Genomic DNA, 69,893 nt, shown 5'->3' with positions numbered 1-69,893 from the left:
ATAAGTCCAACAGTAACTGTATGATATACCTCTGTAACAGTTTTCCTCCTGATATTTTAGTTGTGCCTCTGATGCCTTCTGTATTAGTTGAGGTTCAATCAGAAACCAATCTCACTAGAAGGAAAAATTTCTATCTATCCATCCATCGTCTATTCATTTTTCCATCTATGTATCTTTTAACTATCTACCCATACACCTATCATGTATCTATTCGTCTATGTGTCTTATCTCTATCTATCTATAGATCTGTTAGAGGGCTTTGACTTTGCACATCGTGGGAGCTGGTTAAGCAGACTGTGTAAGGCTGTTGCCTTTGCATCTTTAGCTGGAGCCTGATGTCTGCAGGGCAGGGAGGGTGTAAAGGAAGCTGGATGTAAACTTCCATCCAGTTTATGGGAGATATCATGGACAAGTTGGCACCCCAGAGCATAAGCTGGGACCCACAAGGACTGACTGGAACTGTCTCCAACCTTGATGGTGTGGCTGTCCTGGGAGAGAAGCTGGCACCCTATGTCGAAGAGCTAAAAACACAGTTGACTCAGGAGTTGGAGAAGCTGAAGCGGCTCTAGCGGAAGGTGGCGCCCTGGCTGCTGCCCCAGACCAAGGATGTGAGCCAATTGGAAAGAAGCAGCATGTGTGAGCTACAAAGTAGCTGCTGCTTCTCTCCAGCTCTCTAAACATCCCTCCAAAGTGTCCCTTGTGGTCACCCCAAATGGAGACGTACAAGAAAGGGAGTTCTGGGAAGCAATTCAACCTGGCCAAGTCAACTCCAAAGGCACCAGCGCTTCTTTAGTGGTAATGATTTTGTAACATTTTATATTCTACATTGAGAGAATAAAAAGGTAATACAGTCTTAATCATATAGTCAAAGCTATGGTTTTTCCAGTAGCCATGTATGGATGTGAGAGTTGGGCCATAAAGAAGGCTGAGTGCCAACGAATTGATGGTTTTGAATTGTGGTGCTGGAGAAGACTCTTGAGAGTCCATTGGACTGCAAACCAGTCAGTCCTAAAGGAAATCAATCCTGAATATTCATTAGAAGGGCTTTTGCTGAAGCTGAAGCTTCAATACTTTGGCCACCTGATGTGAAGAGCCAACTCATTGGAAAAGACCCTGATGCTGGGAAAGATTGAGGACAAGAGGCAAAGAGGGCAGCAGAGGATGAGATGGTTGGATGGCATCACAGTCTCAATGGGCATGAATTTCAGCAAACTCGGGGAGACAGTGGAGGACAGAGGATCCTGGTGTGCTGCAATCCATAGGGTCACAAAGAGTCCGACAGTGACTTAGCAACTGAACAGTAACAACAGTCTTAATTGTAGCATGTTCTATCAAAATGTATTTCTAGTATTTCTAGTTGAGATTCATAAAACATGCAACCTCACACAGTTGGACCTGAGATTTACAATTCTGTTATAGTTCTGTGTCCCACAGACATGGACTCTGATAAATTCCATTTCATGTGGTTCTCACTCAAAAAGAAAAAACAAATGTGCCCTGACATTTAATCAATAATTTGGCTGGGTATGGAATTCTAAGTTTGAGATTATTTTCCCTTAGTATTTGGAAATTATTGGTCTATTTTGCAATACTGAATATATTCCTGATAGGATTCACCATTGGCATTGACCAAGCTTCAGTGAGAACTGAACTCTTTCCTTATAATTTTGTACATCTGATGATGGGAGAAATTTCCTACAGACTAGCTTTTGGTTCCATGCATCTCAAACCTTGTTTTTTCTCTTCTGCCCACCTAGGTAATTGCCAGATGCCATAGAATATATTATGATTCAATATTTAGCCTTGCACCTTCCAGTCAGAGTGCCAGGTAAGTCAGTGCCAGGTAAGTCAGTGGGTGATGGAAGTATTCCCAAACATGATTTTTCTTTATTAATTTTTATTGGAGTACAATTGTTTACAATATTGTGTTAGTTTCTGCTATACAGCAAAGTGAATCAGCTATATGTATACATATACCCACCTCTTTTTTGGATTTCCTTCCCATTTAGGTCACCACAGAGCACTGAGTAAAGTTCTCTGTGCTATACAGTAGATAATCTATTTTATGCATAGTGTCAATCATATATACATGTCAATAGCAATCTCCCAGTTCTTCCCACCCCCAAACACCATTTTTACAATTAGATGTGAGTAATCACAACTGCTTAAGAAAGTGACTTAAAACCACATAAAAATACATAGGTCACTGTGAAAGGTTGCTGCTATGAGCTTCGTGTTGCCAGGATTCGGGACCTCCAGAGGAGAGGATTTCGATTTGGGATTAGAGACAAGGCTTGACTACTTGGAGATTTTTGTGTAGCAAGGTTTTATTAATGTATAATAGACATAGGGAAAGCTTCTGACATAGACATCGGAAGGGGACAGAAAGAGTGCCCCCTTGCTAGTTTTTAGCGAGGTGTTTTATGTCTGTTAGAAGGCTATTAATCAGATAAGAGAGACACCTCAAGACTGAGGGAATTGCACCAGGTCCCTCTCCCACAATATGTACTTTTGAGATAGGATGACAAAAGGTGTGTCATTTCCCAGCCATAAAACAATTGACAGAAATCCTGGTATGTTGAGCCATTATCAGGCCAAGGTTTGGGAAAAGAAAAAACATTAATTTTAGGCAGAACCATGTTGAAGAATGGAGAAGGTGATGGCACCCCACTCCAGTACTCTTGCCTGGAAAATCCCATGGACAGAGGAGCCTGGTGGGCTGCAGTCCATGGGGTCTCTAAGAGTCGGACACGACTGAGTGACTTCCCTTTCACTTTTCACTTTCATGCATTGGAGAAGGAAATGGCAACCCACTCCAGTGTTCTTGCCTGGAGAATCCCAGGGATGGGGGAGCCTGGTGGGCTGCCGTCTATGGGGTCGCACGGAGTCGGACACGACTGACGCGACTTAGCAGCAGTAGCAGCATGTGGAAGAAAGGCAGATTCCGAAGCAAATACATAGTTTCAATAACACAGTTTAAGAAAAACATTTCCATAAGAAAAACGCATTGGTTAGCTCAAGGCAGAACCAAGTGTCCTCAACACAGAATTAAAGAAGCCTCTCTTAATTTTGTGTAGAGAAGGAATAAAATGCCTGCCACTTGCAGCTTGTTTCCTCAGGCTGCTTGGGGATCTCTGGCCTTCCTGACTGTTACCCTGTCAACTGAACCCAAATTAAACGTACCCCCAGCTCAATACACTGTTAATCTGATCCCAGATATCCCTGCAGTCACTGCTAACACCGGCCAGCAGCATGTGCTGGACTTGTGACCACTCTGATGGATAGAATGTGGCAGAAGTAGCTGTGGTTTCTGAGACTGAGTCTTCAAAAGCCTTGAAGCTCCCTCTTTGGCCCCCTTGGAACCACCCAATCATCACGTTGTGACGAAGCCCCAGCCAACCTCCTGCGGGATGAGAGGCCACATGGAAGAGAGCCCAGGAGCCCCGCCGAAGCCATTACCAACGACCACGCACGGACTGCGGACATCCGGGTTTCTTCAGCTTCAGTCAAGCTGTCCAATGACGTCAGCCACATCAGTGATCCCAGGCCAAGACAAGCAGAACTGGCCAGATGGCCAACCCACAAGGTGGTGAGAAACATTTTTGTCTTTAACCACTATGCTTTGGAGCGGTTTGTCATGGAGCAGTAGATAACCTAATACATGTTAATCACACAATCACATGTAACTAGGTTTTTAAAAAACCCAGTTTGAATCCCTTTCTTTTCATTGATAATTGCTCACAATTTATTGTACTTAGTGATATGTTCATGTATGAATACGTGCTAGGTCACTTCAGTTGTGTCCGACTCTTTGTGACCCTATGGACTGTAGACCACCAGGCACCTCTGTCCATGGGATTCTCCATGCAAAAATAATGGAGTGGATTGCCATACCCTCCTCCAGGGGATCTTCCTGACCCAGGGGTCAAATCTGCGTCTCTTACGTCTCCTGCTTTGGCAGGCGGGCTCTTTACCACTAGGGCCACCTGGGAAGCTGATACTTCATATCTACTCCTAGCACCTTATTTTGAGTTTTCTCTCTACCACGCTTTTTTTTTTTTTTTTTTTGGCTTTCCCCACTTCCCATGTCTTGCCTTTTGTTAATGTGGTCACGTTTTATTTATTGTATTTTTCTTCTCATGACTTAAAAGTTACGAATTCTATTTCCATTCTTCTGGCTTTTCTATCCATGAGACAGAAGAATATATGTGAACCTGTTTCTTCGTTTATCTTTGGCTAGCGGGTGTGCTTTGGGGGTAATTAGGTTGACTTTTACCCATTGGAAGGGAAGCTACTGCTTGTGGTCTAGAAAAATATAAAACATAGAGTAAAGCAATCAAAATCACAACAGGATAGGAGCCCTATGAGCCTCTCTGTGTGTGGGTGTGCGAGTGGATGGTTATTGGAAAATGGCAGGAGTGAAGCTCGTCAGCTCTGGTCTTGCACTTATCAGCCACCCACCTGACACTTACTGAAAGTGTCTGCAGATGGACCAAGCATCCACATTGGCCCCTTGCTTATCCTCTGCTTTTCCTTGACTACACTTTAGGCAGGCTTCTCTTTGCACTCCAGCTCCTGATCTCTGTTTTCCCCCAAGCCTGCGCAAGCACAGAAACATTGGGATGTGCCCCCCTCCCCCATCTGCCTCTCCTGGGAATTGCCAGACCACAGAGGAACACTTTTCCTGCCAAACCTCACTGGTATTTCCCCTAGTGTTTCAGCTTTCCCTCCAAAGATTCTGCTTATCACGGCTCTCCTCTACCCTATAAACGAAAATCCCTTTTCTGTTTGATTTTAAGATGTTTGCAGATTTCTGAGATGACTGTTCTCCCTATTGCAATAGTTTTTCTAATTAGAGTCTCTATCTAAGTCTCTTATCTAAGTCTTGACAAGACATAATTATTTGCTGAACTAAAGACCTGGATAACATCAGAAACCTGGAAGGTAAACTCTTTACAGGGAGTGGGACTAGCCCCTTATTTTTCTTTCCATGAACTTAAACTGCTCTTGAAACATTATTGGCATTGAATAGGCGTTTCCTAAATGGAGGAATGAACAAATGAACAGTTGCTGAACTCAGGAGATGGAGGAAGAGACTGGGACACCTTGTGCCTAGTCCCTCTTTGCCTAGAAGTTAAGTTCTCCCTGTTCAAATCTATAGCTACTAGAGATTCTGGAAATACATCTTCTACCTTAGAAATGTGTGTAGTCAGAGCGAGAAATTTGAAGCTACTTTAAAAAGCTACACTGTTTCGAAGCAGACCTCCTTACTCCTGCAGGAGGCCATGGCTGGGCGACAGTGGCGGAGTCACATGGTTGATGATGACAGTCTCACCCGAAGCTAAAACAATAGCTGGAGCTGCAGACATTTCTGCCACTCACTGAGTTCCCTGTGTCATTTGCCTTGCTTTCGCCACTTTTACCTTCTCTAACTTCTTGCAGCTGGATGCATATGTTAGCAGCAGCAGCTCAGCCCTCCCTAGTGACCGAGGCAGGAAGTTGGTCTGTTAGTCTCAGCAGCTCTTGACAAAACCCAGTCGGCTAAAATCTGTCAACCCTTCCCCCAAAGCTGTTGCTAAAGCGAGTCCCCACCCCCTGGCGGCTTTGTCAGGCCTTGTTTATCTTTTCATCACTCTTGACCGGCTCTGGACTATTTCTGGATCCCATATCTGGGATTTCCCAGACAAATCCCACATCTCTGCCAGCTCCCTGGTGTCTGAGATTCTGAGAGGTGTGGAAAAACATTGTCTAACTGAACCAGCATTCTACTGTGGCAAAAAAAGTAGATTAGTCCGAAGCAATTTGGGCACACGTGAATGTCCCTAGTCACCAAACATCCCCAATCACTGGTTTTCCCCATGGTGAGCTTTTGCCAACACTTACTCATCTCTATGCATTTTTATGCCTTGATATTAATTTCGATGGATTTTTCTCTCCCCTTTACTTAAAAAATCATTTAAATCCATTTTTAGTTGATTATTCCTTCTCTGAGCTGTTTCTAGAACAGCTAGAAAAAACATAATTATTAATGGCAAGAGATATTCCCCCTCACCTGGTGTGGGGTCCCTGTGATTGCAGGCTGGGGCTTACCTTTCTCCTCTCATTGGCCTCATTGCAGCTAACCTGTAGTCTGGTGGCCTAGCCTCTTTCCAACCAACTGACTTCTACCTGGTCCACCCAATCTGACAGAGCAGTGGGAGGATGGGAGAGGAGCAACTGAATGGGGCAGAGAGAGGCCTGCCTACGAGTAACTGATGACAAAGGTGCAACTGGGGACTTCCTTGGTGGTCCAGTGGTTAAAACTCTGCATTTCCACTGCAGGGGTCATTGGTTTGCTCCCTAGTTGGGGAACTCAGATCCCACATGCTACACCGAGCGGCCAAAAAATAAGTAAAGAAATAAATCTTTTTTTAAAAGGTGCAACTGATCTATGCAGCCAACATGCTCTCTCTTCCACAAATGTGGGCTGCGTCCCTGTAGCTGCATCTGCTCACTCTCCCTGCTCACCTCCCCAGTGCAGAGCATTGAGGATACTATGTTAGTGAAACCCTCCCCTCGCTTACATTGTATTGGTAGAACACTCCCCCACGGCTCTCAGTCAGGTGTAAGGCCCAGAAGCAGTTACACCACTTAGAGCATCACCTCCTACCTTTCCGGCTACACAGTTGACTAGCTGTGCATCAGTCTAGAAAAGTCATCCTGAAACCTCACTCTAGTGTGCGGAGGTGACACATTCTTGCTTTGTTCTAAGAGATGTTCTTCTGAGGTCTCTGTAATGGAGCGGAGTACCTCGCTGGCCAAGCACAGCAGCCTGGCTGGGGAAGGAAGGATCTGTTCACAAGTCTGGGATGCGACAGTTACTTCTAAATCAGTCAAGAGTTTTCATCTCCCCAAAGATACCAATGCTCAATTGAACATGCTGCTGCTAAGTCACTTCAGTCGTGTCCGACTCTGTGTGACCCCATAGACGGCAGCCCACCAGGCTCCCCCGTCCCTGGGATTCTCCAGGCAAAAACACTGGCGTGGGTTGCCATTTCCTTCTCCAATGCATGAAAGTGAAAAGTGAAAGTGAAGTCGCTCATTTGTGCCCGACTCTTAGCAACCCCATGGACTGCAGCCCACCAGGCCCCTCCATCCATGGGTTTTTCCAGGCAAAAGTACTGGAGTGGGGTGCCAGAACATAGCAGCCGCTGAATTAGACTGGGTGCATCATTTATTATGGTGCTGTTTTCTCGATTGTCTTGTGAAACTAAGTTACATTTCCTGATTCAGAGGTCGAGACGAAAATGTTCTTTGGGGAAACAAAAGGGGGAAGTTTTGTTTAACAGATGTGTTGTCCCTTTGCGGGGCAGAGTGGATTCTGTGAGCTGTTCCAACATGCACACATTCAGTAACGCATCTAGCAATGTGCTGAGCATGGTAACCCAAACAGGTTCTCCCGAGGTCTGTGGTATTTTGAGTTGAAAGATGGAGTTTTAAATTTTTTCCTGATTTCTTTGAAGGCTTAGTGAAATCACAGATTATATGAAACAAAAGATTGTTATCTTATCTAAATGCTAACTTTGCTCGTCTTTTGGCATATTGGCAAACAGTGCAAAAGCAAATGTTGAAAAATTCCATTTCGTCTATGAACTTCTCACCAAAGAGAAATTTTTAAATCTTACCAGGTAAATGTCCTGTACACCTTTTATATAACACTGCTAAAAAGAGGTTTGATTTGCTTACCTAGCATATTGAGATTTTCATGATGAAAGTTTAGGTCACTTTTCCATTTCCTGAAAGCATGAAGAAGCACTCAATGAGATTTTTAATCTATAGAAGCAGAAGAACATAGCCTCCTTCTGCTGCTGCTAAGTCGCTTCAGTCGTGTCTGACTCTGTGCGACCCCATAGACGGCAGCCCACTAGGCTCCTCTGTCCCTGGGATTCTCCAGGCAAGAACACTGGAGTGGGTTGCCATTGCCTTCTCCAATGCATGAAAGTGAAAAGTGAAAGTGAAGTCGCTCAGTCGTGCCCGACTCTTAGCAACCCCATGGACTGCAGCCCACCAGGGTCCTCCGTCCATGGGATTTTCCAGGCAAGAGTACTGGAGTGGGGTGCCATTGCCTTCTCCCATAGCCTCCTTAGGCATACGCTTACAAGACGTCTTATGGAATAGACATTAAAATATTGCCTACTATAAAATAACACTTTCCAAGTGTGGGATCAGAAGAATGTCCTTCTCTAACTTAGAAATACACTGACAGGGAATTCCTGGTGGCTTAGTGGTTAGGATTCTAGACTTTCACTGCCGTGGCCCAGGCTCAATCCCTGGTTGGGGAACTGAGATCCTGAAAGCTGGGCGGCATGCCCTTGACCACCACACCTCCTCAAATATACTGAGCATAAGAGTGGAGAAAGGGGTTACTGTGACATGGAAATCTATATCCATTTCTTCACAACTATCTGATGATCTTTGAAGAAGTTGCAGAAAAGGATTAACGGAGTGCACCTGACTAGCTCCATTCAGGTGCAGGTTGGACGGAAGCTCATCTAATGAAAAAATGGCTCATTTCTTGGAAGTAAAATGACTTGACTCAATGAAATGACTCATTTCTTGGAGACTGCTTCGGAATTCAAAAAATTATCATCAGTAAAGGACAGCCAAGCTGAACAGGACTTTCTGAATTCTTTTGCCCTCACTCATTTGAAATCCAAATTCAGTTTCACAAGTTCAAATGGCCTCTGTGCTTTAGAAACACTTTTCCTGAGAAAAGAGGTTTAACTTGTGATGACATTTGATATGCTTCAAGATGTTTTAAAATGATGGACATTTAAGGCTTCCTTGGTGATCCAGTGGTTAAGAATCCACCTTCCAATGCAGGGGACGTGGGTTCAATCCCTGGTCGGGGAACTAAGATCCTACATGCTGCGTGGTAACTAGAGAAAAGCCCACGTGCCACAACCAAAAATCCCTCATGCTGCATCTAAGACCAGACCCAGATAAACAAATCAGATTAGTAAGTATTTAAATAAAGTGATGGATGTTTTAGACATGGAGAACATATGGGATGAATTTATAGACACAAAGGACTGACAAGCAGCTGGTCTCCCAAAATGAGCTTGGAGGTACAAAGAGGAAGGGCATTTTTGGAGAGGTGGAAATTAATTTCTACAAGTTCAAATTTCTGCTGATGCAAATAAGTAAAATCCTAAGTATTCCAGGCTCACACACTTTTCTTGAGAGGCTACCCAACAAGGTGTTGTCGCACTGAGCCAACACTAGGACCCTGTATAATGAGGCTTGAGAAGAGCAGAACTGCAGGACAAAGTGCCTAACGTTTTAAACTCTATTTGTCTCTATTCCATTTCACCACTACATAAAGGAAAAGAAGGCTGTCATAAAGGCTGCAGGCAATTCAGAGCGGTGTCATTGGTAAAAGAAGCTGAAAGAGTAAAAATATGCTACCATATCATGGGACAGAAGGAAAAGCATCTTTGTTACTTTTTATTAAGTACAGGTAATATCTGTTTTGTTTAACTGATACTATTATATTTATAGAGTATTCCTTTCAGAAGTCTTACATGTATGTATCTTAATATATGATTAACTTATAAAATTTAAATATCCAATAGAGTTTAAAAAGATAAACTGCTATGTCAGAGGATATAAAGAGTACAAAAATATTTTTACAGTTTTTCTCACACTTACTCCATGCCTAGTTTAATGACCACCGTTGCTACTATTGTTTAAATGATAGCTTTTGTGTAACAGAAAGTAAGCTATATAGAATAATACATACTTTCAAATAAAAACCTATTTTTATACTTGTATAGTAAAATTTTTAAAGTAATAGCTTGTATGTATATACTTATTTATTACATATGATATTATTATACATTTATTTTTTGGTCTGGTATGGCATAGCTGTCTTAGACTTTCTGAAAAGTTGATCATCCTGTTTGTCATTCAGCATAATGGTTCTGAGATTCATCCATGTCGTGTGTATCAGTTATTCAATGTTTTTTATTGCTAGGGAGTATTCCATAATATGGACATATGCCTGTTGTTTCTTTTAATTCATTCACTACCTGATGTTGTTTCAGTATTGGGTGATTATGAATAGTGCTATTTTAAACATATGCATGCAGGTTTTTGTATGCACATGTATTTTTATTTTTACTGAGTACCTCCCTAAGAGTAGAATTGATAGGTTGTACACTAAACATAAAGGTAAGCTCTTGTATTATTTCCCAAAGTGGCTGTGCCATTTTGCATTCCCCTAGCCACGTACGAGCTGCTCCACATCCCAGCAAGCACCTGATTATTTTAGAGTTTTTTTAAATATTCCTTTTCAGCCATTCTAATAGGTGAATAGTGCTATTTCACTGCTTTAACATTTCACAGCAGTCATTCTGATGGACGTGCACAACTGCCTTGAATGGAACTGAGACAAAAAGAAAACAGAAAGAAAAGAAGCCCCCCAGTGAAATTGGAGAATGGGACAGGTGTGGGAAGGGCCCTGGGGAATGCATGTGACTTTGGGTAAAAAATCAGCTTGCAGTTGGGGAGGAACAGGAAGCGGGATCAGCCAGACTCTCCGCTCCCCTAGAAGCTCACACCCGAAACCCTAAGAGTTCTCAAGAGGAAAGAAGGAATGGGGGAGAGGGGAAGAACTCTTGCTCAGAGAGTTCACTCTCAGGGACTTTCATAAACTCTATGAAGGCAGCCTGCTGTCCACCTCATCCCCTGCCCTCTGTCCCCAGAAACTGCCTCATCACAGGAGCCTGGGGAATGCTGTGGAGTGAATGAATGAGGGTCTCTGAGCCACTGAAGCTGCTCCCTCTCACCATCCCTTTGTGAACCTTGCTCAGAAGCAGTGACTGCTCTCTCTGCCAGCCCAGGGAAAGCCCCTTTGCTCACCCTGTCAGCAGAAACACACTGACTGAAGCCACCCACCCTGGCCAAGCACCATAGTAACCATTTGTGTGAGTTATTTTAAGACAGGAGGTCCTGGTAAGGAACATGGAACTAACAAGCCACCACCAACCGGAAGAGTTTGGGAAAGGTCAAAGGGAGACACCACGCATCCTACCACCTCCCAGAATCCTCGCTTGAAGCCATCTCGGCTGAGCAATGTGTGTGCCACCAGGAAAAATCCTGAGTCAGGATGACTGGCCAAAGACAACCCAGAAACTAATCCTACCATCATAAAACCCAAGACTGTGAGCCATGAGGCAGAGCAGTTCTCTGGGGTTCCCCTACCCTTCTGTTCTCTGCCCAGGCGCCCCTTCCCAATAAAGTCTCTTGCTTTGTCAGCACATGTGTCTCCTCAGACAATTCATTTCCGAGTGTTAGACAAGAACCCACTCTCGGGCCTTGGAAGGGGTCCCCCTTTCTGCAACAATCCCAAGCACAGGCCCAGCTTGTTCCCATCTGGTTACTTCCTCACTTCCTCTCACCCCTGCCCACTCCACTGCTCCCCTCTTCCTACTGCTTTTCCTCTGGGTGGTTGACACAACCTCCTGACAATTCTCCCTGCACCCCAGCCCTCTTCTCTCCCACCTTGCTAATCTATCTCCTCTGCACCAGATGCCAAATTCAGAAATCCCAGCTCTTGTCCTGTAGTTGTCACATCCAAGCATCTTCACCGGCTCCTAGGTGCCCACATGAGAAAAGTCAATGGACTGTTGGGGCCTGGCTCCCTTCCTCACTGGCCCTCTGGCGGCTGGTATTTTGGTCAAATTCTTTCACGTCTCTTATCCTCCTCTTTCCTGATGAAGCCACAATTGATCCAGAATGTCAGGCCCCTTAAGAACTGGACAGAGTTTGCATTCTGGTCCCTTTCTTTCCTAAGCAAGCGGACACTGACGAATTTCTTAACCTGAGCCTCAGTGTTCCCTTCTCTGTGTTTAGTCACTCAGTTGTGTCCAACTCTTCATGACCCCATGGACTGTAGCTTACCAGTCTCTTCTATTCATGGGGATTCTCCAGGCAAGAATACTGGAGTGGGTTGCCATGCCCTCCTCCAGGAGACCTTCCTATCCCAGGGATCAAACCCAGGTCTCCTGCATTGCCGGTGGATTCTTTACCATCTGAGCCACCAGGAAAGCCTAAGAATACCAGAGTGGGTAGTCTATCCCTTCTCCAGGGTATCTTCCTGACCCAGGAATCAAACCACGGTCTCCTGCATTAAGCTGAGCTACCAGGGAAGACCTCCCTTCTCTAGAATGGGTAATAAAAATGCCTATGTTTTGTGTGGTTTTTAGGAGATAGTTTGTATGAAAGGTCTGGCACATGGTATTTAAAGAATGGTAATGATAGGATACTGAAAGAGGAACTCCTCAGGTCGGTAGGTGCCCAATATGCTACTGGAGATCAGTGGAGAAATAACTCCAGAAAGAATGAAGGGATGGAGCCAAAGCAAGAACAATACCCAGTTGTGGATGTGACTGGTGATAGAAGCAAGGTCCAATGCTGTAAAGAGCTATATTGCATAGGAAGCTGGAATGTCAAGTCCATGAATCAAGGCAAATTGGAAGTGGTCAAACAGGAGATGGCAAGGGTGAATGTTGTCATTCTAGGAATCAGCGAACTAAAATGGACTGGAATGGGTGAATTTAACTCAGATGACTATTATATCTACTACTGCGGGCAGGAATCCCTTAGAAGAAATGGAGTAGCCCTCATGGTCAACAAAAGAGTCTGAAATGCAGTACTTGGATGCAATATCAAAAATGACAGAATGATCTCTGTTCGTTTCCAAGGCAAACCATTCAATATCACAGTAATCCAAGTCTATGCCCCAACCAGTAACACTGAAGAAGCTGAAGTTGAACGGTTCTATGAAGACCTACAAGACCTTTTAGCACTAACACCCAAAAAAGATGTCCTTTTCATTATAGGGGACTGGAATGCAAAAGTAGGAAGTCAAGAAACACCTGGAGTAACAGGCAAATTTGGCCTTGGAATACGGAATGAAGCAGGGCAAAGACTAATAGAGTTTTGCCAAGAAAATGCACTGGTCATAGCAAACATCCTCTTCCAACAACACAAGAGAAGACTCTACACATGGACATCACCAGATGGTCAACACCAAAATCAGACTGATTATATTCTTTGCAGCCAAAGATCGAGAAGCTCTATACAGTCAGCAAAAACAAGACCAGGAGCTGACTGTGGCTCAGATCATGAACTCCTTATTGCCAAATTCAGACTTAAATTGAAGAAAGTAGGGAAAACCACTAGACCATTCAGGTATGACCTAAATCAAATCCCTTATGATTATACAGTGGAAGTGAGAAATAGATTTAAGGGACTAGATCTGATAGAGTGCCTGATGAACTATGGATGGAGGTTCATGACATTGTACAGGAGACAGGGATCAAGACCATCCCCATGGAAAACAAATGCAAAAAAGCAAAATGGCTGTCTGAGGAGGCCTTACAAATAGCTGTGAAAAGAAGAGAAGCGAAAAGCAAAGGAGAAAAGGAAAGATATAAGCATCTGAATGCAGAGTTCCAAAGAATAGCAAGAAGACATAAGAAAGCCTTCCTCAGTGATCAATGCAAAGAAGTAGAGGAAAACAACAGAATGGGAAAGACTAGAGATCTCTTTAAGAAAGTTAGAGACACGAAGGGAACATTTCATGCAAAGATGGGCTCGATAAAGGACAGAAATTGTATGGACCTAACAGAAGCAGAAGATATTAAGAAGAGGTGGCAGGAATACACAGAAGAACTATACAAAAAAGATCTTCATGACCAAGATAATCACAATGGTATAATCACTGACCTAGAGCCAGACATCCTGGAATGTGAAGTCAAGTGGGCCTTAGAAAGCATCACTACGAACAAAGCTAGTGGAGGTGATGGAATTCCAGTTGAGCTATTCCAAATCCTGAAAGATGATGCTGTGAAAGTGGTGCATTCAATATGCCAGCAAATTTGGAAAACTCAGCAGTGGCCACAGGACTGGAAAAGTTCAGTTTTCATTCCAAGCCCAAAGAAAGGCAATGCCAAAGAATGCTCAAACTACAGCACAATTGCACTCATCTCACATGCTAGTAAAGTAATGCTCAAAATTCTCCAAGCCAGGCTTCAGCAATACGTGAACTGTGAACTTCCTGATGTTCAAGCTGGTTTTAGAAAAGGCAGAGGAACCAGAGATCAAGTTGCCAACATCCGCTGGATCATGGAAAAAGCAAGAGAGTTCCAGAAAAACATCTATTTCTGCTTTATTGACTATGCCAAAGTCTTTGACTGTGTGCATCACAATAAACTCTGAAAGAGATGGGAATACCAGACCACCTGACCTGCCTCTTGAGAAATCTGTGTGCAGGTCAGGAAGCAACAGTTGAACTGGACATGGAACAAGAGACTGGTTCCAAATAGGAAAAGGAGTACATCAAGGCTGTATATTGTCACCCTGCTTATTTAACTTCTATGCAGAGTACATCATGAGAAACGCTGGGCTGGAGGAAGCACAAGCTGGAATCAAGATTTCTGGGAGAAATATCAATAACCTCAGATATGCAGATGACACCACCCTATGGCAGAAAGTGAAGAGGAACTCAAAAGCCTCTTGATAAAAGTGAAAGAGGAGAGTGAAAAAGTTGGCTTAAAACTCAACATTCAGAAAATGAAGATCATGGCATCTGGTCCCATCACTTCATGGGAAATAGATGGGAAAACAGTGGAAACAGTGTTAGACTTTATTTTTCTGGGCTCCAAAATCACTGCAGATGGTGACTGCAGCCATGAAATTAAAAGACGGTTGCTCCTTGGAAGGAAAGTTATGACCAACCTAGATGGCATATTCAAAAGCAGAGACATTACTTTGCCAACAAAGGTCCGTCTAGTCAAGGCTATGGTTTTTCCAGTAGTCACGTATGGATGTGAGAGTTGGACTGTGAAGAAAGCTGAGCGCTGAAGAATTGATGCTTTTGAACTGTGGTGTTGGAGAAGACTCTTGAGAGTCCCTGGGACTGCAAGGAGATCTAACCAGTCCATTCTGAAGGAGATCAGACCTGGGATTTCTTTGGAAGGAATGATGCTAAAGCTGAAACTCCAGTACTTTGGCCACCTCATGCGAAGAGTTGACTCACTGGAAAAGAGTCTGATGCTGGGAGGGATTGGGGGCAGGAGGAGAAGGGGACGACAGAGGATGAGGTGGCCGGATGGCATCACTGACTCGATGGACGTGAGTCTGAGTGAACTCTGGGAGTTGGTGATGAACAGGGAGGCCTGGCGTGCTGCAATTCACGGGGTCGCAAAGAGTCGGACACGACTGAGCAACTGAACTGAACTGAACTGAGGTACAATTTTTGGTAATTCCTGCCTCAAGTAAGAAGGAAAAAAAAGGCTAAAAATGTAACAGGAGGGAAAAGGACAGGGCACAACTTTTGAAAGAATGACATAGCCCAAGACAACATAAACTGATTAGAATCAAATGGGGCCAAGATGGCAGACAAGACTAGACCTTGATCCTCAGTCAGCAAGCTAGATGACACACCCGGAGGCGCCATGACAGTTCCACGGCACTATCAAAACAGCAAGGAGTGGGCAGTGGCCCAATTCCTGAAAACCTCCACCCATTCTCCAAAATAGATGGAATAATGCATATGAAATTACCCAGTCTATAAAAACTAACCACACCACATTTGGCCGCCACACTCTCTCTCTGCCATGGCCCACACTTTGTCTGTGCTCCTCTCTAAACCTGAATAAATCCACTTCTTATCTATCACTTTGTCTCTCAGTGAATTCTTTCTGCTATGAGACATCAAGAACCTGAGCTTCATTAAGTCCTGAAACCAGGTACCATGGGTTTTGGCTGGATTCGAGTCCCAATCTGAGGTAAACAGTTTCAAAAACAGGGGTATAATTAATTTTTTTCAAATCTCCTTTCAGCCCCAAACTGGAAGATTCTTCTCTAAAATTCATCAGAGGAACCGCCTGGAAGAGATAGGATTTCAAGGGTGGGTGCTGCTTTTGATGCCGAGCAGGGCCCTGTGTGCTCCTGGGCATGGAGGCTTTTTTTATTGTTGTTCTCCATTTCTTTTGGGTAAGACTCCAGCTCCCAAGACCTTCTCTCAGTTCCAAAGGTTAGAACATCTGCCAGTCAAAGGAGGAACAGCAAGCAAACCACCTGAGGTAAGATTAAAGGACCAGAGACTCATCAAGATTAGGAGACTGGCTGGACCACCTAAGATCCCAAACACACCCTCCCCTTGTCAACAACCCCATCCTTTTGAAACTTTATGAAAGACTGTTACTGCCTTGATTCTTACTGCCTATTCCTGCCTGAGTACATGCTGCTGCTGCTGCTAAGTTGCTTCAGTCATGTCTGACTCTGTGCGACCCCATAGACGACAGCCCACCAGGCTCCCCGTCCTTGGGATTCTCCAGGCAAGAACACTGGAGTGGGTTGCCATTTCCTTCTCCAATGCATGAAAGTGAAAAGTGAAAGGGAAGTCACTCAGTCGTGTCCGACTCTTAGGGACCCCCATGGACTGCAGCCTACCAGGCTCCTCCGTCCATGGGATTTTCCAGGCAAGAGTATTGGAGTGGGGTGCCATTGCCTTCTCTGGCCTGACTATATAACCTCTCTCTACTCACTGGGGTTAGGGGGTATAGTTCTTATGGCATTGGCCTGCTGTGTTACCCCTTTGCCTGGCAAAGTAAAAAAGCCACTCTTTCCTTCTCCTCCATAAGTCTGTCTCCTTATTTATGTTTGCCATTGGTTCACAAGGAGCCAAGATTTTGGCAACACTGCCTCTGAGTTCAATGGCCCCATCCTGGCCTTTGGGGTATCCCCTAATGGTTCATACAACCTAAAGAGGAGTGAGTCAATCGATGTGCCCTCCCAACCCCTCTCTGCCCTCTTCCCACCAGCAACCAGCCTTCCTTCTTGGGAGAGAGGTCTCAAGTGTCCAATAGGAAGCGGTAAGGAGAAGAGCCAGAGAAGATCTCTCATTCTCTGGGATGGGCAGTTGGGTTTTTCTTCATGTGTGAGCCTCATGTAGCGGCAAGATAAAACAACAGACTGGAAGCTTCCTGAAGGCAGTCACTGAACTGGGGCTAGGCACAGGGCTCCAGAAACCATTAATAATGTTTGGAATTCTTCTAAGAAGGATACCCTCAAAATTCTCCAAAGTGATGGGCCTCTTTGGAGTAAAAACTTCCCCAGAATTGATGGTGTTCTAGAGGGAACATTATGATTGAGTATCAGGGAGGAGCTTGAGGCTTCTAAAGGGGTCTTTTGATTAGATGCCCTCTCAATTCAGTTCAGTCGCTCAGTCGTGTCCGACTTTTGTGACCCCATGGACTGCAGTAGGCCAGGCTTCCCTGTCCATTACCAACTCCCGGAGCTTGCTCAAACTCATGTCCATCAAGTCAGTGGTGCCCTCTCACGCCTGGCCTCATTCTGGGCTCTATAACTGAACAAGGCATCAGGGTTTCAAAGGGCTTCCAGCTGCTTGAAAAGCAAAAATAAATAGAAGCTGCTCGTATATCAATAAAGCAAATCATTAAGGAAAGTAGGGGCTTTTAATATGAGGCAATGTCAGTACAAGGAGATGTATACAAAGCGGGGTCATTTTTAGAATATGGTGAAGGCACATTATTCTTTTGACAATAGGAATAAAGAAAGCAATTAGAAACTCCATGAAAATCAAACGCTGTACAAAAAAAGCCATCACCCAAATATAAAGCAAATGAAAATGTGGCAAGCCTTTGAGTACTTGATGGAGCCTAAGAAAACTGAATACATGTGACCTTGAGGCATTCTTAGCCACCCTTTAAATGGCCTGGGCATCATGACCTCAGATCAGAAGGGAAAGAAATCATCCTTGGGTACATATTCCTTCGCTCAACAGTGAACTATACTCCTAGTAATATTGGCTTATTGATTTTTCTTAACTTTTAAAGTCAATCTAAAGACAAAATGCACCTGTCATAATTATGACTTCAACACAGCATTTGAATATCATCATTCTTTTCAATGTCACACTGTTACAGACAGGTTGAGAGGTAGATGAGTGTGGGGGAGGGGAAGAGGGGAGAAAGGAGTGGTAAATTTCTCATTTTGTTTAGTGGGAAGGCATTAGATGGTGTCTCCTTCCCTGGTGGCTCAGATGGTAAAGAATCTGCCTGCAATGCAGGAGACCTAGTGTCAGTCCCTGGGTTGGGAAGATCCTCTGGAGGAGGGCTTGGCAAACCACTCTAGTATTCTTGCCTGGAGACTCCCCGTGGACAGAGGTGTCTAGTGGGCTCCAGTCCATTGGGTAGCAAAGAGTCGGACATGACTGAGTGACAAAGCAAGCACACAGCACCACTCCATGGAGTAGGAAGGAAGGGGTACTATTTAGAGAACAAATGCAACCAGCAGAAGAACCAGGACTATTTTAACTAGCCCTGCACTTTAGAAGGCTCTGCTCTGACTCTAGCCTAGAGTTGCCATGTTTAGTAGAATTTCAGATAACAAATATGGTTGTTGTTGTTTTTTTTTTTTCAGTATTAGTATGCTCCCATTTACTATTGGGGCCATACTTACACTAAAAAATTATTGCTGTTCAATGGACATCCTGTATTTTATCTAGCAATCCCATCTTGCTCATGCCTCTAAAGGGGACTTTTCTACCTAGAGCCTGCACCCACTTCTAGACCTGGGAATTCTCTGCCCAAATGAACAGCCTGAAACCTACTTCCAGGGCCTCTGTAAGTCTTCTCACCCTAACCACTCCTCCTGAGGGAGAGCAACACCAGGATGTATGTCCCCTGAGGCCTGAGTCAGTTTGAGGGAAGCAGGGGATGTGGACAGAGCTTGGGTGGAGGGACCGGGGCATTCACTTCTCTTTGCATAGGGCTCCTCGTGGTACAGGATGGAGCCTGGGGTGGGAAGAGAAACAGGACAGCTGTCAGCTGGGGGCTGTGGGAGACAGTGGGTGGGCCCTGCCTGCCTGTCTAGTTCTAGGACTCCAAAGAGTACAAGAATTCTAAATTTGAACTTGGCCTTCAAGTGGTTATGAAAGTACATTTTTCAAGGTAGGAAAATATAACACTTTATGTAGCTTGCAGGATTTACAACTTCTAAATATTTAGACACATGCTGTGTGTACCCCCAATGTGCCCTTGTCCCAGGCCCTGCAAACGTTCTGGGCAGGCCTGATGTGTGTAACCACAGCAGAACTAAAAACAGAAACCATCCCAACTTGTCGCCTCTGGGGAGGACGGGGGAGGAAAGGATGGGAGGCAGAGAACTGTAATATTTTACATTAAGCCTCTGTCCATTTGATTTGCTGTTGAACGATTTGCATTCTTTGTTATGAAAAACCATTCAGGTTCCAAGCTCCTCCCTCAAATCTTCCTGACCCCCAGCTCACACCCCCTCCTCCCAACCCCTACACCCCTACGTGGTGCAGCATTCTGTCCTGCCTGGTTCTCTCCCAGAGTTCTCTGCAGCTGAGGCCACCTCGCCAGCTTGGCCAGCCGCCTGTCTCCTCTTCTTGTCTTCCCCTGAGAGGCGGCCTTAGGCTGAGGTCAGCACAGCCCTGTGGCCCTGCTTCCCCATGGTCAGCGGCCTCAGCAAGAACTCCTGTCCTCTCTCCATCTCCAGGTGGTGCTCCCACTGGTACCCCCAGGAAGCCTCTCAAGGTTGGGAGAAGCCTGCTGCCCTGCCTGCAACCTCTTTCTGCAGGTTTGTGTGGAGCAGGATTCCATGGAAACGGTGCTGCAGCCTGGCCGGTTAATGGGAAGCATTAACCTGGAGGGCTTTCCGCTGCTGGCAGGATGCTCCACGCACCTCCTGGCTGTCACCACCTTTCCCACCCTGCTCTCTCATGGCTCCGGTGCTGCCTGCTCTCTCCTCTCTTCTTCCTCTCTCTGCCCTTGTCTCCCTGTTTCTCCTTTGGTCTGTTTACATTAGTCTGTAGTCTTCTGCCTACTGCCAAGGATTTCGCCTTCCAGTAAGGCACAGGAACCATTGCTACTCTCCCATTCTGGATCCCAGACCCTGCTTCAGACCTGGTTTTAAAATACTCCTGTCCCACCCTCTAAACCTGCACCTTCATCCAAACCTAGCCTTTCAAGCTGACCCCTAACAAACAGCCTCTGGCCTGTTTCAGCACCCTAGAGCTACTTAGGGACAGGTATCCTGACCTATAACTCTGGTCCCAGTCTGGAACATTAATTCAAAGCCTCATTCATTCACAGCAATCTCCAATCCCACCTCTAGCCTTGGAGAAGGGCTGGAGCTGAAAACTGGACATCTGCTATGTGCTCTGGATGTGTGGCCAAGGTCTGAATTTCTGGAAATTGTGGGATTGACCTGCAGAAGAACAAAAATAATTCCAATGAAATATGTCCCAGTTGGCGCTGCTGCTGAAAATGGTCCCTGTGAACTAAGGGAAAGGTCAGGAGAGGGCAGTGAGGATGGTGCTAGGAGGTGGGGACCAGAAAAGCCAGCTAGAGAGTGTCCAGTGACAGAGAGGGCAGTGCCACACACAAGGGAGGGGCTGGTGAGACCCTGGGCAGACAGAGGAGGGCTGTGGGCAGAGGCTTCCTGCTAGGAGCCTAGAGGTCTTTCTTCACTAATTCATTCAACACTATTTATTGAGCACCTACTAAGTGACTGGCCCTTGGCAGTGGGGGTACTGCAGTGAACAGAACCAAGTACCCCCTCTTGTGGAGCTCATATTCGGACTGGCGAGATGGAGAAGGATTAGACTCAGGTACATCAAAGGCGTTAGGAAGAGGGACAGAGAATTCCCTTGTGGTCCAGTGGCCCGGGTTCAATCTGTGGTCAGGGAGCTAAAATCCGGTAAATCCCACAGCCATGCAGAAAAAAAAAAAGAGGGACAAATAAGGCAAGGTGAGGGGACAGATTCAGAAATTGAAGAAAGTAGGGAAAACCACTAGACCATTCAGGTATGACCTAAATCAAATCCCTTACGATTATACAGTGGAAGTGAGAAATAGATTTAAGGGACGAAATCTCTTAGATTTCTTCAAGACAGAGTGCTTGAAGAACTGTGGAGGAGATTCGTGACAATATACAGGAGACAGGGATCAAGACCATCCCCAAGAAAAAGAAATGCAAAAAACCAAAATGGCTGTCTGAGGAGGCCTTACAAACAGCTGTGAAAGGAAGAGAAGCAAAAAGCAAAGGAGAAAAGGAAAGATATAAGCATCTGAATGCAGAGTTCCAAAGAATAGCAAGAAGAGATAAGAAAGCCTTCCTCAGTGATCAGTGCAAAGAAATAAGGAAAACAATAGAATGGGAAAGACTAGAGACCTCTTCAAGAAAATTAGAGATACCAAGGCAACATTTCATGCAAAGATGGGCTCAATAAAGGACAGAAATGGTATGGACCTAACAGAAGCAGAAGATATTAAGAAAAGGTGGCAAGAATACACAGAAGAACTGTACAAAAACGATCTTCACGACCAAGATAATCACAATGGTGTGATCACTGACCTAGAGCCAGAGATCCTGGAATGTGAAGTCAAGCAGGCCTTAGAAAGCATCACTACGAACAAAGCTAGTGGAGGTGATGGAATTCCAGTTGAGCTATTTCAAATCCTGAAAGATGATGCTGTGAAAGGGCTGTACTCAATATGCCAGCAAATTTGGAAAACTCAGCAGTGGCCACAGGACTGGAAAAGGTCAGTTTTCATTCCTATCCCAAAGAAAGACAATGCCAAAGAATGCTCAAACTAACGCACAATTGCACTCATCTCACACGCTAGTAAAGTAATGATTAAAATTCTCCAAGCCAGGCTTTAGCAATATGTGAACTTCCTGATGTTCAAGCTGGTTTTAGAAAAGGCAGAGGGACCAGAGATCAAATTGCCAAAATCCGCTGGATCATCAAAAAAGCAAGAGAGTTCCAGAAAAACATCTATTTCTCTTTTATTGACTATGCCAAAGCCTTTGACTGTGTGGATCACCATGAACTGTGAAAATTCTTCAAGAGATGGGAATAGCAGACCACCTGACTTGCCTCTTGAGAAATCTGTGTGCAGGTCAGGAAGCAACAGTTAGAACTAGACATGGAACAATAGACCGGTTCCAAATAAGGAAAGGAGTATATTGTCACCCTGCTTATTTAACTTACATGCAGAGTACATCATGAGAAACACTGGGCTGGAGGAAGCACAAGCTGGAATCAAGATTGCCAGGAGAAATGTCAATAACCTCAGATATGCAGATGACACCACCCTTATGGCAGAAAGTGAAGAAAAACTAAAGAGCCTCTTGGTGAAAGTGAAAGAGGAGAGTGAAAAAGTTGGCTTAAAGCTCAACATTCAGAAAACTAAGATCATGGCATCCGGTCCCATCATTTCATGGCAAATAGGTGGGGAAACAGTGTCAGACTTTATTTTTTGGGGCTCCAAAATCACTGCAGATGGTAACTGCAGCCATAAAATTAAAAGACGGTTGCTCCTTGGAAGGAAAGTTATGACCAACCTAGACAGCATATTCAAAAGCAGAGACATTACTTTGCCAACAAACGTCCATCTAGCCAAGGCTACGGTTTTTCCAGTGGTCATGTATGGATGTGAGAGTTGGACTATAAAGAAAGCTGAGCGCTGAAGAATTGATGCTTTTGAACTGTGGTGTTGGAGAAGACTCTTGAGAGTCCCTTGGACTGCAAGGAGATCCAACCAGTCCATCCTAAAGATCAGTCCTGGGCGTTCATTGAAGGGACTGTTGTTGCAGCTCAAACTACAATACTTTGGCCACCTGATGCAAAGAGCCGACTCATTTGAAAAGACCCTGATGCTGGGAAAGATTGAGGGCAGGAGGAGAAGGGGATGATGTAGGATGAGATGGTTGGATGGCATCATCGACTCGATGGACATGGGTTTGGGTGGACTCTGGGAGCTGGTGATGGACAGGGAGGCCTGGCGTGCTGCAATTCATGGGGTTGCAAAGAGTTGGACACGACTGAGTGACTGAACTGACTGAACTGAACTGAGGGGACAGAGTGACAATATGGTGACTGGGGAAGATCTGGGGAGTTGGTATCTGAAAGTCTCCAGAGATAGAAGAAGTGAGCCCTATAGAGTCCAGTTTGAGAAAAGAGCAATAGCAGGGCCCCAAGGTGGGAGCAGGTGATATGAGAACTGAACACAGGGAGCAGGGTGGAGGGTGGGGCAGATAAGGGAGACACTTTCTGGTTTTCAGGGTCTGAGGAAGTGAAACCAAAGAAGAGAAGGAAGAGACTCTCAGGCTAGATGGACGTTTGTTGGCAAAGTAATGTCTCTGCTTTTGAATATGCTGTCTAGGTTGGTCATAACTTTCCTTCCAAGGAGCAACCGTCTTTTAATTTTATGGCTGCAGTTACCATCTGCAGTGATTTTGGAGCCCCAAAAAATAAAGTCTGACACTGTTTCCCCACCTATTTGCCATGAAATGATGGGACCGGATGCCATGATCTTAGTTTTCTGAATGTTGAGTTTTAAGCCAACTTTTTCACTCTCCTCTTTCACTTTCATCAAGAGGCTCTTTAGTTTTTCTTCACTTTCTGCCATAAGGGTGGTGTCATCTGCATATCTGAGGTTATTGACATTTCTCCTGGCAATCTTGATTCCAGCTTGTGCTTCCTCCAGCCCAGTGTTTCTCATGATGTACTCTGCGTGTAAGTTAAATAAGCAGGGTGACAATATACTCCTTTCCTTATTTGGAACCGGTCTATTGTTCCATGTCTAGTTCTAACTGTTGCTTCCTGACCTGCACACAGATTTCTCAAGAGGCAAGTCAGGTGGTCTGCTATTCCCATCTCTTGAAGAATTTTCACAGTTCATGGTGATCCACACAGTCAAAGGCTTTGGCATAGTCAATAAAAGAGAAATAGATGTTTTTCTGGAACTCTCTTGCTTTTTTGATGATCCAGCGGATTTTGGCAATTTGATCTCTGGTCCCTCTGCCTTTTCTAAAACCAGCTTGAACATCAGGAAGTTCACATATTGCTAAAGCCTGGCTTGGAGAATTTTAAGCATTACTTTACTAGCGTGTGAGATGAGTGCAATTGTGCGTTAGTTTGAGCATTCTTTGGCATTGTCTTTCTTTGGGTTTGAAATGAAAACTGACCTTTTCCAGTCCTGTGGCCACTGCTGAGTTTTCCAAATTTGCTGGCATATTGAGTACAGCCCTTTCACAGCATCATCTTTCAGGATTTGAAATAGCTCAACTGGAATTTCATCACCTCCACTAGCTTTGTTCGTAGTGATGCTTTCTAAGGCCCACTTGACTTCACATTCCAGGATCTCTGGCTCTAGGTGCGAGACCCTCACACTTGAGCAATGGAGAGGGGTGTGTGGAGAGGAAGGTGGAGGGTGGGAAAGGAAACAGGAGTAGAGTCAGCCGGGGGCCAGGCATGCTCTGTCTGGGCGGGGGCCTCTGGGTGGAGGCGAGAAGATGGGGCCTGGCCTATGCCCCCAGTTACAGCCTCGGGGGCCCCCACGAGGAGCTGACGCTCAAGCTTTCTACCCCTCATACCCACAGTGTGCACGTACCAACAAGCACACATGGAAAACCAGCACAGTGCGTGTAAATAGAAATGATTGTGCATGAACACACATGTGCACACAAACTGCTCACGCGAAGGCAGACGTTCATTAGAAATTCTAGAACATCAGGGCTGAAGGACATCAGACAGTCTCATCTGACTCCCACACGAAAAAGAGAAACTATTCTCAATGGCCCAGGACAGACTCTCCTTCGGGGGAGACCCACAGGCTTACCCAGGTCCCTCCAGGAGCAGCTGAGCTCCCTCCCAGTTATTCCCACAAGCTGTGTGGAGAGAGAGTGAGGTTGGGATCAAGACCCACCCGCCCTCTTGGCATGATGGCAAAGCCCTACCACCACGGCTGCCCTCGCATCTGAGTGCCTGCTGTCTCCCTCTCAAAGCTGATTTCCAGGCCCACCAGACCTTCTCTCTCCATCTCCTTTGCTGTGTCTTCCTTTCTCTACCTTCATTCTAACTCTGGTTCTTGGTGATTCTGCGTTTTCTTTCACCCCTCCCCATCTCTCTGTCTTTCTTTCCTTGGTCTCTCAGCTTCCCTCCGTTTCCCTCTCTGCTGGGCTCTATCCCTCTCACTCTATTTTCTTTCTCTCTCTCTCCAGGATCTTTCTTTGCCTTCCAGGAAAAGCTGACGTGGCTCTGGTCACTCAGCGGGAGTGAGGCCTCTTTGGGGTGGGGGCTTCAGGAGGGCTAAGCCGCTGCAGCTGGGGAGGGATTGGCCGCCCAGCGGGAAGGAGAAGCTGGAGGGATGGGAGGAGAAAGGGCTGGGCTTCCAAGGAGGGCTGGAGAAGGGGGAGCCGGAAGAAAAACTCTGGGAAGAGACGAGCACCACCTCCCCTGTTAGGGCGATCAGCTGTTCCAGCTGGCCTGGGACTGTCTGGACTTTAACACCGAAAGCCCCATATCCCAGGACTGCTGGGCACTCTACCCTGAGGCCTGCAGGAGCCAGGATGGGGCAGGCAGGAAGGGCTTCCAGACCTGACTCCTTCCCTCCCACTCCTCACCTCCCAATTCTCCCTTCCACTGTTGAAGGGCTGCCAGGTATCCAGAGATGGTGTAGAGGTTTGGGGTCTGAGAGATGCTCTCTAGTCCTGGGCCTTTATGCCCGCATCTGTGATCTAGGGACAGTCAGGGTGTCCACACACTCACCAAGGACCCCCATCTCCAGGCCCCCAGGGAGCTTCTGGCCTGGGAAGAGAAAGGGGAGCTGACTCCCAGCTGTGTCCTTACCTGCCCACATCATCTCCTGTGGGACGGGCTTTGCAGGAATAACTTGATAAGATGATGGCATCCGGAGAGCCGAGGGGCTGCCTAGGAGGTGATAAGCCCCACCCTTGGAGGCGCGCCACCGCTTCTCAGACTCTGTGGTGGGTGGCCCCACGTGGCCCACTGTGAAGTGCCTTGGAGGACACGAGATGCTTCTTAGTAGAGGCCCACTGCGTCCCGGTGGCCCTTGTCTTATTGTCCTTCCTGGGAGAGGAGGGTCATGCTGCCCGCTTTTTACCCTCAGGAGGTGATGGGATCTGGGCAGATGTGGGAGGGTTGTCAGTGACTAATGGGTGCAGACTCAGTGGGCAGGTTACTCTTGCTTCTCCTGCCATAGCCCCCGTTCCCCCCACACCCCCACCCCCAGCTGTTCTGCACGGGATTCTGAGGGTGGCCTAGCGCTGGGTTACCATCAAGGTCTTTGACAATGTGGAATGAGGTGCAAGGACCCCCAGGAAGGCCGGTAACATGCTCACACACTCAACAGAGTGCGGATCCCCCACGCACGCTCATGCTCATGCTAAGTCGCTCAGTCATGCCCAACTCTGTGAGACCCCATGGACTGTAGCCTGCCAGGCTCCTCCATCCATGGGATTCTCCAGGCAAGGGTACGGGAGTGGGTGGTCATTCCCTCCCAACCCGGGATTGAACCCATATATCTTATGTCTCCTGCATTGGCAGGCAGGTTCTTTACCACTAGTGCCGCCTGGGAAGTGGGTCCCCTACATTGTGTGAGATAGCCTTAAAATGTCCTAAGGAACCCGGTCTGGACCCAGAGTCCCTATCTGTACAAGAGGGTGTGGAGAAGGGAACCTCCAAAGTGCTTTCACTTCTGGCATCTGATGCTCACCCAACTCACCCACTCATTGAGTCAAGAGCTATTTATCGAGCATCTTCTCTTGTGCCAGGGATTAACAACAACTGGGAGAACAAGTAGTCTGCCTCCAACAGGCTTCCTCTCTAGTACAGGGATCTCCCTTTAAACACGTAAGAGTACATTTATGTTGAGTGAATGAACTGAGAATACCTCTAAAAGGAAAGACAATTCTAAACAAGTAAAACTAACAGTGGGGGGAAAAAAGCAACTTGAAGAAATAGACAATGCAGATAGAAGGACACTTTTTTTTAAAGGCTATTATTAGCTTCAGAGAAATAAAATATATATATACATGAAACAAGAACTGGGTGTAAGTCTCCTCCCCCGCAAGGCAGTTAGAGTTGGGACAGTGGACTTCAGAGAGCGATGCTGCCTCTCCAGACAAGCAGCGCCAACGGTGGGGTTTCAGGTCCTTTGGGAGGCCCCAGAGAGAATATTACAGGAGAAGCAAGGTCCTCAACCTCACCTGGCTGCCAGGTGGACAGTCCTGGGTGATAGAACCATCTCTGTGCCTGAGTGCCTCAGAGTCCCCATCAGAAAGCTGAAGCCCAGCCGATTCCTGTCCGGAGCTTCCTGTTACCCGACTGGAGTGCAGTCACACCCCTGCCTGCCTCCGCCCTCCTCTCCCAGCTTGGCTCATCCGGAGACCTCCCGGGACTTCAAGTGTTTAGGGCAGCCCAGCCTTGGAGCCAGCAGGCAGGCGTGACTTGGGGTGGCGGGCTGGTGAGGAGGATGTGTTTTCTTACAAAAACAGGTCTGAAGTTTTGGCTTCTCCCTGAGACTCTGCATCACGGTGGGTGTTTTATACGCTTTGGCCTCAGCTTTTCACTGGAACACACCCACCACCCACACAGACACATGATCACAGAGATGCACATTCATTTCTACACATAAACACACACACACATGCCCAAATATACGAATTAGACTCACGCACATCCACACAAACACACGAAGACTTAACCTCACAACCTGCACGAATACACACACTCAAACATTCCCAAACACACAAATTCACACATACATGATCTCACACCCACATCCACACACACACACACATACAAACTCATCCACACACAGAGATGTCACAGCCACACTCAGACATGCACACAGTCCCTCACATGGTCCCAACTTGGAGAATGCCCTCTCCTTTTTCTCCTGTTCAAAGTGAGGTTAAAAGTCCCCCACCTTCCATGGGATTCAATTTCTCACCCCTCCCTCCCATAAAGTCCTTCTGGCCCCATCTTTTCTTGGGTCCTGTCCAGCTAGTGCTGTGTCTTTAAGGAAGTTGAAGCTGCTAAAAGTGAGTGAGAGAGAGAGAGAAGAAAAAAACAAAAAATTTGGCATCTTTTCCCCCTCAAGTTTCTGGTGTCACTTATGAAACACGGGTCCTTGTTGCTGCAGAGAGGCAGTTTTGCTGGAAGGAGGGAGTAAACGGACTGCCTGGGTTCTCTTCCTGCAGCCTTGTCTCAACAGATGGTCTCAGGCACCCTGTCTGGATAAGGGCAGGCCCAGGTGTGCAGACTGAAGGTGGGACAGGGACCAGGCTGTCCCTTCCTCCAGCATCATCATCTTCCCTTGGCCCTGCAGACTGTCCAGGACTAACTCTTTCTTTGTTGCTCATTGGTTCCATCTTAGAAGAAGCTCTGCTTGACTAAGAAAGAGTAGTTTGAAGGTAAGTCAGCGGCAAAAGGGCTCTACGGTCCAGTGGGAGGAGAAAGCAGTCTACTGGGCACGGGGGCTGGGCACTTTCCTGTTGGTTTGGGGTGCTCAGACAATCCCTTGCTTGGATCTGTTCAGGGGCCATGGATCCCTCTAACAACCACAGCTCTGGAAACCCCAGCAGTATTTGGGTTGAGCCACTGGCCTCCTCCAAGCCAGCTGAGAGGTCCTGGCAGGGGTTTACTTAGGCAGCTGCCTGGTGTAGTTTGGACCGAAAAGGCCAAGGGTGTGAGTCTGTAGAAAGGGTCTGGTGTGTGCTGTGGTCACGGCTGGTAGGAGCGGGAGAGCAGTGGGTGGGGCTCATGGGGGTGGTGTGCGCTGCACAAGGGGCCTTGTCTAGGCCAGGGGGCAGAGCATACCTTTGGGGGGCTCCAGGGGGAGGGGCTGTGGCCAGGATGTGGGAGGGCAGGAGGGAGGCTCTGCCAAATGCTGGGGGAGGAGGCGGCTGGAAAACAGATTTCAAGTCACAAAGTCAGCTAGGAGCCAGCCGAGGCAGGGAGAGCTCTCGGCTCAGAGAAGGAGCTGGGGTCCTCTTCCGTCCTATCTTCGCCCCCCTCCTGACTGCGTGACCTCGGGCAAGTCCTGGACCTTCTGTGGGCCTCAGTTTCCCCTTCTGTAGAATGGGGGTGGTGGGCTAGGTGGTGTGGGGGTGTCTTATCTGGATTATGTGGGCAGGGCCTTCTGATGGGGAAGAGCTCTGTGTCAGGGTGCTGAGAGGGACAAGTGCCTTCTGTGGGTCTTTGGGGGTCACCTTGTAGGCATGTCCTTCTCTGCAGGATGCAGGAGCTGCGTCTGCTGTGCCTGGTGGTCCTCGTGGGCCTGGCACAGGCCTGTCCAGAGCCCTGTGAATGCGGGGAGAAGTACGGCTTCCACATTGCTGACTGTGCCTACCGTGACCTGCAGGCAGTACCATCCGGCTTCCCGGCCAACGTGACCACGCTGAGCCTATCGGCCAACCAGCTGCCAAGCCTGCCGGGGGGCGCCTTTAGGGAGGTGCCCCGGCTGCAGTCGCTGTGGCTGGCCCACAACGAGATCCGCAGTGTGGCCGCGGGTGCCCTGGCCTCTCTGAGCCAACTCAAGAGCCTGGATCTCAGCCACAATCTCATCTCCGACTTTGCCTGGAGCGACCTGCACAGCCTCAGCGCCCTTCAGTTGCTCAAGATGGACAGCAACGAACTGACCTTCATCCCCCGCGATGCCTTCCGCAGCCTTCGTGCCCTGCGCTCGCTGCAGCTCAACCATAACCGCCTGCACACGCTGGCCGAGGGCACCTTTGCCCCGCTCACTGCACTGTCTCACCTGCAGATCAACGACAACCCCTTCGACTGTACCTGCGGCATCGTGTGGTTCAAGACGTGGGCCCTGACCACGGCCGTGTCCATCCCAGAGCAGGACAACATCACCTGCACTTCGCCCCACGTGCTCAAGGGCACGCGGCTGAACCGCCTGCTGCCGCTGCCCTGCTCCGCACCCTCGGTGCAGCTTACCTACCAGCCCAGCCAGGATGGGGCCGAGCTGCGTCCGGGCTTCGTGTTGGCACTGCACTGTGACGTGGATGGGCAGCCGGCCCCTCAGCTCCACTGGCACATCCAGACGCCCGGTGGCACCGTGGAGATCACTAGCCCCAACGTGGGTGCCGATGGGCGTGCCCTGCCTGGTGTCCTGGCAGCCAGCAGCCGCCCGCGCTTCCAAGCCTTTGCCAATGGCAGCCTGCTCATCCCTGACTTTGGCAAGCTGGAGGAGGGTACCTACAGCTGCCTGGCCACCAACGAGCTGGGCAGCGCGGAGAGCTCAGTAAATGTGGCCCTGGCCACACCAGGTGAGGGTGGTGAGGACGCGCTGGGGCGCAGGTTCCAGGGCAAAGCGGCCGAGGGGAAGGTCTGCTACACGGTCGACAACGAGGTGCAGCCGTCGGGTCCAGAGGACAACGTGGTCATCATCTACCTCAGCCGCGCCAGGGGCCCCGAGGCTGCAGCAACAGCAGAAGGGGTCCCTGGGAAGCAGCCCCCTGGGCTGCTTCTGCTGGGCCAGAGCCTCCTCTTCCTCTTCCTCGCTTCCTTCTAGCCCCACCCCTACCTGGGGGCTTGTTGACTCCTGCCCTGACCGATGGCTGTCCCTCACAAGTGGTGCGGGGGCCTGGGGGTAGCAATTCTTGGAGCCTGCATCAGGGACTTCCCACCTTCCTACCTCCCCTTCTCATCCCTTCTGGGACACTCAGCAACCCCACTTCTAGACTTGCTCAAAGCTAGTGACTAGGATGGAATTGAATCCCCTAACTCACCGTCTACGGTGCTAATTGCTGCTAACCACACTGCACATGCTCCTCTGTCTCAGGGGTAGCATGCCGACCAGGCAATGCCCTAACCACCCAGGGGGAGCCCCACTGATGGACTTCCAGGCACTGGGACTGACAAGCTCTCAAAGGCTATGGTCAGGGCCTGGGGCTTGGGGCTGGGCAGGGAAGTAGCCTGAAGCAGATTGGCACTGGAGATGTAGAATTAGGCACAGAACAAGTGGCTGGCGTGGCTTGGAGGCTCTCTGAACTGCTTGAGCTCCTGCTGACCTTCCGTGTTCTCTAACAACTTGAGGGCTGGGGAGTCTCTGCCCTCAGACAGGACTAGAAGGCCCAGGATGGTGCTCATCTCCAACTCTTCCTCCCTTGGTGTGCCCCTCCATCCTGGATTCCTGCCCTGCCTTCCTCTCCAGGTACACATCTATCGCCTGCCTTCCCCCACAACCTTGGGAGAGACTAGCCAGCCTGGGGGCGGCAGAGAAATAAATAGCATTTCTGATGCTCCCCTGCGTCTGCCTCGAGTTTTGTCTGGATCTAGGTGCCCTGCTGCCTCCAACCCTGCCCCTTTCCAGATTAAAGGGTGCTATGCTTAGGGACAAGAGCCTGTGAGAGCTCTGAAGCCCCTGACCAGAGCCCCCAGAACTGCTGAGACCAGCAAAGTGGAGACAGGGAGGCCCAGGAATGTAGGGTAGCAGCTGTGAGACTTGGAGTCTGGCCAGCCCCCCCTTCCCCCTCCTTCTACACACAGTATCTCCCCATCCCCCATCAGCTTGCAGCTCCCGCTGAGCTGCTGTCACCAGAGCACAGGTCGAGGATGACTGCACCTCTGATGGAAAACAGGTCGAGGATGACTGCACCTCTGATGGAAAACAGCAGGATGGAGCCAAGTCCCTCGTGCTGTGTTACCTTGGGCGAGTCACTGCCCATCTCTGGACTTTGGTTTCCTCAGAAAACAAAGGATGGGGTAGGACATGGTAATGTCAAGAGTTTCGTTGACTCTGAGTATCTAAGGCCTTATAATCCTAACCCAACGTGGACCCCTTGACATCTCTGGCTCTGTTCACCGCTGAGCAGGCTTGGCTTCTTGTAGGATGTGGGCCTAAGATCTGAGTCGGGGGCAGCTGGGGAACATTTGTACCCTGACTGAACTAGCTACTCGCTTGTTTTAAAGTCACCTGGGGCCCCCGTACCCTCAGGGTGAAGCCGGAGTCTCTGGTCAGACATTCCTGGCCCCTCTGACTGGCTCTCTGAAGTTACCCATCCCCACCCCTATGGGAACAGCTAATTGTTCCTTGAACGCTCTGAGATGTGTAATCCTCTGTATATTTACTTACGCTGCTCCATCTCTCTGGACATCCTCCTGCTTGTCACTTGACTAAGTCAGCTTTTGAAACTCAGCTTAGGTACCACCTCCTCCAGAAAGCTTACCTGGATGCTTTTCCCTCACCTCACAAACTGGACTAGGCCCCCTCCTCTGGCTCACATAGCCCTGAGTGTCCAGTGTCCCAGCCTGATCACACTCTCATGACTCTGCTTCCATATTAAGGACAGACGCTGTCCACCACAGACACAGGGCTAGGAATACATTTTTCAGTGGGCTTCGGTGGGACCATCTCTGCCTCCCTTGCCCTCTTCCTGGGCACCCTTGAATGTGGGTTGGAGCTCCCTGGCCCCGCCTGGCTTCCTGCCAGTTTGAGGCTGTAGTTTGGGTTTGGGAATGTGGTGGGGGGTGGTCTTCAATAGCTGTACAGACATTTCTTGAGGCCCCACAGATCCAGGTGTGTGGGTGGCCACATTTGCCCCACTCTTGGTAGCCCCAGCCCCACAGTAGTCCCCACCTCAGCCAACCCCCAGCAAGAGAGGGGGACCCCCTCAGCAGCGGGGGACCCCCTCAGTGGCCCTTCCCTTTCCAGGCCAGTCTCCTCCCACCTCCGTGTGTGTGTGTGTGTGTGTGTGTGTGTGTGAGTCACTCATTCTTGTCCAACTCTTTGCCACCCCATGGACTGTAGCCCACCAGCCTCCTCTGTCCACGGAATTAGAGTGGGTTGCCATTTTCTTCTCCAGGGGATCTTCCTGACCCAGGGGTTGCACCCCAGTCTTCTGCATTGTAGGCAGATTCTTTACCCTCTGAGCCACTAGGGAAGCCCCCCACCCCAACCTCCATACTCTTATTCACATTACTTTCTCCTGAAATCTCTCCTCCTCCCCAAATCCTGCCCATTCTAGAAGACCCAGAATCAGTCCTACTTCCAAAGCCCACACTCGCACAGCTCAGGGGTGGCACCCTGGGTCCCCAGTGTCTCCTCCACCCAAAGGGATGTGGCCACGGTTTCCCCTCTGCCCTCTCCACCCAGCCCAGCATGTGACCAGAATACCCCAACCCCACCCAAGCCCCACAAACACAGTTAATTCACTGAGAGTCCGGGTGGTTTTCCCCACATATCCCCCGCCCCCACCCCCCACCTCAGGAGGACTGCTTCTCAAGCACAAGTTTATTACAGAGAGCACACTAACCTCTTTCATAATCTCTAAGGGCATACCAACTACAAAAATATCAGGTTCTCAAGTGTGGCCAGCTCGGTGTGGGGTCTGGTTGAGCCATGACTTTGTTGTGGGGTAGGAGCCCATGGCTTCCTCCTGGGCTGCCTTGCAAGCCATGAGGGCCCCCAGATGGAGACGGGCAAAGCTGCAAGAGACAGGAGGCACTGCATCTCGTCATGGTGGCGAGGTCCATCTGAAGCTGAGGGGGCCAAGCTGGAAAGCTAGGCTGTCCTGGCCTGAATCGCCAACCCCGGTCAGGAGAAGACTTCAGGGAAGCCTGGAGGCTGGTGGCAGGGCTGGGCATCAGGAGGGGCCTGGACCTGCTTCCTGGGCCAAGAGGCAAAACCACCACTCGCCTTCTCCAGAGCCCTCACTGGCTTCCCAAGGTCAAGAGGGGCAGACCAGAGCCTTCCCGAGGCTCGAGGCTCATAGTGCTGACAGACTTCAATCCAACCAGAGCAACCCCCGGCTGGTCCCGCTAAATCCCCGGGACCTGCAGGCAGAGCTGGGGCCAAGCAGAGGGCTGCCATGGCCATGGTGATGATGCTGGGAGAGCCGGGAGGGACAGGCTGGGAGGCAAGGACACAGCAGTGTGGCCTTCCCCCAGCCTCAGGGCTGGGCACCGTTGGGCCGGGCACCTGGCAGGGCTGTCTTCCGGAAGGCCTGCAGAGCTGGGTTGTGCAGCAGCGTGTACGCCAGACCCCAGCGAGCCCTGCCTTGGCGGGCCCTGGGCCCCGCTCCCTTGGCCACCAGGTCCTTGGTCTGTAGCAGCTGAATCCCTGAGAAGAGGCCTTCTGTGGGTCACTCAACAAACACCCAGCCAAACCCCGCCCTCCCTCCGCCACCCCAGCACCAAGATGGGGGCAGAATCTGAAAATCGCACATGTAGAGTGGGGGAGGTTGACGAGACAGGGGCTCCGGGTGCTATTCACAGGGTGGGAAGCCGGGAGAAGTGTGGGGCTGCAGAAGGGGTTTGTTCAAGGTCAGATGCTCATCCTCTGGATGGCCGATAGGAGAGGGAGAGGAGGAGCTCTGTGGAGGCAGGGCTGGGACAAGGGACTGGAGCCAGCTCAGTGCTCCCCTCCCTACTACACCCAGGCTGCAGGGCAGGGGAAGACAGACTGCTTAGGAGAGCAGGGGTGGCCTGGGTGGTAGGGGTGACAGAACCCCTTGGCAAGACAGCGGTCTCATTCCCCAAGTGAGAACTAAGTGTGTGCACACACGTGACAGACGGTGTGTATATGTTAGTATCAAGGAAAAAGTTACCCTGAGATGGACCAGGAAAATTCTCACTTCTTCTCTCCCACAGGCAGCCCAGAGAGGAAGTGAGCATTTTCCTGGCTCTCTCTCCCTTGCCTGCGTTGGAGAGGGGGGCGTGCCTTTCTCCTGGGAGAAGCCAGGTGGGTTCCACTTCCCCCCATCCCCAGTGGAAGGGCGCACCTTCCTCTTCCTCCCCCAGTCTGAGGCCATCCTGGGGGGTCGCACAGGGCTTGGGCCTCTGAGTCCGCAGAAGCAGGGCACAGAAGGCTGTCGCAGCTGGGTGTGACTGGCTGGCCTCCATCCTCAAGAAGTTGCAGTATGTGTGGTAGCCTGTGTGGGGGTGCAGCGCTAGTCGGGGAGGGCCCAGACGGCCCGTAATACAGACCTGGGGAGTGTCCTGCACACCCTGCATGCGAGCGCGTGGCCCCCTGCACATACCCACGGGTCAGGGTTACGGACATCCTCCAAGGAGACTAGGTCAGGGCAGAGCCTCCCTCCCTGCTTGGCCAGCCTGAGCGTCCCCCACCTTCAGCTCCTGCCCAGTGACCTTACCGGGGTCAAGAGTGGCAGCTCTAAGCGGCAGCAGGCTGAGGTCCATCCGGCCAAGGTGGACGGCATTGTAGAGGGCGGAGAGGAGCACTCTCCAGGCGGCCACCATGGTGCCCACCAGCATGTTGACGGGGAAGAGAAGGAAGGTGGCTGCATAGAGTGCTCTTCTGTGGGCCAGGAGAGGAGGGCTGAGGCAGGTCCCCACACAGAGGCCCTTCCTCGGGTCAGTGTCAGACTGAGATGACCACAGCTGCCGTGTTTTTACTGAGCACACCTCTGTGCACCCGCCCTGTGCCTTATGTCTGCTCTCTTAACCCAGCTCACCCATTCCCCCAGTCTGGGAGGCCCAGACAGATGGGGTGACTTAGCTAAGGCTGTCTAGCTGGTCAGTGGAAGATTTGGGGCTTCACTCCAGGTCCACCTGGATCTTTCTATGATCCTGGTGTCTCCCACCTCCCTCCTCTGGGTCCCTTGTCCACAACACTAAGCCTCTCCTGGGGCCAGGTTCTCCCACAGCCTAGCAGAGAAATGACATGGCTATTAACCTCCTTCCTGCAAAGGGCAGAGCAGGGCTGATCCCCAAGACAGGGAAACTCGAGGGGGTATTTCTGGCCCTGTGACAGGTAAACAGAGGCATTTTTGAACTAAGCTGGGCCACGGCTGCCTCTCTCTGTGGATAAGGCGAGCTCTTTCTACCATCCACTGGGGTTCCCTGTTAGAGAAAGGGGAAAGACGGCAGTGGAGGGAGAAGGGGACAGAAAGGAAGACAGGGAAGAGGCGGCCGAGGGCCTGAGGGAGCCACAACCCCAGAAGCCAGCTCACCGGTTGGTCAGCCCCAGGCGTCCATGGTGAGTGTCCAGGAAGGCCCAGTGGGCCGCTGCGTTCTGCAGGGTCACAGCCAGGGCCAAGGTCAGCCAGAAGGGCCTGTGGGAGGTGAGGGGATGGGGAGGGTGTCACTGTTAGTGGCCCTTGGGGAAGGGGTCTCAGAACCCTCAGCCCCTTCCTCACTCACCACGAGGACTTCAGGTAATGGAGGAGCAGGAGGTTCCTGCCGTGAAGCATGGGCATGAACACCAGGAAGGCCAGGGTCAAGGTCCCCAGGAAGAAGAGGATCTGCTGTACCAGGAGTCCTGCCAGCAGCGGGAGGAGGGGTGCAGGCATCAGCCCACCCCCTCCATTCCCAGGCACTCAAAGCTTTGGCATCGAGTAGACCCGGTTTCAGATCCCTGCTCTGCTGCTGTTTAGCTGTGCCACCTTGAGCAAGTTACTTAACCTCTCTGAGCCCTGGTTTCTTCCTCTGTAAAAAGGGGAGAGCGGCCCCTACCCAGGAGGGCCATGCTGAGGCAGCAGTGAGACAAAATCTGTGGCCACTCTTGGAAAACCACAAAGTGGTTTGCAAGTGTTATTTTCCCCCCAATTGCTCCTGCATCCTTGAGGACAAGACAGTATTTGAAATTAATGTTTACATTCCTACTGGCCAGAGCCTGGCCCATGGTAGGCACCTGAAAGCTGTCTATTGAAATGATGGGCTAATTGTTGACCTAGGATGTGTACAAAAGGGCTTCAGAGGCTTAAAGTTTACCAATTCAAGGAATTATGACTTTTAGTGCTAATAGTCCCTCTACCCCTTTATCATCTTTTCCCACCTTACCCAGAGAGGTGAGAACTGAAAGAAGCAGCAGGAAGGGAAATCAGGTCCTTGCTGGCTTCAGCCCGCTCACATTTGAGAGGACTTTGCTCACTGCAGTGCCCAAGGGAAGAATCAGAAACTTGGAGCATGGAAGGGTCCTTGAAGTCCATCTAGTCCAGTTCTCTCAGAGTAGGACCCCCTTTGCAGCCCCCAATAATGGCCACATAACCATGCTAGTGGAGGATGGGGAAGCCTGGCATGATACAGTCCACGGGGTTGCAGAGAGTCAGATGTGACTTAGCGACTGGACAATATCAGTCATGCTTGAATACTCCCAGTGACAGGGATCTCATTACCTACTGAGAGCCCATCATGACATAGCCCTCCCTTACAAAAGCAGGAATGTGCCTCCTTCAACTTTCCAGCCCTGGGTCACCCTCTGTGCTAACACCTGGAAGCACCCAGGAGCCAACCTAGTGATGGATATTCTTTTACCAAGGGCTCCCGCACCTATCCCCTCCCTCTCATCCCACCTGCGTGGACTCCCTGAGGGCAGGGGAAGCAAGGTGGCTCCTTCCTTTTGCTTTTACCCCAGAGCCAGCTCCAGCACAGGCAGGCCCGCAGGGGCAGCCAAGACCTGCCGCGCACTCCCTCCCCTACCCGGCCAGCGTCTGGGGTTGGATGGAGGTCAGTGCTGAGGTCAGGTGGATCGGGCAAGGGGGGCTCACCAAGGCAGGTAAAAGCAGTCTGGTAGGCGGTGAAGCTCATCCAGCAGAATATGGCCTGGCGGGAGGGGCGGGGGCTCTGGGTCAGGGGGCCTATGTCCAGGGCGCCCCCTCGGTGCAGAGCTCGCAGGTTGGTCCTAGGGTGGGAAAGAGGAAGGCAGGGACCTCAGGGAGTGCACATGCTTCCTTATTCCCAGCTCTGGGCCGGCCTCTGGAAGCCCAGGGCTGTGGGAGCCCAGTGGAGCCTACTAATCCATCCTGGGAGGTCAGGGAGGGCTTCCCAGAGGAGGTGATGCCTGAGTTGAGTCTTAAAGGATGAATAAGAGTAAGCTGGTAGGGGGTGGGGCAGGGAACAAGGGAGACAAATTAAAACAGAAGACTCAACCCGAGCCAAGTCAGGAAAATGAGACACAACAGTAGGGATGGAAAATGACTTGCAGCTCAGCCACCAGGGCAGGAGGCCAGGTTCCAGGTAGGCAGAGGCTTGAGAGCCTTAGCCACCTGACAGGAAGAACCAACTCATTAGGAAAGACTCTGATGCTGGGAAAGATTGAAGGCTGGAGGAGAAGGAGGTGACAGAGGACGAGATGGTTGGAAGGCATCATTGACTCAATGGGTATGAGTTTGAGGAAACTCTGGGAGTTGATGAAGGACAGGAAAGCCTTGCGTGCTGCAGTCCCCGGGGTTGCAAAGAGTTAGACACGACTTATTAACTGAACAACAACAACAAGTAGCACCAACCCAGTAAGAAAAGATCCTGGAGCAGGAACCCTGAGGCCTGTTCAATGCAAAGCACGGGGACCAGCTCCCTGCTAAGTCCCTGGCCATCCCCTTCCCACCCACCCTACTCCCAACCAGAACCTTCTCTCCTTCTCTGCTCACACTTCTTCAGTGCTCCTTACCATTCACCATGAAAGGGCGAGGTAGGCGGCGTGGCATTCAATATCCACAAGAATCTCTCCAGTGCCCCAGGCGCCAGCCGGCCCACCCCCTCACCCACACTCACACTTGCTCTTGCTCACGCAGCTCCTCCCGCCCATGGCACCCTGCCTCCCTCGTCTCCCCGTAGGATGCCAGCTCTCCCAGGTAACCCCTCCTCAGAGGACAAACTCCACACTTCAGCCCTTCATCAGCCGTGCCCTGCATTACTCAGGGACATTCCTCCACCCAGACAGGGACACCCCACCTTCTCCGCCCCGAAGGGCAGCTGGCCTCAGGGACAGCTCGGTCCTGCAGGCATTCTCCTCCTTCTAGTCCCAAGATTTTCCCCTCCTGGGTCAGGGGTCCTGCAGGCCCGACCTCGCCCCCACATCTGTATCAGGGGGCGTCAGAGCCTGCCACTGACCTGTGTGTCACCAACGAGTGGACCAGCATGAGGAAGGTCAGCAAGCAAGACAGCACCAAGGCCGAGATGTAGCAAACTGGAAGGCCGGAAAGAGCAAAGTGGGAGGTCAGGGCCTGGGCTGGGTCTCCTGGGAATCTCCGAAGGGCTGTCGAGGGACGGCTGGGTGGGAGTTACCCCCACCCCACAGCCACACTGAGCGGAGGCTTCTTGTCTCTTTTCCTGTTCTCAGATCCAGTGTAAGTCGACAATTTCTGTTGGCCCATACAGCCAGGTGACATCTGATGGCCAGGATGGGAGAGGCCAGCTCTGAGGTTGCAGACCTGGCCCTCACCCTGGTCTTGCTGCTTCCACTGCTGCGTGGTGCCCAGTGAGGGACTCCATGGGGGTCTGCCTGGTGTCTGCCTCCAGCTCTATGACCTCCTAGCTGTGAGGCATCAGGAGACCATTCCATCACCCAGCCTCAGCTTGTCCATACCAGGCACATCGCTGGGCTGCCCATCTCCCAGCATATTGTGAACCCTAAAATCCCATCAAGGCCTGCCTCGGTGGCCTTGGTTCAGAGCACAGAAGATACGAGCACCCATCAGTGTGACCTGAGTCCATCAGAATGAGGGACATAACCACTGCTACCCATCTCCTCAACTCCCCATCCACCCTGGCCAGGAGTTCCTTGTATCAGCAGCAACTGGGAGAAAATGCATGGTGTGTTGTGAACAAGCCTGGTCTTTAAGCACAGCAGGGCTGCAACCCTTCCACCCTATATCCACAGCCAGTCTCACTCAGTACCCTCAGAACCACCCCACGGGAGAGGCCCAGGGAGACGTGGGACGCACAAAGAAGCTGAGACTCAGAGCTGGTGGGCTTGACCCACCAGCCACACTGCTTGGAAGTTATGGAGCAGGTTGTACAATCTTTTGATCTAGGATAAGCCTGGGAGGTCTGCACCCTGATCTCAGTAGTCATCTGAGGGAAGTGTTCCTGGTTCCCATCAGAGACTCAGGAGGGGAGTAAACACACGCGGGAGAGGCAAGCACTGGGTCCTTGCAGCCACAGGCACTGTGGGTCTTATCACTGACAGCATATTAGGATCACCTAGAGCTTTTCAGTTCCCATGGCCCAGGGACTTCCAGTGGCCCAGTGGTTGAGAATCTGCCTTGCAATGCAGGAAACACGGGTTTGATTCCTGGTTGGGGAACTAGGATCCCACATGCTGCAGGGCAACTAAGCCCATGTGCCACAAGGAAAGATCCTGAATACTGCAACTAAGACCCCACGCAGCTAAAAAAATTAAAAGTTTTTAAAATTCCCATAGCCCAAGCTGCACCCCAGAGCAATTAAGTCAGAATTTCTGGGCATAGGACCCAGACCTTAGCCTTTGGGAAAGCAACCCCAGTAATTCCAACGTGTACTCAGGGTTGAGAACCACTGAACTGGGTTTGTTTTTTTTCCCAAAGTCAGAGCCTTAATGATTTCTTTGAATCAACAGTTGATTGAAATCCATCAGGCCAACCAGCATGCGTACAGCGACTGCTACAAGTGGTTCTCAAACTCAGTCTTGTATTTGAATCATGGAGAAGGCTTGTCCAATCACAGAGGCTGGACCCTGCCCTCTAGGTTTCTGAAGTCTGACTAGAGCCTTGGGATTTCTTAAAAGTTACCAGGTGATTCTCAGGCACAGACAAGAGTGAGGATGACCACTACAGAAACCTGGGGCCACTGTGCCTGCCCCTGGTTCAGTCATGCAAGGAGGCAGAGGGGGGCCCTTTACTGAACATAAGGCTAGAAGAAAGCCCTGGGCATGCACAGCTCTGCTCCGCTCCGTCTAGAGCCCTGCCCTCCTAGAGCCAACACGGTGCCAGCAAAGATACACTCTGGACTGTCTCTGCCAGGAGGCAAGGAGTTTGCCTGCGGAGCCTGCCAAGGTGAGCGAATAGCTTAACTAAGGGGAAGAGTTATCTGACCCTGACCCCCAGCCTGGCCTTTGGTCTCCAGGTGTCTATCTCTTGCTCCTCTCTCCCTCACTTGGTTCCCTCCTAATCTTGGTACTCATAAAATCTTCCTGCTCTTCGCTTCCTCTGGAACTCTGCACCTTCCCCCTTCCGGGCCCAGGTTTTGTGGGTCAGTCTGTCTCCCACACCCGATCAGGAGTCTTGAGGACAAAGATGCCCTTAGAGCTTCAACACCCATCTTACAGGTAGGGAGATTGAGATCCAAAGGCATAAACGGCTTGCTCAGGGCACACAGCTGGTAAGTGATGGAGCACAAATTCTAATCTAGCTGGCCTGACTCAGAGTGCGAGCTTTCTGTGAAAGATGCCAGGCTTATGGTCCAGGTGTTGGGTGGGTAGCCCTAAAACAGGCTCTCAAAGCTCAGAAGACATTAGCTTCTTAGGCTGAGAACAGACCGAAGGGCCCCAGATCTTATCTCAGTACCACCCCTGGCTTGCCTTGTGCTTAGGGCATATCCCTAAACCTCTTGGGCCAGGCATATCCCTAAACCTCTTGGGCCTCAGTTTGCCTTGTCTGTGAGCTGGGAAGGTAAACACTGATCTACTTAACCCCCGCTTCCAGGGAGATTCAGAGTGGGAGCATTTGGGCTTGGAAACTGCAGCACGTGATTATAAGTGTCAAGTGTGTTGAGTAGAAACCAAATCCCCAGTCCTAGACATGTCTGCCTCTTGATTTCCTGCTCTGTGAGAGGAGATCAATGATGCTGACCCAACAGGGCTGCTGTGAGCAAGGTCTGAGCTTGGATATGGACTGATAAGGGTCATGTCTGCTCCTGCCTGTGGCTCAGATTGCAACCAACTTGGAAAATCTTGGAGATGTCATTTTCAGCCCCTCCAAAGCTTGTCACCTGTGGGCTTCAGCCACAGTTCCAGGACAGATTCTGGTAGGGGAGCAGATTCACTCAGGAAAGTGGTGGTCAGAGAAGGAAGCAGTCACTGCACACACCTCTGCCCACCCCTACTCCCTCCCTGATGGTCTTGGTAAGGAAGAGCGGCAGAGAAGTCATACCTCCACCTGCAATAATGGCAGCCTAAGCTCCAACCATCACATGTTACTCCTCAAGAGCCAGGGTGCCTGTGCCAGCCAGGGACTCCCTAGCCAGAAGAGAGTGTGGGCCACATGACCTCTGACCACCAGGCCCTGTCTTAAGGTGGTGGATCGTCCCAGCCTGGGTGTTAGGAGACTTTGCTCTTCTCTTGGCTCTATCTTGGCCTGGCTGTATAACCTCAGACTAGTTCTTCCCCTCGTGTTAAGTGAGGATGTGTCTCCGTCTCCAGCATAGGGCTGTGGAGATGAGGCAGGTGGGTAACAGGGCTAAGGGCTAGAGGAGGCATCAGACCACAGAATTGGGTGGGGGGCAGCTGGTATAGTTTTGGAGCCCAGGAGCTCATTGTCAAGGGAATGAAGGAGAAAGGAGGTACCTTGAGGACAGGGATTGGGAAGAGAGAGCATTCGCCCTTCCTGACCCCACCCACCTGCCATAGGATTAGCTCAGAATCCTGGCCCGCCATCCCGCCACACTGCCCCTTTTCCTGCTTCCCTCAGAGCCCACGGCTGTCCCCTCAGCTCACACACACCATGCCCTCCTCCACCTCCACCCCTGCGGAGCAGGGCAGAGTTGCTGGGGGTAGGGGTGCTGGTGGGGGTGAGAGATCCCACACAAGCTGACAGGGGGTCAGTGAGATGACCCCTTCAGGTCTCAGAGACTCGGAACTGGAAGCTCCAGCCTCCCAATTTGTGGATGAGGCAGCTGAGACTCACAGAGGGGACACCCAAGGCACCCCACGTGTCTGTGGCTCCTGGGACAGAGCTCAGGCATCCCAGCTTGGGTCCCCACTGCAGCGCCTTGTGGGGTCCTGGGAGGCCTCACCTTCTAGAGCCCACAGGTGGTGCTTCACCAGCTCCACCACCTCCTGCCTGTCCTCTGAGAGCACGATCCCAAAGCCGGCCAGCAGGTAGGAGACGTCCGTGGTGATCCCTGCCCTCACCTTCTGGATGGTGGGTACCACGCCCACTAGCAGCAGCAGGGCCACCTGGAAGAACCCCGAAATCAGGGCGGCAGGGCCTGGCTGTGCTCACACCAGGCACTCCCATCCCAGGAGAAGTGTTTTCTGAGACTTCAGGAGATAAACTCCAGCAGCCCATGGGCTGCAGCCAGTGCCCATCACTCATCACAGTGTTCTTATCCATCTCTTAGAGCAGCATCCTCAAGCCTCTAATCAGCATGTTACAGATACTTTAGCCTCATCGACCCCAGACACGCTTTCAAGCAACACAAGCGCACGTGTGCATCTCTGAATCGTTTATCTAAATTTAGTATGAAATTTCCAATTTTTCCATGTTGGAGAAAGCAGTGTCCCATAAATGAGCACAGGCATTGAAGCTAGCCAGACCCGGATTCGATTTGGCTACCCTGAGATATTGGCTGTAGGAACACGGCCAAGTCAAATTCATCTCTCAGCCCCAATTTCCTCCATCTGTGAAAGGGAGAAGACTCATACCTACCTCCCAGGATTTTCCATTTTTTTGTCTCTTTTAGGGGGAGGGGTGGTGGTGGTGGTGGGGATTTATCAAACATACATTATTTCACTAAATCTTCCCAACTGAAAGGAAGTATTTCTATTTCTTCCATTTCACAGCCGAACTAGTGGGTTCAGGGATGTTGAGTAACTTGTCCAACATAACTTGAGGTAAATAAAGGAGCGAGGATTTAAATCTTTGTTTACATGACTCCAAAACTCATGCTCTGACCCTGTGTAAGCCCAACAAGGGTCAGCATCCCCTCCCTTCTGGGTAGGCCAGCATTCCCAAGATGGCCAGAAGCAAGAGGATAGGATTGTGGGTGGGGCTCTTGGAGACTTGAGCGGGGGAGCCTAAGTCATCTCAGGGCTGGAGGTTGGGAGCAGGGGTCCAGAGGCAAATCGCATGACAGAGGCAGGACATACCTGGTAGATGGCCGTCCCTGTCAGGGTGACTGAGAGCACCAGCTTCAGGGGGAGCCGGAATCCTGCAGTCCCCAAAAGGATGGGCATGGTGAACCCCAGCACCACCCAAGCCCCGGAGCCCCCTCCCACCCAAAGGACCCAGGAATAGGACCAGGGCTCACAGGATCCTGGACCACCAAGGCCAGTCAGGGGCTTCCCCTTGTCCCAAGCTGGGGTTGTTGCTCCTGATGACAATGATACTAAAGGTAGGAGCTGGCTTTCTACAGCAGCTGCTCTGTGCGAAGGAAGGGTGAGGTCACCTGTCACTCCTGACCTCAGCTCCCCACCCCATACCTCGTTGTGGAATGTAGACGGAGTGTCTGAAGTACATCCAGGCCTGGGATGCGAAGCCACGCTTGCAGGTGTGGGAGCTGAGGAAAGACCCAGGCGGGGGGCAGCTCTCAGGAGAGGCTCCTGCCCTGAGCTTGGGCCCCAGGGTCCGGTTGATTCTTCAACTCTGCCCCACCATGGGGCCCAGTGCCAACCTCCCAAACAAACCTGCCTGCCCAGGCCTGTCCCCCAGCCCAAAGGATGTGCCTGGCACCTCACCTGCTTTTCAGCTTCTTCTGGCAAAGGAGGGTCCTCAGATATTCTTCAGAGTAGCTGCTCTGCAGCCCCTGTGGGGACAGAAGGACAAGAAGATGGGACCTGTCTTGAGCCATCCCTGGGGCCCTCGCTCAGGGTACCACGGTGGGCACCCAGTAGGTGCTCCATACAAACCTCTTGGCTGTGGTAGAGTACAAAGAAAGGGCACCTTGTGGGGATAAGGGCCCCCCATAGCTGCCCTCCCCTCCTCCTTAAATGAAAGACTAATCCGTCTCCTAGCTAAGAACTCTCAGTGCTGGCAAGTTTTTCCTAAGGGCTATTTCCAACCCTCCCCGGCTTTACTCAGCCTCTTCACATCACTGCTTTCCTCCTGGCTCTCTGGCCTTTGCTAGCTGAGACGGGGGTAAAGGGAGACTATGTCCCAGGAGTTTATCCCTGACCAGGAGACAGGCTGGGCCGTTTTGGGTCAGATGCCCCAGGCCTCTGCTACTCCGGGGAGATCACAAGGGTGACCTGATTTGTCTAAGCCACATTCCAGGCCTTAAGCTGCCTGCCAAGTGGCAGAGGCCCACAGTAAGATGCGGTGAGCCCCTGGCCCCTGACCATTTGGAAAATATAGGCCAAGTCACCCATTGCCATGGGAACCCTGGGATCCAGGGCAGGTGTGGATCAGCTCAAAGAATGACTGTGTCCTTTGAGGATTAAAACTCTTTGACTAAGGGCCAAAGAGGATTTTATTTCTCCTAAGACTTCCCAAGAGGAAAGGCGTGCAATGGAAGGAGAGGCTGAGAAGATCCCCAGGCGAGGAGGGAAGGGCCTGAGCAAGGCAGAGTCGTGCCTGGCGTATCCTGGGGAGCCGCTCCCCTCCTCTGAGCGTCTGGAGGACAGTAGTGACAAGTACTGAGGACCCTACTGCTAGCCTGTGAGCATGAAACCTGCAGTCAAGTGGGCCAGTGGGGATCTGGGGCCACCCTGGAGCCGCTGAGCCCACCTGCCTCTTCTCCCCTCTGTGGGGACCTCACTCCTTCTCCGGTTTCAGTCCCAGCCCCTTTTGAGCTCCAGGCCCAGGGTCCAGCTGCCCACCAGACCCCTCGGCACCACACACGCACAGCTGTACATCGTCCCCCGCACACCTGCTCTCATCTAGGGCTCTGTATGTCGCCAGGAACTGGCACCACCACCCACCCGCTGTCTGTCCTGGATGCCACCCTTCAAGCCTTTCCTTCAACCTCCCCATCTGCAGAGCAACCAGCCTTTTGCATCTCTGTGGGGTACTTTCCCTCCTCCCCTTCTCTCACCAGGAAAAAACTTGACCCTTCCTCCACCCATGCTCTGGGACTGCAATTCTCACACTGCACTGTAAGTATATCTCTATATCCATTGCCCCCAGCACGCTGGGAGCCCTGGAAGTCCAACACAGGTCACCCAGCTGAGTCTACAGTCCCAGCCCAGGGCCTGGCATAGGATAGGTGCTTGGAGAATGAATATGATTGCCGTATCTTGTAAGAATTCTCCCTTGCCATGACATATTCATCCACACACCCACCTACCCAAAACTTCAGAAGTATTTGCTAATTCTCTACCATGTCTACCATCTCTACCATGATGCTGGGAAAGTTTGAAGGCAGGAGGAGAAGGAGGTGACAGAGGATGGGACGGTTGGATGGCATCACTGTGTCAATGGACACGAGTTTGAGCAAACTCTGGGAAATGGTGAAGGACAGGGAAGCCTGGCGAACTGCAGCCCATGGGGTCATAAAGAGTCAGACACGACTGAATGACTGAACAGTAACTCATGTGCTAAGACCTGCCCGATGCTGCAAATCATGCAAGAATGAAACAGATGCACCCCATCTCTGCAACTCATACTCTTTGGTATGCCTGCAATGCCTTTCTTTTTCTCTCCCTACTCCAAATCTTCCCTGTCCTTCAGCCCCTGCAATATCTACTTCCTCCAGGAAGCCCTCCAAGCATGACTTAGTTCTTCCAGCCCCGCCTTTATCCAAAGTTATCCAACCTAGGGTTGATTCATAATGCAATTCTGCCCTGGGTGCTCCCTGAATCATGTCAGCATCTGCAGAACTTCTATTAGGCCCAAGGCCCTGGCCTGTCTCATTTCTCCAGCTGGATCCTCCATGTTCCAAAAATAGAGCTACAAGTTCCCTGTCTTCCAGCCCACTTCTCCTTTGATGAGTCCCCACTCCGCAAACAGCTCGGTGTCCCAGGCATCCTGGGTGCCAGCCGAGGGCCTGGCTTGGCCTTTGCTTGGGGAAGGAGGACTCACAAGTTCCTCAGCGACTCAGCAAATGTTTTCTGAGCACCTGTTATGTTCTAGGCCCTACACCAAGCGTGACCACATGTAGGAGACCAAAAGACCTGGGTGAGTCCAAGGTGTCTTGAGTGCTGCGTACAAGCCCACCCCAGCCCTGCGCCTTTACCTTGGAACCCGTGGCTGCCCCGTGACCGAAGCTTCTCACCAGCTGCACTGGGTACCAAAGGCTCAGGAATCCGAGGCCCAGAAGGAGAGGCAGCGAGGCCAACAGGGAGTAGTACTTGTAGATCTGGAGGGACGGGCAAACACCAAGACACATCTACCTTCTGCCTCATTTCCCCAATCAAATCATTTCCCCTCCCAGCTCACAGGGGCCCCTGACGGTGATCGAGGGTGCGTGGGAAGGCTTCTGCTTCTATCACTATCCTACAGCCTAGGCCACTTGGCACCGACTGCTACTTCTCCTTCTCTGGCCCCACAGAGGTGCTTGCCCCTCCCCAGGCCCCTAGACGCCGCGGGCCCTTTCAGGAGCCAAAGGGAGGATGTTTTGTGAGCCCCTCCTACCCATCCCAGGGGACTGCCATGGGACCTGAAACAGGAGACAGCCACCTTCTACGTCCCTATGTTCCTGGGGCTTTGACACTGGCCTGTTTTTGTTTCTTTCTATTACAGTTTGCAAGCTGAGCGACTGCGAAGAACATACCCTGCCTCCCGGGGCTGAGGCCCTCCTGGGGTTGAACATGGATTCATTTATTTGTTAATGCCATATGTTTTTACTGAGAGCTTAGTATGTGCCAGGTCCTGGCTGGTGAAAAAAGACCAACCAAGTCCTTACTCTCACGGGAACCACCTAAGCTTCAACTCTACCCTGAGGGATTCGTGTTATTAGCTCCATTGTGGGAGCGGGGTGGGGTGGGTGGGGGAACCTGAACCTCAGAAAGGTGATAAGGTGTTCTCAAAGAACCTGGCACCACTTGGCATCATCGCATATATTTGCTTGTCTGACTGTGTGTCCCCTTCCGGAAAAGGCAGCTCTTGGGATGCCAGGGACTTCATCGGTCTTATTCACAGCTCTACTCGGGGCCTAGAAATGCCCCTGGGACAGAGAATATACTCAAATGTGTTTGCAGAACGAACTAAGGAAGGAAGGGATAAAGCTGGATTCAAACCCGGGTTGTCTGTCTGTGTAGGCTACACCCGCACCCTTTGGGCTCTGGACCAGGCAGCTTCACACCCTAACCAAGCCCAGTGAACCAGGGTCTGAGGTTCTGGAATTCTCTTTTTAGCCCTCTGAGACCATCCCCCAACTCAGTGCTTGCATTCTGCAGCTCTCTTCACTCCCTCTCCAGCCTGGCCAAGGGAAGTCTTGGCAATTAATAATGGGGAGATTTCAGGGTTCCTCTCCTTCCTTCTCTGCCCCTTCCCTCCCTTCCCCCTCCCAGACAGGAAGGTCCTGAGGGCAGGCCCGGCTGTCTCTCCCACAGAAGGGTCGAGCTTGGAATGAGCACGTGGCTAAAGGCATGAATCCCGTGCCCAGTAGAAGGCAGCAGGGAAGCATGTAGACAGAGACGAAAGGAGCCTCGCCGGCTGACGCGGCTCCCCCATGCCTCACTGTCCCAGGCTGTCCTGAGTCCGTGGTTACCTTGGGTGACTCAGGACACTCTGCCCTTTGCCAGACCTGGACCCCCAGATGAGCCCAGGACAGCAGGCTGCCGAGCAGGTGGGCGGCTCCATGCCTGACGGTGGCACAGGCAGCCAGCGGATAGTAGAGGGCAGGGTAATACAGCAGAGCCAGTATCTTCCAAGGCCCTGGAAGGCAAGACAGGCAGAGAGATACATGATGGAGGAGCGGAGGTGGGGCCTAGGTGGGGCCTGGGTCCCGCCCATCCCCACTTCTCTCCTGTCTCTATCTTCCCAGCCCCTTGGCTGATTCAACAGGCAAGAGCCCTGCATTCATGCCAGGCTCTTGACTAGTATCACCTCCGTGATCTTGGGCAAGTTACCTCTTGAAGTCTCAGCTTCCCCATCTGTAAAATGGAAATAAGAGAGCACATTAGCAAAGATCAAAGGAGAAGGTATATGTAGGGTGCATAGCACCATGCCTGAGCTAGTACTAAATAAATTCAGCTACGATTTTATTAGTGTTCCCATCTCTGACCCTTGGCCTCCACCACTGTAGAATGGAGCTAATATCTGCACTTTGGGGAGTCGTTGTGAGGATCAGATGACCTAAAGAGGCCACATTGGAGGGCGGTGGCTCCTCTGGATGGTGGCTGTGCTTTCTACCGCCACGTCCTTAAGCCCAGATCAACTCTCCAGGACCCCTCCCTGTTCCCCTCCGGATGCTCCTTCATGTTCACGCGGGACTAGGCTGTCTGGGGTCTGGGGGACTCAGCCTTTGACCCCTCACCCAGGGGAGCAGAGTTTGTACAGGAGCCGAGACGGCAGCATTGACCCAAGGACAGAGCGACAAGATTCCAGGCACTGTGGTGGGAAGGTTGGCGAGGGTGATGGGACAGTGTCTTCTGGCCAATGGCTCATGACTGGATCAGGAGCCCCAGTGCTCTGGATTCCTACCCGCCCCCTGCCGTCCATCCATCCCGGGGCATGAGCCATCTGGGTACCTCGGCCGGGTGGTGAGGCGAGGCTCAGGAAAGGCAGCGGGTCCTCGGTGGGGAGCAGCAGGCACAGGGAGCTGAACAGGACCATGAAGACAGCGGCAGGCACGGTCCGGGGCCTGTCCCCAGTCAAGAAATCCACAGGGCTGGTATAGAGCAGGGGCAGGACAAGAGGGAGTCACTCAGGCCCTGTACCTCCGTTACCATCCTGTGTTCCAAACACGGGGGAGGTGGAATCCTTCCCCTTTCCAGATGGGGAAACTGAGGCCCCTTCATGTATTCATTCCACAAATATCTGTGGAGTGCCTCCTACGGATTCAGACCCAGGCCCTATGGCAAGTGACTCAGGAACACGCCCCCCTCCCCCCTACACACAGACGCAGAAGGAACAAGTCTAAGCGCTGCTCCCCATCCCCCGCCCCGCCCACTCTGGAAGCTTCAGGAAACGGCCGCCTCCACACTAATCGGTCTGTCTGGGCTGGCAGACCTTCAGAGAGCTGGAGAGTCACAACATCCTTATGCAACGGCCGCCGCCCTGGCCTGGGAGTGGCCCCAGGGCAGAGGGCAGACAGCGGGCACGGTTATCCCAGGCATTGCCCCTCTGAGCTCAGAGCAAGCCTCTGAGACCCTCTGCTTTGGTGCTCCAGCTTGCCTCCATGCTCAGAGGGCTCTATCCTGCTTCATTCTCCCCCGGGCCCTCCCCTAGGCAGGGCAAGCTCTTTTTCCTGGCCAGCCAGTACAGCAGAAACCCCTGGCTCATTCCCATCAAAACCAGCATGGCAGGCCCCACCTCAGCGTGCAGTTCTGAGTGCAAGGCTGTCTACACTGGGGCTCCACCTACCACCTCCCCCGATTCTTCAGTCTCTCCCACACATGCCTGCCCAGTCCCAACTCCTCAGGGTCATCCCCACCCCAGGCTCTGGGGTTGCAAGGCTGAAGGAGGCAGGGGGAGAAATTTCAGCCAGAGGGGCTGGAGGTCAGTCCCTCATAAACCTGTGTCAGTAGGAAACACCCTCAGGGAAGAGGGTGAAGATGGCGTGGAGTGATCATGGCCTGTCCAGACTATGGGTTGCCTGAGGGGGTGTGTCCTGGAGCTGGGCCCTCTTGGGCTTGGTCTCCCTGGGGTCTGGAACAGGAGTAGGTGCCCCTGAGCGGGTCCCTCCCCTTCTCTCTGGGGGTCCCAAGCAAACCTGGAGATCTTGGTGGGAGGCAGATGGGAGAGCCTCCAGACTGAGAGGGTTCTGGGTGTCACTGAGGCCCAGCTACCTAACAAGTCACCACCCTTCCAGAGTGGCCCTGTCAGCTGGGCCCCCCAGAGAGGGGAGCCTGGGCCAAGGCACCAACCTGGGCAGCCCGGGCCTGCCATGCCCACAGCGGGGCCAGAGCTGGCGGCGCCTCACCAGCATGGCCAGCAGAAACAACACGAGGATCTGAAAGAAGAGCACAGAGGCGGGGCTAGGGTGCCTAGGCCTTCCCCAGGGGCTGAGTCAGAGCCCTTGGCCCTGGGAGCCCCCTAACCCCCATGCACACTTGGGCGGCATGCCGGGGACTGGCAACTAGGTGACAGAAGTTTGAGAGGTTAGACTCTGTCTGCGTCCTGGTTTGGGTCCCTGCCCTGGGAGAACTCCCAGTACCACCCTGCCCCCCACCCACGTTGAGGCTCCAACGTCTCTCTTCACCACCCCAGCCTACATCCTTCTGTTCAGGCTGGCAGAAGGTCAGTTGGGACTCACCGACAGCACGGCCAGGCAGGTGTGGTAGAGGCTGGGTGGCACGTTGGGCTGGCAGGAGGGGACCAGCCTGCAGAGCAAGTGAAGGCTGGTCAGGCCGAGGTAGGGAAACCCCAGGTGTATGGCCAGGTCTGGGGTTCCAGGCTCCCTATGCTGGGGCTCTACTCATCACCTCCCTTGACCCCTCTGATCGCGCAAACACAGTTCCATCTTCTCAGAGCTGTTCTGGGCCCCATCACCCTACGGGATGCGGGTCCCATACCAAGGCTTCAGGTTACAGGGCTGAAGGAGACAGAGGACTCCCGGGGGAAGACATGGGAGAAACAGAATGGGTCGACTCAGCCTTTCTCTCCATCCAGGCTCACTTCATTCCTCCCTCCTCCAGGAAGCCCCCTGGACTGCTCCAGGTGTCAAAGGCCTCTTCTCCAAACTGCGGCTGAGCATACCACCTGGATCCAGCAATCAAGCACTTGGTTCTGTGATCTGCCTTTCACTCACTGGTATCTGAGTTTGGTCTGTCTGTGACTGGAATGATCGACCTTGGTCTTCCAGGATTTATGTCTCTACTTGTTTTACTTTTGCTAAGGGCTGAGGCATGTGTCAGAGAAAGGGATCAGGTGGAAGCCCTGAGCTCAGGATTGGACCTGAACCTAGAAGAGCAGATAGGATTGGGTTCCTGGGGGAGGGCTAGACCTCTGGGTTTGCCCAGCCAGAGCCTGGGGGCGACAGTAGGAGGTCACCAGTGTGGACGGGGCCACCAAGTTCTGGCGGACGAGGCATCAGAGGAAGCTCCTGCTGCAGCTGGGCCTGCCCAGGGATAGGGGTAGAGGGCTTACCCACCCTGCTGGGCTTCTTCCCCTGTGTGGACAAGACGAATCTCAGGGGTGAACCTGAGGACTCTGCTTCCTGACCCAGGCTTCCTGAGCTTGGAAATCCCGGAGAGTGAGCAGCAGGAAAGAACCCAGTTGCGTGGGCTTGTCTTTTGGGTGGCAGGGTACAGAACAAGCCTTTTTTGTGCAACTTCTTGGCCCAGGCAGCTCCAGCCTCTTTCCAAAGCAGAATAGTGCTCGTGGTAGAGTAGGTGCCACAGGGGATCAGGTTCCTTCTATCTGCGCTCAGGCCTCACACACCCCACTTACAACTCTGAGGCACCTTACTGGAGTATGTGGGGTGGGGTTTGGGTGAGGCAGGCCCCCTGACCAGCCCCAAGAGTCCAGAGCTACCACTCCTGGCCATCTCTGCTGGCATCTCATCACTTGACAAAGTGACTCAATCATGCCCCCACCCCCCGGCCCAGCCAGAGCAGGGGCTCAGCAAACTGCCCCTGGGCAGCCTGATCCTTTCCCATTCATCCTAGACCAGAAGGCACCTGGGACCCCTCCAGGGCCCTGTCTGGGGGAATCACCGGCCTTTCTGTACCACCTGGCACCTGCCTCCATCTACCCTTTATTTAGCTCCATTTGGCTGAGACTCATGGACCCTCAAATGTTTGAGGTCTGGGCAACAGAAATTTGGCTGAGCAAGCGTTTGGCTGATGGCTTGTGGACCCATGTTTCGTGCCGCGGGGCAGACAAGATGGCACAGGCACAAAGAACACCACGGGGGGGCGGGTGGGAGCCTGGTCCTTGAGGGAGCACAAGCAGATGAGGATGAAGAGGGGGAGACATTTGGGGCAAGGCTCAGGGCGGGCGGTATTTGAGTTTGGGAGATGGTTAGCATCTCTTCAGGCAAACCAGGGCCAAGGGAGCTCCATGTGGAGGACAGAACGGGAGAAAGTGCAGTGGCGGGCAGCAGTGAGTGGAGCTGGGGCCGCACAAGGCTTTCAGCTTGATTGGAGCCCAGAGGGCAGGCTGAGGGCCGGTTACAGCAGGCCTGGGAGGCACTGAGAGTGTTTAAGCAGGACAGTGTTCCAGATTCTAGGAGATTTCTGTGGCTAGATTTGAAGGACTTCCCCGGTGGTTCAGTGGTTAGGAATCCACCTCCCAACACAGGGGACGTGGGTTCAACCCCTGGTCAGAGAACTAAGATTCCACACGCTGTGTGGGGCAACCAAGCCCACACACTGCAACAGCTGAGCCCGAGTGCTCTGGGGCCTGTGTGCAGCGGCTAAGACCCAATGCAGCCAAATAAATAAACATTAAAAACAAAATATCAGCCTAGTACTTACTAAGTAAGCATTGAGTACTGCTGTTCCACGTGCTAACTCAGTTATTACCTAGGAGGTGGATGCTATTAGGATCCTCCTCGTGTAAATGAGGAAAACGAGGCTCAGAGAGGCTAGGGGTCTTGCCCAAATCACACAGCTAGTAAAGCACCAGAGCCAGGATTCAAGCTGAGGTAGTGTGACTCCAGTAGCCGCAAGTGAACAGGATGTGAAAGATAAGGAGTATGTGGAAGCTACTAAGTTGAACCATATGAAACTGCCATTTCTTTACATCAAAGACAGCTGAGTATCAGCATTTTCAAATGGCACAGCATAAACAGTCTCAGAGGTATTTAGGAGGAAGAATTGGCATGACTTAATGTGGAGGAGCGGAGGGAAGGGGCGTTTCTGGGATGGCTGAAGGGTCCTGGGCCTTATTCCAAGATAAAGAGTGAGGACCAGAGTCAAATGGAGTCCAAGGAAGCAGAGGCCTGGTACTGGGCAATTCAGAGGTGGTGATAGGCACTTGGGGACAGAGGCCAGGCTGCCATGTGGTGAGGACAGTGGGACAAAGGAGAAGCCAGAAAACTGTTTCTAGAGTTTGGGTCTGAGTGAGAAGCTGCAGAGGGCCCCACCCAGAGCAGACGGTAGAGCACAGCTCTGGGGGTGAGAGAGGCTGACTGTCTGGGGCGGGGGTCTGCAGGCCTGGGGTCCAGGTGGAGCCCTGCTCCCTGACCCTGTCCCCCTCCCACAGCAGAGTGACCTGCACATCACCCTGGCGTTGGCCTCGCTTGGTAGGAGGGCAGGCCATGGAGGAAGCCTCCCAGTTCCGCCTTCCAGGCAGCCCTTTGAAGTGGTGGGGAGGTGACTGACATCCTGGACAGCTGCCACAGATGTATTTGTGTCCCCAGGCTCTGGCTGGGGAGCTCAATATTGATGATGGGTGGATGACACATGAGCACAGGCAAGTAGCGCCCATAACCTGGCCGGAGGAGCCTTTGGGGGGAGGAAGGAGCCAGCCTGGCTTCTATAGACCAGTCCTATGTCCAGAGAAGAACCCAGCCAGGGCATCCGATCCCCATCAGATGCACCCGCACCCCCTAACCTCTCCAGCCAGGCCCTGGTGCCAAGGGGGCACGTGGGTCAGTGTGACCAGGAGGTTGAGTCCGTCCCGAACACTGTCACCAGTGCTCACGGCCCCGACTCCAGCCCAGTGAGGCACAGGGGGAAACCCTGTCCAGAGCACAAGGGGAAACCCTGTCCAGAGCGCCTCCAAGTTTTGGGGCACCACCTCACCGGGGTGTCTGACTCACATGGGAAGAAGTGAGTCCAAATTCGCCTCCTTGGGATTCCCCTGGGCTCCCAGCTTCCTACTCCCCACCTCCAGCAATAAGCTCAACTTGGTTGGGCCAAGTACATAGAGTCAAACAAAGTTCTTCATTCTCACCTGCAGTGGGAGAAGGGAGCTACAAATACGAGATGTCACCTACCTCAGAGGTAGTGCTGCTCGTCATCCAGTCCCTGCCACGCTTCCAATTTTATTCTAAGGCCATGTCTAAATACCAGAGCCATGGAGCTGGCTGCAGGCACCTGGCCCCAGCCAATGCCTGGGCCCTGAGGTGGCTAAGGACACAGCTTCCAACTAACGCCTTAACGGGTGAAAGTCTGTGTCCTCCTGGGGCTCCTGGGCCTCTCTCCATTCTTCTGCTTCTCTCAGCTCACACACACAAACACACATACACACACACACACACACACACAGAGCAGGAACCTGGGGAGCCCTAGGCTTTCAGGCAAGGGAGGCAGGTACCTTGTGCTGACCGCAGGACTGCTTCCCAGGTGGTCAGAACCCCAAGTCCTCTAAACAACACTCCTTCCCCCAGGCTGGGGTGGAGCCTCCCTCCCTGCCGGGTGACCCAGGCCTAGCCAGGCCGCAGCCCAGCCCCTGGGAAGGCACCAGAGCATTTTCCCTTCTCCAGTTTTGGTTGCTGATGGAGAACAGATGTGCACACATCTGGCTGACACCTCCCACCCCCTACCCCCGGCCTACCTCACCTTTTCAGTTCCCCAAACCCTCAGACAGAGCAGGGAGGTGGGGGATGGGGCCGAGGCCAGGAACAACAATGGGAAAACTGGGCTCCGGGGCCCACGCAGGCCGGACGTCCTTGGCAGCATGGGGGCACAGGGAGGCCCAGCTCCTCTGCCAGAGTGCCCAGACTAAACAAAGATAGAGGGATCTGGGCAGAGGCCGCTCCCTCCCCTGACCTGGCCCGAGCACTCCTGCTGAAGAGAACTGGATCTCCTATCTTCACGGAGCCTCAGACCAGCCTGCTCCAACAGGGCAGCCTGTTCCCCCAGGCCTCCCCCTGACCCGGGCCTGCTCTGAGAAACTGATGCTCATTAACAGCGCCCCAGGATGTTCACCTCAGAGACCAGTAACCCCTTGAAGGCAGGCCCGACTTCCCCCAGCCACTCACCCAGCACTCTCCGTCTTGGCTATAAGCCAGAGTCACCCAGCCCAGTTGGATCTGAGTTTGCAAGAGGGGTCCCAGGAGTCTGTTTTTGAAACACACCGCAGGGAGTTCCCTGGTGGTCCAGTGGTTAGGACTCAGTGCTTTCATTGCCAGAGCCCGGATTCAGTCCCTAGCCAGGGAACTAATATCCCGCCAGCCATGTAGCATGGCACCACCATCCCCTCCCAAATAACAGTCAAAAAATAAACACACCACACAGGTGATAGTTAGGCACCTAGCCTGGCCAAGGTCCCCCACCTCAAGTATCTTAACACCAGCGCGAGGGCTGTTCTCGCAGAACAGGGGAGGAGCTGAAACCCAGAGAGGCTGTGACTTGCCGAGGGTCCACACAGCGAATAAGCAACAGAGTCCCTCTTAGCAACCCTTGCTCAGGGTCTCCCCACCCGCCCCCCAGTATCAGTAACCTCTGCCACACCCCACATGCTGGCCAAGAAGAGCCAGATAGAGTCCAACTCACCCCTCGGGCTGGAGCTCCTGGCCACCCTGGGGCTCGTCGATGTACCAGCTGTCATAGGAATCCTCGCTGTCAGTGGCCCCGGAGGAGGTCTGGTTCCCTGCTGCCTGGGTGGACATCCTCAAGCCCTTCTCCTCTGACCCCAAAGAAGAGGGAAAAAGCCACTACAGATGTGAAAAGAGGCTTAGGGGGGAAAAAAAAAGAAGAAAGAAAAGAAAACCCAAACAAAGAAACGTTTCTCTTTAATCCTAAAGGTTACTTTCTTGCTTTTAGCTCTCTGGGAAAAGCCCGTTTGGGAGTGAGGGCTGCAAGAGGAGGGAAGGGCTTCTCCTGTCCCCTCCTGTCCCTTCCCGCCCAGTCTCGTGTGGTCCTGCAAGAGACTATTATCCTGCGGGGTCGGTGCCCCCCGGGGGTCCCTGGGCTCTTGCTAGAGCACCTGTCTGTCTCTTTGTGACTGGCCACGGGTAGGCTTTGCCTCAAAGCACCATTTTCAAGGAAGTTTTATCCAATCCAAGCTGCCCAGAGAGACCTCCCCCCTTCCTTCCCCTCCTCCCACCCACCCAGATGGACCCACAGACACACACTCAAGGAAGGACCAGGGAGGAAGAAGCTGCAGAGATGAAAGGGTGGGCGGGCAGCGGGCGGGCTCAGCACACCCGGCTGGACTCTCCCAGCTGGGCTCCTGTCCCCTCCCGCTCTCAGGGGTCCTGCCCAATCCCCTCCCCTTTGTTCAGGTTCCCTGGAGACCATCCCCCAGCCTCAGCCTGCCCCTCGCTGGACCCTGTGGGCGCCAGTGATGGGAACATACCCAGGGTCCTCGCAAGCCCCCCTCCCAGAGGTGGAGGCCCGGCTCCACTGGCGGTCCGAGCCGGGGAAGAGCGTGGCCTGGAGGGCCGGCACCTGACTGCACCCACATACCTGCCTTCCGTGCCTGCCCCAAATCGCTCACACCTTTGCCCAGCACATCTACTGGGCCCCTACTTACAAGTCAGGCATTCCGGCAACCCAGGGAGACTGCTGGGGCTGGGCCAGGGGTGGAGGCAGGGGAGGGAGCCCGTCCGTTCCTTCTCCTGGAGGAACATGTGTCCCTCGCGGGTAAAACCTTTTTGTTTCTCCAACTTGATTTCACAAGGAGATAACTCACCCCCACAAGGCATTTAAATTAGTCCTTTAAACTCGAACCAGACCCGTGGGTAGGCAAGAGCCCTGCCTGCCTCCTGTTCCTCCCAGAGTGTGGGGTGTGGGTGAGGAAGGCAGGAATGGGGGCTCCTCTCCCCTTCCTGGTCCCCAGCTGTGGGTGGGAGTACAGCAAGATACAGAAGAGGCAGAGAGCGGTTCTCAGGACCCTACTCCTGGGTGGGAGTCAGACCCCCTCCCTGAACTTTTGAGGGTCCCTGTCCTTTCAATACCCCACAGGTGCCTGAGCCACTGCCTTACCCAGCTAAGGCATTCATTCAACAAGCTTCGGAAAAGGACATTTATCTATTTATTGTTTTAACACAAATTCACTGAACATCTACTAAGTGCCAGCACTGTTTGGGGCCCTGTGACAGAAGAGTCTACAGTTTAGGAGGATGAAGCAGTTTAGGAGGAGGCGGTAAATAAGCTAGAATCTGAAGGTTACAAAGGGAACACAGATTGCCCTGATGTACACCACAAGAAACTGAATTTGGTCTGAAAGGACGAGTTGGGTGGGCTGGAAGGAAGCATGTTCCTGATGGACAGAACAGCCTGAGTGATGCTCAGAAGGGTCAGAGCTTGAGATCCTAAAAGCTGTCCTTCCAAATTCTGTAGCCAGGCCCACCAAGCCTTCCAGAATTAGGACATGATTTTGCTCTGTTGGCCTTGGCTCCTCCCTCTCCTTCCCAATGGCCCCTCTTCCAGGAAGAGGGCTCCGGCCACCCCTCCCCTCCCCAACAGAGACGTCAGTATCTTGCTGACTCAGAGCTGAACCTGAACTTTGATGCAACACAGGAGCCCACACTGCCCATCTGATTCCAGGCATTTGGGGGTGAATCCTGCCTCCCAGGCCCCGCTACAATCTCCTAAGGACAGAGCTGGGTCTCTGCTCCTCTGCCCTCCTTCCCCCGATGCACAGTAGCCTGGGGCCACACAGGCTATCTAAACTGGGTTTGGCTCACTGCCTGCTCTGGTGACCATGACTCCTCCATGGGCCTGTCTCGTGCAGGCTGCTGTTTCTCCAGGCAGGTTTCACAGCCCTCTGCTCCAGCACCCACGCCCACCTTCCCTTCACTGCTCAGGAGTCTTAGACCCGTAGCTTGCATGCATGCTCGCTAGGTTGCTTCAGTAGTGTCCGACTCTTTGCGACCCTATGGACTGTAGCCCACTGTCTATGGGATTCTCCAGGTAAGAATACTGGACTGGGTTGCCAGGCCCTCCTCCAGGGGATCTTTTAGGGAACAGCTAACTCTCTGATGTTAAATCCCCCTCCTGATTCCTCCAACAACTGGAATCCAGTCTGTGCTGGGGAGCTCACTTGCTCTACCAGGTAGAGAAGTTCGGAGCTGGATAAATGCCCATTAGAAACTGCTTCCTACCCTGCGGGGAGCCTGAATCTGCCTTCCCAGTCTGGTTTGTTCATCCCCTCCTTCATTCAACAGCTCTAACTGCAGGCCGATTATGTGCCAGGCAAGGTTCTCCACACTGAGAATAGAGCAGCAAGCAAGACAGAGAAAGTTCTGCACCCCAGGGACCTTCATGTGTAGTAGGGGCGGGGAGAAAGAACATGTGTCACGTGTGCTGAAAGGGAAAATAAAATGAGAGGAGGGAGGAGAGACAGATAGACAGAAGCAGGTTATTTTCGGCAGGATGCTGAGGACAGGCCAGGTGAGAAGGTGATGTTTGAGCAGACACCTGAATGAAGGTGGGCACCCAGATAGGCGCTGAGGAAAGGCATTCACGCTGCCTGGAGGGGCCTCCATCAGCCTCAGGGGCTGCAGCCAGACCAGCAGGGAGGGGCCCAAGCTACAAGGTCCAGGCTTAGCCCCTTCCCCATAGCACCCTTTCCTGACCCAAAGCCTGCTCTGCTTCCAAAGAGACCTCAAGTGGAGACTGTGCCTCCTCCCAGGACTAGCCCGGTGCCCATGCAGAAAACGCAGAGACCACTTTCAGGAAGGCCCTAAGCAGAGGTGAGGAAATGATGAGCTTCGCCTCTCTCCCCAGGTCCAGGCACAGTGGAGAGAGGGCAGCAGTTCCCCTAGTCAGGGCCAGGCTGAAAGTGGTAGGAAGCAGGTCCAGAAGAAAAGAGCTGGGTTTCCATATGGCAGGGAGAAGTGCCCTGGTTGGGCAGGCAACCTACCTGGATTTGAGCCCTAGGACGGGCTGTGTGACCGTGAGTGATTCCCTTGGCTTCTCTGAGTCTCAGCCCTGCCTCTCTTGCAGGATGGGGTAGGTTATCCAGCCAGGAGATTCTTTGATTGTGGGCTCTCTCCTCTCTCCAAGGCCCCCACTCCCTCCCCTCAATGACTTCATGGCCCAGGAATGTGGAGCCAGCACTCCAGGCGCTGGTTGTAGTAAGAAGGTCAAAGCCACAGAGAGAAGCGATTGCCCAGGGTCCCCCATTGTCTTTCACCCACCCACCCTCTTGGCCCCCCAGTAGAGTGGCCTCCACTCTGGTGGGGGCAGGGAAACAGGCTGGGTTGAAGACCCATGGCTACTGGGTGGTTGTGGAGCTCAGGCTAGGAAGGGGACCCCACTTCTTGAGCCCAAAGCACCACCCCAGCTTGAAGGTAGGAGAGCTCACATCTGTGAAATGGAAGGTTACCACTGAGGTGTTAGGAAGGACGCAGCCCAGTCAGATTGGGAGCTGGTGAGGAAAAGTCGTGAGAAAAGAAAGATGGTGATGACATGCTCCTGAATTCCTCCAAAGGCCTGGAGGCAGAGGACAGGGCAGGCCCTCTGGGGTTGGCTGTATGGGGGACTCTATCCAGAAGAGTCAGAGACCGGCACCTGCCCTCAGGAGAGGAGGGGATGTCGAGTGGAGGTACTTGAAAGACAGTGAAATCTTGGAGAAGGGAGAAGAGGGGAGGAGGAATAAAGAGATGATTTGAGCAGTCTTGGAGGCTTCCTGGAGGAGGGGGCCTGGAGAGAGGCCCAGAGGCACAGAGGCTCAGACTATAAAGAATCAGCCTGCAATGCAGGACACCTGGGTTTGACCCCTGGGTTGGGAAGATCCCCTGGAGGGGGAAATGGCAACCCACTCCAGTATTCTTGCCTGGAGAATCCCATGGACAAAGAAGCCTAGCAGGCTGCAGTCCACAGGGTCGCAAAGAGTTGGACACGACTGAGCGACTAACACTTGAGCAGTCTTGGAGACTTCCTGGAGGAGGGGGCCTGGAGGGAGGCCTTGAGGTCAGACAGAGTCAGCAATGGCAGCAAAGATGAGGTGTGTCATAGGAGAGTTGAGAAGGGGAATTTGAGAGGCAAGGAGAGTGCAGAGCAGGGGTCAGAGATGCCTGGCACACTCAGATGAGGCCAATGCCAATACCCAAGGAATAGCCCAGGCCAACAGGGCTCCCAGCTGAATACAGATCTGAGGGTGTTCATGCTGACAGGGGGTCACTAAAAGCTTCTGGACTTGAGCAGACAAAAGTCATCTGCCATCTGGGTTTGGCACTGAGCTGCCCGGCCCTGCCCCTTGGGCTGGAGTTGGCCCATGCAGGCCTCAGGACAGGGCTTCCTTCCTCTCCGTGTTTTTGTTCAAGTTGATTAAATCTGAGGAATTTCTGCATCCAGGAACAGAGGCCCACGTGTGTGCCTTCAGCAGCCCATGGTTATCAAAATCCTTAAAGGGCAAAGTGCTAAGCTTAAAAGGAGCTGACAGCAGGCGGGAAGGCATGAGGAAGAACCTCAGACACACCCCCAAGACCCCCAGTTCCTCCATAGCCCCCCACTTAGCATCTTAGCAATATCTCCAGAACTTTAGTAACACCACAAGAACTCCCAGAACCCAGTGGCAACCCTTTATGAGCCCCCAGAACTTCAGTAACAGACCAGAACATCTACAACACCCGAGAACCCCAGCCACCTTCCGAGGACCCTCAAACTCTGGCAGATCAGGCATGGGTGGGGCAAGATGGTCAAAATCATAGTGGGTAGGTTCAAAAGGCCCAGAGACCCCTCACTGCTCACCACACTCCCACCCCAGCTTTTGCCTTAGAAGTCCAACTGCACCCCCTAAATTACTACAGCACCCAAACCTCAGTAACATCCCAGAGCCTCAGCAACACTCCAGTCTCCGGCAGGGAGACTGAAATCTCCCACAGCAGACAATGGCCAAGGAGTGCTTCAGTCCAGGAGTAGGGGGACAGCCCACGCCCCTGCCTGCGCAGCCCAGCCCCCCACGAGCCTGTAGATAAGCAGCCAAGGCGGGTTCAACCCCATGTGGACCTATGAGCTCTGGGTCTGTCCCCATCTACACAGTGCACTCACACACACACACACACACACACACACACACACATATTGAACTGCCCCCTGCACACACAGGTACCTAATCCTAGCTCCAGACCCAGCCTGACCCCATTCAGTGGTTGGAAGGCAGCGTTACTGGCTGCTCAGCTTATGAGGGAAAAGTGTGGGATAGCTCTCTACTCCTACCTCCCTTGCCACATGGGAGCATCAGTAGCATCATCTGATATGCCCTTCTTGGAATTCTCCTGCCCCCTCACCAATAGCATCACCACAGCAAGAGAGATTGAAGCCAGAGTGCTCTGGCATGAGTGTGGGCACTGGTGGGAAGGAGGGCAGCCAGCTCTTTCAGGGGAGCAGTTGTTCTTCCCCTCCCAGAGTGCTAGAACTGGTTCAGAGGAAGGAAGGCAGGGAGGCAGATTTCAGCTCAAGATAAAGGTAGGTTTCTTAATCTCACAGAGTAGTGAGCCCACCACAAGAGGCAGCAATCAAGAATCAGCTAGTAACATCAAGATGCTACAGAGGGTTTCCTGCCTTCAGAGGAGGACTGGTCAAAAGGCCATGAGGACTCCCCCAGCTTTAGAGGCCTGGATTCTCACTTCCTAACACCTCCTCCCTAGGATGGTACCACCGTGGTCTGGTCTTGAGATGTGGGCTTTGTGCTACCCTCCTTCCTCACTGAGGACACCGACTACTGGGCAGATCCCGAGTTCTCCTTCCTCGTTGCCTGCTGACTACAGGACAGGGCTCTCCATCAATCTCTTGCCCACTTTCAAATCCTATGTGCTCAGTCGCTTTAGTTGTGTCCAACTCTTTGTGATCCTACGGACTATAGCTCACCAGGCGTCTCTGTCCACGAGATTCTCCAGGCATGAATACTAGAGTAGGTTGCCATGCCCTCTTCCAGGGATCCCAACCCAAGGATGGAACCTGCGTCTCTGGTGTCTCCTGCATTACAGGCAGATTCCACTGAGCTACCTGGGAAGCCAACAAAGACCTTATGCAGACATAACTGTTCTGATGTCCCCCTGTCTTTTGGAGCTTGCACTAGTTCCCAGGGTACCCCAAGTCCAGCCATCTCCAGGCCTCCAACCTCACCCCCCAGAATTGCTCGACCCTACCATTCCTGCCTCCTTCCTGCCCCACACCTTCATTTGTGCTCTGCCCCCCACCATACCTTTTCCTTGCTCCCCAACCTGTCGCAATCCTACCTGGCCCGCAGACTTGGCTCCAGCCCCACTGCCACAGCGTCCTCTTGACCTCTCCCTTCTGTATCTCTTCCTTCTCTTTAGTGATCACCCTCAGGAGTCCTGTGCCTCCGGGCAGACAGAGTGCTCCCCACTACCTGGGACCTCCTCCTCTGAGCACCAGCCCCAGCTCTGGCTCGGATCCCGGAGGGATGACTGGCTGTACCGCCGTCTCAGCACTTGGCCCTGAGCAGAGTCCCCAGCACCTGCTTTAAAAGGTGTTTGATCTCCTCCCTCCCTCCAAGAAAGGCAGCTTCCTCCTTCCCACCAGTCCTGGCCCTGCCCCTCCTCCCGCCCCCCAGGCCTCCCCCGCCCCCCAGGCCTCCCCCACCCCCCAGGCCTCCTGCCTGTGATTCCGGGGATCAGAGAAGCCCAACCCACCCCCATCTCTCCAGCTCAGCCCCACAGCCCTGCTGGGGCCCCACACAACACACAGGGCGGCTTGTTTTTGGCAGAGACTCTCCAACCCCCAAACCATTTGCCCGAAACTTGATCTCCTTGGCCCTCAGTCACCTCAGTGGAGAAGCCTGCACGGGGCTTTCTTTGATGGCTGAGTTTCCCCAGCTGTGGCCCTGGGTGGGTTCAGGAACCCCCTACCTACCTCCGTTTGTCACCATCCATCACTCCCGGGGGCCATTGCCTGATGAATTGCACCAGGCCGGAGGGGAACCACCAGCTAATCTTTTAATAACCCGATCAGCATCCTGCTGCTGCCCAGCTGGGCTGAGGGCCCTGACCCTGGGAAGAGGGGAATCTGTCACACTTTCATGGGGCCTTGGGGCTCAAAATTCAGGTAGGATCCATTCCGGGGGAGAGCCTAAAGCATCTCTTGAAGAGCTTTCTTTCTATTCTAGAAGGCTGGGGTTTTGGGGCTGCTATTCACCCCAAGCACAACCCCCAAGGCTGCAGGGACAGTCGCCCCATCCCTGTCCCTGAGTTGGGAAGGGGGGATGTTTGAATCAGATTTTCCCATCCTCTCCCCTCCCCACTCCCCCTAGGAGGGGTGACCTGGAAGGGTGTGAACCAGATAGGGAAGGAAAACAGGGCTCAGAAGATGCAAACATATGGTGCTATGGTAGTCAGGGAGGGAAGGAATGAAGGTGGGGACCAGAAGCAGGGCCCTCAATTCCCAAGAGAAGGATACCAGGGAGGTGTCTTCTGCCTCCTCAACCTGGGAAGGGGATCCAGTCAATGAAAGGGTGGGGCAGCCTAGGCACCAATTAGAATGTGAAATTGGCTTCTGGTGATGGCACAGACCCCAGAACAGGACTTCCGTGGCGGTCCAGTGGTTAAGAATCCACCTGCCCATGCAGGGAATGTGAGTTTGAACCCCAGGTGAGGGAAGAGCCCACTTGCCATGAAGCAAGTAAGCCTGTCCCCACAACTACTGAAGCCCACGTGCTGAGCCCATGCTCTGTGACAAGACAGTAGCCCCCACTCACCCAACTAGAGAAAGGCCGCGCACAGCGACGAAGACCCAGCACGGCCAAATAAATACATTAAAAAAAAAAAGACCCCAGAACAGCGGGCACAGAGACGAGGATGTTGCCAGAGCTGTGCCTGCCAAACGGGAGGGAGGGCAGGAGGACAGGAGGGAGATGGAGCCGTCCAAGCCAGGATGGAAGGGGTCTCTGACCTGACTGTTATCTTCCCCATGGAGAAGGATTTTTACAGAAAGGGTTAAACCCCCAACACGAGGAGAGAATTCAACTTTGGCCCATTTTTAGAAATCTGTCCTCAAGGACCACTTGTATATATATGCAGAGAAGATGCCCAAGACTGTCAGTAATGTACTAATTTGTCAACAAGCCCAATATCCATCAATAAACTTTGATAAGTCTGTATGGTAAGGTACTGTTCAACCATCACAGAGTGAGGTACCTCCTCGTGAACCAACAAGGTAGAGCTCCAAGGCAGAACGCCATGCAATAACCAAAAAGGCAAGTTGCAGAACGCTATATGCATATGCTCCTTTAAACTAGGTACATATTGTATGTGTGTGTGTTGTATGTATCTCTGTAAACACACAAAATGAAATGGACAGACACACATCAAACTGTCCACAGTGATCACACTCAGGGGAAGGATGAGTTTGGGGAAATGAAGGGCGATTTTCACTAATAAAAACTATTATCTGTCTTTAGTAAACAAAGGAAAACATTGTAAGGCTGCGTGGACGCTGCTGTGAGGAGCTGTGACACCATCACTGAACTGTGTGAAATGGATTCTGTCCCCAGCCTAGTATGGCACATTTCACAGTATTCCTTGAAGTTAGATGCAACCCTGTGTTCTATGTATTAGCCAATAAGATGGAAAAAGAAATGCTGAGCATGACTTCCAAAGAGCTGTTCTTTTAAAGAGGGGTGGTTTCTTTAGCCCTTCCTTCTTCCAATCGGTTGAAATGTGCTTGTGATGGCTGGCCCACAGGCAGCCATCTTGGACTATAAGGTAAAGGTAATGAGTTAAGTAGGAAAGAGCAGCAAGTTAGCGGCAAAAACAGAGTCTGAGTTAAGACCACATCCTAGGGCTGGAGGAGACCTCAGAGACCCCTGCCTGAACCCACATCCAGAGGAAACAGAACCAGAGGGGGCACGGGATGTGTCAGGGGCAGCGACTGAGCTAGCAGAAGCGTTGCCAGAGGTCCCCCACCCCATCCCACCCACACATACACACAGAGCTCACGGTTCTTTCCCCAGAAACCTCCCTCCCCAGAGCTTTAATGCTGCTCCGTTGTGTGACTAGGAGACTCCCTCTGGGGCCCAGTCTCAGGGTTGAGTGAAGGCCCCCACAGTTGCTTAAGTGACGGGCCTGGGACATACCTCTCAGGACTCTGACTCTGGTGAGGACATAGCAGAACCTCTGCCCACCGGTGGGCCTGTCTGTCAGTTTCTCCTACTTGCTTTCTCTCTCTCTCTCTGTCCTGCCTTCTTGTCTGTCCCCATCCATTAGCGCCTCTTTTCGTCCCGGTTATTGTCTCTCTAGCCCACCTGCTCTCTGTCCACCTCAGTCTGCTCGTCTGCTCTCTGCCCTGTGTGTCTCTGCCTCGATCTCTCTTGTCGATCTCTGTCTCTCTCTGGTCTTCCTGGCTTTCCCTTTCTGTTTCACTCCTGCTCCCGTATTGTCTCTCTTTCCATCTCCCTCTCTGAGCCTGACTGTGAAGCACACCTCTCTCCTCAACACTTCAGGCAGTACCTTTCGTTCGGTCATGCTGTGTGCTGACTCGATGCCGCCCCTGCCAGCTCCTGCCTCCTCTCTCCCCCTCTACCTGCTCTGTCTGCCTTTGGCCCCCAGGCAGGCTGGACGCCTTCTCGGGGGGTTGAGTCCTTGAAGCCAGTGGGGCAGCTGGGCAACTGGGCACACAGAAAGCAAAGCTCAGTGCTGCGGATGCTGGTGGAGAGGCTAGCAACTGCTGCCTCCTGCGACCCCAGAACTTTATCCCTTCTGACCAAGGCTGTCAGAGTGGGCTGTTGGGGTGAGCCCAGGGACCATGGGTATGACTCTAGCTCAGGCTTGGCTGAAGGCCAGAGCCAGAGGGCTTCAGGAATGACCCAAGACCTCCTGTGTTCCATGCTGGCACCTGGAGCAAAAAGCTACCAGGGGAAGGGTATGTACACTGATGGGTTCGGAGGCTTAGGGACTGGATCAGTCACCACTCGGACAGGAGAGTTTCAAGGTAGCCATGCCCCAATCCTGACCACCACAATCAAAGGAGGGAAGAAACCAGGCTTCTAATTTTGCCTTTATCACTCACTAGCTGAGTGACGACAAATAAGGTCCTTTCCAGCCCTGGGCCTCAGTTTTCCCATCTGTGCAATGGATAGAAACAGGCTGCTGTTTCACTTTGTTGGTCTGGGTGAGTCTATCACCCCATGAATCTCTGGCACTGTGGATTTGAAGGGAGTAGGGTATGGGGCTCAGATGGTTTCGCTGTTGGGGAGGGGAGGCTAACTGGAGAGGGGCTTGGGGCTGAAATCCCAGTGTGAAGCAGTGATGATCATATGATCCCACTGGCCTGGGAATCAGGAAGTCTGAGGTCCGGATCTGTCCCTTCACTCATCCACCTGGGCTCTCTGTGTCTCCATTTTCCCTTCTGTAGAAGGGGATAGTAGTCCAAGCCCCCAGGCCTCAGGAGGACCCAGTGAACTCCTCCTGGTCCCTGCCAGGAGGACTCAGCTCAGAGTGCAGAGGTGAGGGGTGAGGAAGTGGGGAGTTGGAGGTGGGCCTTGGGAGGTGGGGGTCTTCGGGCTCACAGGAGCCATGGGGGCTGTCAGCAGGGGAGCTATTGTGGGAAGCAGGAAGGGGGCTGTCTGGAGTGGGCTAATCACAGACTGTGGCTCTTCCAGACAAAGCCAGCAGCCTCTGAATGGCCACTCTTCTGGAGAAGAAAGAACACTTGGCCCCATTAAGGCCTTGCATGCTGGAATTGTGGAAAGCAGCCTGGAAGTCAGCCCCATTGCCTCCTCTCCTCACCCCACACCCCCTGCCCCTTCTTGGCTCCTTCTGTGGGAGTCAGGCTTCTTCTTAGAGTTTAAACCTTTTGAAAAACCACAGGAGGCTGAATCAGGGAGGCAGCTGGGAACAGAGAAAATACTAAGAAGGGAGTCAAGACCTGGTCCTGCTCTACTATCCTGGGCTCAGTTTTTTCATCAGTAAAATGGGGGTACTATCCTGTCCTGACCTGATAAAATTCATGAGATGCCCAGACTTTCTTGGTGGAACAGAGGCTGGGCTCAGAGAAGCCTGAGAATTAGGAACAGGCCTGCTGCCCTGCCACTTGCTCCCCTCGCTCCTGGCACCAGCCTGTCCCCTGAGATACCAGGATGCATCTCTGAGTCCAAGTGGGGGTCAAAAGCCCAAAATGGTCTTCATTATCACAGATGGGTTCCAGATGAAATGGCCAAAAGAACTATTTCCTGTTCTTTCATGCGCCCACGGGCTTCCCAGGTGGCTCAGTGGTAAAGAATCCCCTTGCCAATGTAGGAGACAATGTAGGATTCGATCCCTGTGTTGGGAAGATTCCCTGGAAGAGGAAATGACAACCCAATCCAGTCTTCTTGCCTGGCAAATTCCATGGACAGAGAAGCCTGGCAGGCTACAGTCCATGGCATCGTAAAGAGCTGCACACGACTGAGCACGCTCACATGCTTAAACGCACAAGCCAAAGCTGGGTTGGGTCTGTCCTTCAATTCTTCCTTCTTTCCCTCCTTCCCTCCCTTTCCCCCTCTCACTCTCCCTTCCTACCTTTCTTTCTACAAGGCTTTAAGTTCTCCCAGTCACCTATCCTTTGCCCAGCCCTGTCCTGGGCACACAGACATGATTCCTGAAAAACCTTCAGTGGAGCATGGGCAAGACATCATTTGAATATGCAGTGTGTGGCAACCGGGTGGAGTCAACAACCTGATTCCAGAGGAGGAGGCTGTTAGCCAGACTGGAGGGTGAGTAGGGTGACATCAGGGGAGCCTGGGCAATCTGGCAGAGAAAACAGCCCCAGCAAAGACGGGAAGGGGAGACAGGGCAGGCCTGGCCTGGGGCAAGAGTGAGCCCTCCCCAGGACACTAAGTGGAATGAAATAAGTCGGCCACCAAAGGACAAGTACCATGTGATTCCACTTACCTGAGGTGCCTAGAGTAATCTCATTCATAGAGACAGAAAGTAGCCTGGTGCTTGCCAGAGGCTAGGGGAAGGGAAGTGGAAAGATGTTGTGTAATGGTGTAGAGTTTCAGTTTTACAAGATGAAGAAAGCTCTGGAGCTTGGTTGCACAACAAAGTAAATATCCTTAACACTACTGAACTTGCACACTTAAAAATGGTCAAGATGGTCAGTTTTATCTTATGTATGTGTGCATGTGTGCGTGCTAAGTCACTCAGTCATGTCCGACTCTTTGCGACCCTATGGACTGTAGCCAACCAGGCTCCTCTGTCCATGGGATTCCCCAGGCAAGAATACTGTAGTGGGTTGCCCTGCCCTCCTGCAGGGAATATTTCCAACCCAGGGATTATCCCAGGTCTCCTGCATTACAGGCAGATTCTTTACTGTCTGAGCCACCAGGAAAGCCCTGATATTACATATTATTTTATCACAAGTTAAAACCAAAAACAAAAAACAGTCACATATACACACCAAAACATGAGTTTTACCCAGAGACTAAGGAGGGGAGGGGAGGCTAGAAACGGGAGGGGTGGGGTGTCAGATGCAGAGGGCCCTCAAACTACACTATCGCTGACATAGTCATCTCAGATCCTCTGTGGAAAGCTGGAGGGAGGGAAAGAAGAGAGGAAGGGGAAAGAGGGAAGCATTAAGGAAGGGACTCAGGACAGTCCAAAGGACAGTGGTGTGCACGGGCCGGCCTGCAGGAACAAGGGTCTGGGTGCAGTGCAGAGGTTTGTCCGAGGGCAGAAGAGACTGGTTCCCATCTTGTAACATCTCTAACGGTCACTTCAAACATGCAAGAGAAGAGGATCACTGAACCTCCAAAACTTCAGACCTAGAAGAAGCATACTATGGCTTATGGACTCAGGCTGGTTGGTCAGGCCCAGTTGTGAAGCCAAAGGTTTCTCAGTAACCTCTGCCAGCCAAAACGGCCAGACTGTGGCCTTTCCCAATATGACTTACAGAGTTTTAGACCACCAGAATTCATCTGGGAAGACTTATCCATCTGACTCCTACCCATAATACAGATTGGTCCCCTGATATCCAGAGAGGGAAAGGAATCTGCCCATGATGACCTGCAAGTTAGGTGACTACATCTCTGGTCTTAGGAACCCTCTCTGTCTCAGTTTCTCCTTGGAGGAGCTGAAGAAACTGAATTTTAATCATTGCAGAGGAAGCCTACCACATACACCACGGCCCTTAGCTGGACTGGCCAAACCATCTTTAGACTGTATGTGTCAGTCATGTTTGACTCTTTGTGACCCTCCATGGACTGTGGTCCACCAGGCTTCTCTGTCCATGGAATTCTTCAGGCAAGAATACTGGAGTGGGTTGCCAGTCCCTTCTCCAGGGGATCTTCCTAACCAGGGATCAAACCCAGGTCTCCTGCATTGCAGGCAGATTCCTTACCTTCTGAGCCACCAGGGAAGCCCACCTGTAGACTGGTTCCCTTATTTTTTGAGAATGATGCCTTCCAGTCAAGATGACTTCAAATGAATGCTTTTGGGTGAAATCTATGCTGTCCATAAATCCACTCTTTAGTCTCAGAACTTTACTTCT

General features: G+C 52.0%; 2 protein-coding genes across 10 annotated transcripts; one reads left to right on the top strand and one right to left on the bottom strand.

Moving 5' to 3' along the window:
• The first annotated feature begins 28,009 nt into the window (after positions 1-28,009).
• Positions 28,010-31,168, top strand: ISLR (immunoglobulin superfamily containing leucine rich repeat). Of its 2 annotated transcripts, none has more exons than XM_070358631.1 (2): positions 28,010-28,326; positions 29,150-31,168. In XM_070358631.1, exon 2 carries the CDS (start codon positions 29,151-29,153, stop codon positions 30,435-30,437), a length of 1,287 nt encoding a protein of 428 aa, XP_070214732.1. In that variant the 5' UTR covers positions 28,010-28,326; position 29,150; the 3' UTR covers positions 30,438-31,168. The 2 variants fall into 2 exon arrangements, with proteins under 2 accessions (XP_070214732.1, XP_070214733.1); XM_070358632.1 differs by lacking the exon at positions 28,010-28,326 and adding an exon at positions 28,793-28,948.
• Positions 31,169-33,147: 1,979 nt separating this feature from the next.
• STRA6 (signaling receptor and transporter of retinol STRA6) lies at positions 33,148-59,346 on the bottom strand. Of its 8 annotated transcripts, none has more exons than XM_070358625.1 (19): positions 59,326-59,346; positions 56,010-56,142; positions 50,879-50,945; positions 50,490-50,575; positions 49,152-49,291; positions 48,531-48,554; positions 48,170-48,336; positions 46,694-46,816; positions 44,259-44,326; positions 44,004-44,080; positions 43,671-43,732; positions 42,596-42,758; positions 38,717-38,792; positions 37,375-37,508; positions 36,029-36,146; positions 35,839-35,940; positions 35,020-35,183; positions 34,648-34,797; positions 33,148-33,986 (listed from the first exon to the last, which is right to left on the bottom strand). In XM_070358625.1, the coding sequence occupies exons 2-19, from the start codon at positions 56,123-56,125 to the stop codon at positions 33,817-33,819; spliced, it is 2,007 nt and encodes a 668-aa protein (XP_070214726.1). In that variant the 5' UTR covers positions 56,126-56,142; positions 59,326-59,346; the 3' UTR covers positions 33,148-33,816. The 8 variants fall into 8 exon arrangements, with proteins under 8 accessions (XP_070214726.1, XP_070214725.1, XP_070214727.1 ...); XM_070358624.1 differs by lacking the exon at positions 59,326-59,346 and adding an exon at positions 56,992-57,010; XM_070358626.1 differs by lacking the exon at positions 59,326-59,346 and adding an exon at positions 56,591-56,609.
• Positions 59,347-69,893: the final 10,547 nt, after the last annotated feature.

Source organism: Bos mutus, chromosome 21 (assembly GCF_027580195.1).
Source record: "Bos mutus isolate GX-2022 chromosome 21, NWIPB_WYAK_1.1, whole genome shotgun sequence".
In the NCBI taxonomy this organism is placed as follows: Eukaryota; Metazoa; Chordata; class Mammalia; order Artiodactyla; family Bovidae; genus Bos; species Bos mutus.
The sequence above is the reverse complement of the archived record's forward strand: the minus strand, read 5'-3'. Positions and strand labels throughout refer to the sequence as shown.

Excerpts from the sequence above, each read along its gene's own strand:
- ISLR (XM_070358631.1), top strand. The coding sequence starts at position 29,151 with ATGCAGGAGCTGCGTCTGCTGTGCCTGGTGGTCCTCGTGGGCCTGGCA.
- STRA6 (XM_070358625.1), bottom strand. The coding sequence starts at position 56,125 with ATGTCCACCCAGGCAGCAGGGAACCAGACCTCCTCCGGGGCCACTGAC. Across the intron at positions 42,759-43,670 it reads CAGGGACGGCCATCTACCAG|GTGGCCCTGCTGCTGCTAGT; the intron begins GTATGTCCTGCC and ends GGGTTCTTCCAG. Across the intron at positions 35,941-36,028 it reads CATTACCTGAAGTCCTCGTG|GCCCTTCTGGCTGACCTTGG; the intron begins GTGAGTGAGGAA and ends CACCTCCCACAG.